Source organism: Lonchura striata, chromosome 26, assembly GCF_050655825.1.
Source record: "Lonchura striata isolate lonStrDom1 chromosome 26, ASM5065582v1, whole genome shotgun sequence".
NCBI lineage: Eukaryota > Metazoa > Chordata > Aves > Passeriformes > Estrildidae > Lonchura > Lonchura striata.
The window spans coordinates 789,171-860,446 of record NC_140728.1 but is presented as its reverse complement, the minus strand read 5'-3'; the positions used below and the strand labels follow the sequence as shown (position 1 = coordinate 860,446).

Below are 71,276 nucleotides of genomic sequence, written 5' to 3'. Positions count from 1 at the left end.
GATCTGACCTGCTTAGGGTATTTATGGTTCTTATTTATTTTTAATTCCTTTTAATTTGATGAACATGCATCAAACCTCCAGGAAATGACAGAGTAGCTCCTCAGGGAAGCCAGGCAGAGCTGTGTTGGAGGTGGCTGGGATTGCCATGGGGAGGCTCTTTACAGAGCTACAGCTTGGTTGAGGCACTGCAGCAATCCTGGAATCATACAGTACTGAACTAGAAGGGATCCAGATGAATCTTTATATTCAACTCCTGTCCCTGCACAGGACAACCCCAAAATCCCACCATCTGCTTGAGAGCATTGTCCAAATGTTCAGTGAGTTCTGTCAGGCTTCAGGCTGTGACCCCTTCCCCGGGGAGCCAATTCCAGCACCCATGGTACAGCATGAGTTTGGGCAGCCTCAGATCTCTCCAAAACACTTAAGAGAGAGATTCTGGCTCTGGGAAATGGTTTCTCACTTCCCTGTGTCAGAGGCTGTTGAAAATAGCTGCTGTCAGCATCCAAGAGTTCTTGTGTGCCAGCAGTGGGTGAGAGGAAGAGGCTGGCTGCTCACCTTGCCAAAGGAGCTGGAGTATCTCCTATGTTCTTTGCTTTGCTCTTCATCCCTGGCCCCTGGGGTGGCCTCACAGGCAGCTATCCTTGCCCTGCTCCAGCAGGTGCAGGATACCTCCACCCTGCTTGTGCCTCCATCCTGCCTGCGCCTTCATCCTGCCCATGCCTTCATCCTGCCCACGTCTCCATACCACCAGACATGGTTTTACAGAACAGGAAGCAGGAAGAGCAGACCTTGATCCTCCTCTATACCTAGAGATTACCTTTCCCCCCCAGCAATATCTTTGGGAAGGTTTTTTTGAAATTATGTTGTCCCTGTGCATGTTGGTGTCACCCCAGTAGCAGGTGTGTAGGGCCACCTGCCAGGACAGTGCCTGCAGCCAAGCTCCTGCCAAGGTCAGGGATGGGGAGGATGGTGTAACCAATGTCCTTGTGCTGGCTGCTGGGTAACAAGTATCTGCTCTGGTTCACCTGGCAGTGCTCGAGAACACAATGCACCTTCCCTCAAGAGCGGGCTGCAGCTGGCAGCCCTTCATTTCTCAGGCTTAAAAATAGTCACAGGCGTTATAAACAACCTTGCACAGAACACAACAGAAACCTTGTTTTTCATCCTCTCTGTGTTCCTTGTGGGAACAAATGCTCTTATCTCCTTTCTGTGCTTGGTTCACTGCTCTGTGCAGGAGAGAGACATGAACAATACAGCACATCCAGCACCTCGCCTTGTGTAAAGAAAATTATCTATTTATTTATTTCTGTTTCTGTGATGCTCCAAGTTCTTCAGGGGAACTAGGATGAAGCAGCAATTCAGCAGCCATTGGAGAATTGTTTGAAGACTGGTACCCACAAGCCTCTGAGCTTTCAAAAACATCTGCTTACAGAGGACAGACTTTGGCTCTTCTCAAGAGCTCCTTTCAAATCCAAGGGCTGTCTGGCAGGCTCATGTTAATAAACAGTTGCACATTGACAGTTATGAAGTTTTTCTTTTCTGCTAAAAAGGTATGAATTATGCAGCAAGAAAATACATGAGTTAGTAGTGTGTAAAGAGCTGAGAGCAGCCCACGGATCCACTGTGTGGAGGTGCCACAAGCCCTGCAGCTCTCCTGTCTCTGCCAGCCCCATTCCAGCTGTTGGCAAGTCAGTGCACGGGCTCCTGTCCTGGTTTGGTGCATGCCGGTTCCCAGGCTGGCCAGGGAAGTCTGTGAGCATGTCTGGCTCTGCTCTCCCTGGGAACGACACAGCTGCCAGTGCTGGTCCTGCCCTTGTCATGCCACCAGCTTCACCACATTGGGCTTTCCCCACAGCGTGGTGATAGTGAAACCAGAGCCACATTATTTGCTGTAATAAGGCATTTTCTGCAATCTTTTAGAGCCTTCCCTTCACTGCCACAGGGGAAAGCGCTTAATGGTGGCTTTAAGTCTTTAAGTAGGTTTGGTTTTTGGGAACCTGACTATATGGAGCTGGGTGGTTCATCCCACTCATGTGCTGCAGCTATGGCAGCATTGCCTTCCTGACCTTGTTCCCTAAATAAGATGCCATTTAGTCTTTGTTTACAGCTCTGCTTAACCAACAGTGTTGCATGTAAATGTTCTTATTTATGTTTGGCAGACGGGGGTCTGTTAAATTCCGTTTGGAAATGAGCTGTGGGAAGATCAGTCTCTTTGCAGAAGCTTCCTCCTAAAACAATGGAAAGGGACCAGGGACATGGAACTCATGCACCCCATGGCACTGCCCTGGGAATGAGGGACAGCAATTAACAAAATTAATTCCATAGAATTATGACATGGTTTGGATTGGAAGGGTCCTTAAAGCTCATTCCCCCACCCCTACCATGGGCATGTGCTCCTTTCCCAGGCCAGGTTGCTCCTCACCACACAGGATTCTGTGCCACAGCTGCCAAGTCCTGATGTGCCACTCACACACATCATGCTCTTCTGCTTTATGTATACTGTAAATCCTGAGAGATTTCCTGTCTTTTTATCTCTTCCTTCTCTCCATGCACAGCCCCTAAACAGCCACCTCTCTGCCTGCTGCTCTGTATGGAATTTTTACTGGTGTAATGTATATTCTGACAAGGATTGTGAAGGCCCAAGGGTGACAAATATTAATTGCACACTGAATTTTCCACTCATTACTAGAACAAATCTTCCCATGAAATAATTTAGAAGTGGAAGAGATGCTGAGGAAACTATTTCTCCAGAACAGCGTCCAGGCTCCCATGAGCTGAGGGAGAGAGTTACAAATAAGCAACAGGCAAACAGCTTGACATAGTTTTATTTTCTCCCAGCACCACTATGATCTATAAGCCATAGCAGGCAGATCTTTCCAAAGAAGCTATAAGGTCTCATTAATATTCATGCTGTTTAATCACAAGGCAGCAACAGTGCAGCAGCAATAATACCCGATGAGTTTTGATGCACTGAGCTCACACCCCTAGAGGCTCCAGCTCTGTCAACTGGGCTGCTAGGTGATGGACAAGATACTCTGCTCCTCCTGTCTTGCTCAGGCTTGTCTCCCACCAATTCAGCCACTGCTGTTTTCCATCAGTCTGCATCTCAGCCAGAGGCTAAGCTCTGGAAAAAACCCTGCTGATGTGTTTACCCATGGAAGCCAATCCTTGGAACCTGCTTCATGGCACCAGGCAGCATTCAACATGAACCTGCAGTTAATTATGTGTTCTTGTTAAAATAGTTGAGTAGCCTTCATTCTGATTGCTGTAATTGCATCCTAAAGAATTTATGTGTCAGCTTGTTGCATGCAACCTTAGTCTTCTGTATATACCAAATTAAGTTCATTGTTCAGTCTTGAGGCACCTGAGGCACAAGTAGCCCACAACCAACCTCCCAAATGGGGAGGACTGGACTTGATTATCCTCGAGGTCTTTTCCAAATTTAATGATTCTATGATTCTATGCTATAGTTATTCCAGGAGCTTAGACGGGGAAGGGCTCAGTACCAGACCTTGCAAGGGACAGAGTTGGACTCTGCTGGGCAAACAGTGGAATGTGGCTTCAATGCCAGACCAGTGCTGGGATCCCCTTGCCACCAGCACCAGCTGATGTTCTCCCAGTCCATGGAAGGGGTTCCTGAAGAGTCAGAGAAGAAACTACAAAACCATAAATTAACCTGGAGAAGAGAAAAGTGTAATCTTATTCAGTGAGAGTTAAAAGCAAACAGTTCGGTTAACTATTAATTGTTATAATTGAACAAGATCAGAAGGCCAATGTGTGCTCTGTGAAGAAAGTGGAAGCTTCTACAAAAGTTACCAAAATGATGCCATGCTTCCATTATGGCTCTTTACAGAACATTACTGATTGTCAATGTTTTTCATGTTTGCTGCCAAAATACAAACAATAGCTCCCTACAAAACTCTGCATGTTAGTTAACCTAATTAAATCCTAAAGGATTAGTCAGCTGTTCCGCAAAGTTATGTGGCTTGGAAAGTGATTTTCTAATATGCAAACTTCAAAGGAATTTTGAAATCCTGCAGTGTAAGCAAGACAGACAAATGCTAATCCACTGTAGTGCTGCTTAATGGCCTGTTTAATTTTTGTCTTGCTTGGTCTTTGTATGCAGCTGGACATGAAGGCTGCTTGCAATTCAGCTTCCTCTTGTATCCCCCACTCATCAAACACGGATTCCTCTTCCACATAGATGACAGTGCATGCAGGTATGGCCATGCTCCTATGTCTTTTCCCCAACCTACAGCCATGCATGGACACAAATCCACCTGGGGAGGGTCTCCCCAGGCCCACTGGTGGGTGATCACAGACTCCTGGAATGGTTTGAGTTGGAAGGGGCCTAAAAGCTCTGCCAAACCCCCTGCCATGGGTAGGAAACTCTACCACTATCCCAGGTTGTTCCAAGCCATGTACAACCTGGCCTTGGACATTTCCAGGGATGGGGGAACCACAGCTTCTCTGGGCCACCTGTGCCAGGGCCTCAGCACCCTCGCAGGGAAGAACTATTTCCTAATACTTAACATAATTGTTTCCTGTTTTAGTTAGTGTTAGGGAGGACAGGGAGTCTGTGACTGCCCAGCATATCATGTGGAATTGGGAACCCACCATCGCACAGGCTTGGTGGGGACTACCCTGACTCAAATAAATAATGCTATTAACTGGGAAGTAATGAAGGAATTAAACACACTGAATTTTGAGAGCACAAGAACTGAAAACCATGAATTACGGTTCACAGACCCCCTGTGCACTTCAGCTCACGGTTCATGTGGGAGAAGAGGGAAAGGAATGTTGCATAGCGGTAGCAGCTCTGTAATGTAATAGAAGCACAAGTGGCACTTCAGCCCCAAGAAGCTTCTTCTGCTTCCCCTGCATCTCCTGGGGCTCACAAGGGACTGGAGGAGCTGGGCTTCTGTGCTCCAGTGTTGTGAGTGGAGTCTGGACAGAGATCCCTGGCTCTGGTCCCATCCCACTGCCTTTCCCCTTAAGCCCTGCAGCATCAGCCACATTCTGCCAGGACACTCAGATGAATCTTGGGATCCCTACTCATAAATAGGAGGATGCTGCTGTAATGGAGACAGCGAGCAATAAAGTCAGCAATCCAGGATGAATAATGTATTCACTGCTGTGTTATCAGCTGGGAAACCTGTTCATAATAAAAATACATGAGCAGAAGCAAGAGTACATGAATGTTTAAAGGGACGAGGGCATTCTTGAGGATGACACTTAGGCAGGCCCAGTGTTAGTCTGGGTGTCAGACATATCAAAAGGAAGCAAATAGTATGTCTAACATGTAGGGAGCACAGCTTTGCCTCAGGGACCTTATTTCATTCACCTAAAAATGAAAAGCATCACACCATACTCTGGAGACCAGTGAAAGATCCTGACACTGGACTCAAAGATCTCAAAAGTCTTTTCCACCTAAATGATTCTCTCTTCTTCCATGTAAAGCAGCAGGATGAGAGGAAATGGCTTCAAGTTGCACCAGAGGAGGTTTACATGAGATCCTGGGAAAAAAATTTTTCATCAAAAGGGTTGTCTGTCATTGGAACAGGCTGCTCAGGGAAGTGGTGGAGTAACCATCCTTGGAGGAATTGAAAGGATATGTAGATGTGGCACTTGAGGACAAGGATTAGTGATGGCCTTGGCAGTCCTGGGTTAATGGTTGGACTTGACAGTCATTAAGGTTTTTTCTGACCTGAATGATTTCATGATTTTGTGATTCCTGACCCTTATGTCAATAACATATAGCTTCCAAACCCACAGGAGCCATCTAACAGCAGGACACACTCTATTTTCTTTCTTTGTGAAACTGGCTTTGAGGGCTGACAGTGAAAGATGAAACACTGTGTACTCCCTCCCCTCATCCTTCAGTGAGGTTGAGCCCAGCAGTGGGAGTTGAGAAGTGATATCTGGAAAACAGATGCATCGGCAAAGAAAGAAAAGTCCCTGCTTTGTGAGAAGGAAATTAACATCTTCGTTCTAAGTTAGAGGAAAGGTTGGTGCTGGAATGGTGAGCTTTGAAGATTGTCATATTGTCATTATTCATTAATGAGTACAAAAGATGCTGCCTCTAAATTATAACAGTGGGGGTATAATGGTAAACCTATGAAGCTTCTATTAGATCCCATTTACTCCCAAATGGTTCTTTGCAAATAACTTATTAACAAAACCCAGCAATATTAATCAGGCTTTGGCTACAGTGACACATGTTGCTGTACAAACACTGCATGGAGAAAAAAGACTTGAGAAAAACACTTTCCCTGTATTTAGAGCAATAAGTGAATAACTGAATTATAATAGGACAGGAGATCCAGAATTATGGATGTCATAATTTAGTGGGAGGATTTTTGTCTGGCTGATACGGGAGGAAAAAATAACGAAAAAAAAATAACATAGAGAAAGGTGTGTCACCAGTGTTCTCAGGGGAACAGTGACATTGGTACATAAGCTCTGGTTCTGAGACTACCTCTGCAATATGCTGAAATTCATGCTGAAAGGGAGGAACCTGATCCAGAACTGGACACAGTGCAGTGGGAAGACAATTTATTTCTCAGTGGATGCTCAGCCATAGTACCTCTCAGCAAGAATGTTGTGGAAGTCACAAAAAATAAGGAGACATTTACATCTCAAGCGTGGGGAGCTCTGGGTGAGTTGCCATGTACAGCCCCAACCCAAGGGAACTCTGAACCCCAGGTGTATATTTTCTCCAAAGTTCTGCCTCTATTGTAGCTACAGCTGGGTGACCTCTGCCTTGAGGTGAACTTTTTTCTGTCAGAGAGCGTTATTCTACTTCCTGAACTAAAATGTAAATTAACTTAAAGCCTTTGTAATCAGCTTATTCAATATGAGCTGTAATTTCAATGAGGGCTGTAAAAAATGCTCCCTGTAAAACTTTTATCAACGTTATTTTGTGTCATTATTGCTTTCTCTGATGTGTCTGGATTTTCCAAACAGCAAATAATTCTGCACTTATCTTGGTTCCTTTGATAATATTTTTTATGACAGATCTACTGAGACTCTAGCTACATTATTAACATTCAAATGAAGAATGGGGACAATCTTTTCTAAATAACTGTGTAAAACCCTCACATGCTACTGCTTAAATACTAATCATGGAAAGACAAGGAATGTATTAATCATATAGCTCTGTACAAGTAATGTAACCAGATCTGCATGAGCTGTTTCTCAGAATAATGAAGGCAGTCATCCTTATGCTAGGCAAGGCTGATCTGCTCAAATGAGGCTTTCTGGAAGGTTCAAGCAGTTGGAAGACTGACAAAGTGATGAAGTCAGCAATGTCAATAGCAGTCAAAGAAAGGTCATCTGTATCAGTCTGAAATCACACCTAAAACACCAGGGAGCAATCCCAGGAGAAGGCTGATGCACACACAGGTAACCCTAGTGTTCCATCCAAATGTAGGGGCAGGGAAGGATACTTGTTTTTCACTTCCTAATACTTCACTGCTCCTCCTTCATCCTCTCTTCTAGAAGTAAAGAGAATTCTTAGTGTGTTGTTGCAGCTCAGACCCCCTCTCCTCTGTCAGTAGGGCTAGTGGAACTGGAGAGGGCAGGACAATGCCTCAATCCTCTGTCATTGGTTCCAGTTCACTCAGATATTTCAAGGTGTCTATGAAAGACAAGCTCAGACCTCCTGTGCACGACTCAGGCTGGGAGGAGATGACTGACAGGAGTGGGCATCAACTCTCAAGAAAACTGAGTTTCCTTTTGCATTCTCCAGAAAAGTTTGTGCACAGACACAGACATAGAGGGCTGGCAGTGCTGCACTGTAATCTTCGACTGGTCCTCCTTGTTTCCCCAGGCTGCTCAAGCAGCCAATATTCAGTGAAGAGAGAGAAAGTAACTGCTGAAAAGTAGCAGGAATCAGAGATGAGCTGGGGATTACCTTTATGAGACAGATTGGGACAGGCTTTTGGACCATGCCAGCTATACCAAATCCCTGTGAACAGGGTTATAAAACTTGACAAGGTTGCTGCAGATATTTCATATCCTATTAAAGATGTAAAACCACTGACAGAGAGGAACCACTTAAAGATGCTAACTCACTGCTCGTGAAGGAGGCTGACAGCAAGGGGAAGGTCAAACAAAGGATTTTTGTGGGTGAAGATCAGAAACACACCCAAGTGGAGAAAAATGGCTGAATGCGTGGTAAAAATTGTAAAACATCACCAAACCAACAGCTTCTGCCATTCCTAATAAATGGAGGAAGAGCGTATTTTGCCAGTCAGTCCTACATACAGAGGAGAGCTGGCCTGTGACACCCATTAGCCAGGGTTTTATCCCAGCACAGACCATTCCCAATCATTAAATTTAGAGCTACAAAGTTATCAAGAGACTGGAGCATCTCTCTTATGAGGAAAGGCTGAGAGAGCTGGGCCTGTTCATCCTCAAGAAAGGGCAACAAAAAGGGGAGCTCATCCATGTCTATAAATGTTTAAAGGAGGGCGGCCAAGAAGACGGACCAGGTTCTGCTTGGTGGTGCCCAACAATAGGAAAAGAGGCAATGGGCAGAAACTGATGCACAGGAAGTTCCACCTGAATATGAGGAAGAACTTCTTTATATGTGAGTGACACAACACTGGAACAGATTGTCCAGAGAGGGTGTGGAGTCTCTCTCATTGGAGATGATTAATGATCTGTACACAGTCCAGTGCCATGTGATCTGGTATGACCCTGGAAGCAGAAAGGTAGGACCAGATGACCCACTGTGGTCCCTTTCAACCTAACACATTCTGTGATCTGTGATTCTGTAATTCAGTAGCAGTGGCTCTGCCACTGGTCCACTGGTCCTGTCACACTTGGTCCTCGCTTCCTGAATTACTCAGTCTTGCTTGCCTCTTTCAGCCATGCACTTTACTGCATTCCTCCAGCCTTGTTTATTCTTCAAAGCATTAAGTTCTATATCTAGACTTAAACACTCCATTACTACATTTAGGTTCTAAATCCAATATGTAGACTTCAAACTCTTGCTGTAATTCTGTACAATGTCACTGTGTGACTCTCCCCTCAGTGTTTGACTGGGCCTTTAATCCCCTTTTTGCATTCATTGGCATTGGCGGTGTTTGATCACATCATCTGTGTCCCAGACCAAGTAGTGGAGGGGTATTTGTGTAGGTTGCTTCTTTATTCAAAATGACAAGTCCTCTTAGTTCATCTCGTTAATTTTACCGTGGCATCCAACTGTACTTGGAACAGGCACGTGACAATCTCTGTAGTTAATTTTTAAATTTACTCTGGAATTTTTGACTCCTGTTGGTGAGGCACAGAGGAAACAGCAAAGAAGATGAAAAGTGCTTGAGAGTATATGACTGTATGTCCCGTAGATCCCTGCATGACACCTGCTCTCAGAAATTATTCCCCTTGTTTCAGAAGTGCCTTTATTTGTTGTTCTCCTCCCCCTCCTTTTATTTTTTTTTTTTTTTGGCCAGCTTGAGGATAAGTGAACACTGCTGTCATTGTACAAAGCAGTACAACTCAGGTCAGAGGCAGACTCATCCCTTGACCAAGCTTTTAACCTGTTGGCAGTTGTTTGTGTTAAGCAAACAAACAATTTTCTGTCAGTTTTCCCCCATATTCTCCATCGCAGGGTTACAGAGCTTCCTTCAACTGAGTTGTCTTTCATTTAATGAGTGTTAGTTTAAAAGGATTTGTGATGTTTCAGTTGCAAAATGATGTTGAATATGCAGCTGGAAAATTGAGGCATACAGAGGATCTGTATTCACTGCTGATTTACTGTAAAATCTTGGTTGAAACATCTAAAATTCCCAGTCCAGAACTCTTGCTGTTTACAGGATTCCTGAGGAAACATTCAACACTGTTCTCTGCTCTCTGATGATCAGTGATAGTAGTACTGAAGGCACAACATGGAACTGTGTCAGAGGAAGTTTAAGCTGGATATTGGGAAACAGTTCTTCTCCCCATAGGGTGGTTGGGCACTGAAATGGCTCCTCAGGGCAGAGCAGTTGTCATGCCCCAAGGCTGCCAGAGCTCAAGGAGTGTTTGGACAACACTCTCAAGCACATGGTAGGATTTTGGGGTTGTCCTGTGCAGGGTCAGGAATTGGACTTGATGATCATATTCTATGATTCTCTGATTCTATTGTATGCAATGATCAGTAGTTCTGCATTGCTCGAGAATGGTTATTTATATGTGAAAGAGGAGCAAAGAAGGATATACGACTGTGTGGATGCTATTCCTGCTGGTACAGCCTCTCATTTGCCTGCTGTGCTGATGTGTTTATGAAATACAGGCAGGTTTATGATGCAGCTTTGCATCAGCGAAGAATGCATTGATCCCCATCTACAGCCTGCTGGGTTGATACATTCTCCTTTCCCAGGTGAGGAGCACAGACACCAGGGATTGGTGTCTGCCCAGGGTGACAAAGACTTCTCTTGAGGCTTGAGTTTATTCTCTAAGCTTTACAAAATTCCCTGGTAAGGTCTGGTTCCACGGCAGCTTCTGCTCCTGTACAAGTTAATTTATGACATGTTTTAAAGTTTGCCTTCAGATAAATGTCTCTTAGAGTCACACAGTTTTCAAATAGACAGTCCTGGATATGTCTGTCAACAGAACAGCAAGTGCCTGGCTTTGAACCACTCTTATTCAACTGTGATTTGTTTGTGCTTCCTCAGAGGCATGGAGCTTCCTGAATAATTTCTGACCCTGTGTTTGAGATGAGGGCTCTGTTAGGGAATAACACTGTGCCCACTGCTGCTTCCTGGCAACTGATTTTGTTTTCAGTTAATGCAGTGGAGTTAACCATCACTTGTTGGTTCTCCCAAAAGCTGTAAAACATTGTGGTCAGGTAGTGGTGTTGTGAGAGAGACAGAGCTCCTGTGTGCCCAGTCACCAGGAAAATAGGAAATAACATCCTTCTGCATGAACAAATGCCATCTCTGTATCAGTGCAACTGGCTTTCATGTCATCCTTGCTGAGGAAGAAGGTGTTCTTATTTTGTGTTTGTGCATGTTGTGTATTTTGCCTCTGTGGCACAGGATTGCTGACCTATACGTCACACCAAGATTTGCATGGCAAGCACTGGGCATGAGGAAAAGGGCTTCAGAGGAATCTAAACACAATACCACAATTCCTTTCCTAACCACTCTGAGACAATATGTCTTCATGCTCTAATTAAACAGCGGTTTGACATGTTTTTGCTGTTTTGATTGCCTTTGAACTTTGGCAGTGTGATAAACAAACTTTACTTCCTTTCCTACCAAAAACTGTGCTGCCTTAAAAGAGTTTATGTCCTTCATTCTGGTGTGACAGATCTTAGCATCCTCTTCTTGTGGCATTCTGTATGTGCTGATGCCAACAGCAGAGTGGACTGGCAGCTGTCACAGTGTGATGGGTGATGAACCAGGGATGCTGGAGCTCTGATGTTTCTTTGATAGCCCCTTTTAACTCACTGAGAGCTCCAAACATTAATGATTTCTCAGCCCTCAGCAGGTCACCACTGGTGGGGGTGCAAGGGCACATTCCTTTCTGATCGTGTCCAAGGCTGTGCAGACACTTCATGTGTCTGGGATACGTGATGAGTAATATGGAACAAGAAATGAAAGCAAGACAAATGGACTAAAGCTGTCAGCCAGTTCCCAGGCAGCCCGTACATGTTTCGAAGTTTGTTCATGGAGAGCAGGAGGAATATCCTTCATGTAATGTACAATGAACTTGCCCAACTTGCTAGCATAATAAAATTTGCAACAATTAGGCAGCTTGTTTTGGCTTTTAAGTTTATATGGAAGCATACTCTTAAAGACAACAGTACTTTCATTGCAGAACAGCAGTTTCATTGGTTTTTTTACCAGTGTTATTAATTGGCATATGTCAGTATTTTGGAGCTGCCCTCCATTTCAGGTGTGTAAATGCAGTGCACATTTCAACCCAAGGTTTGAAGTCTTGGCCAGTGAAAAGACTGAGCTGTAATTTCCTAAGGTGAGGGCTGGACAAACCTTCTGCTTAGGGGGAGGGACAAACTTCCAACCCTTGAGCCAGTCAGACACTCATCTCTTCCTTGAGATATCCACACTGTCTGCACAGGACTCTGTGTATTCTCTGGAACATCTGGCAAAAGCTACCATCAGCAGCTCATAAATTACAGCTCATGCCTGATGTCACAATTCCCATGTGAAAAACTGAAGACCTGTTTTAAACAATGTGACAGTGTCTCTTTTAATGTCCAGTTCACAAGCTTTCAGCCTTTTTGCTTCTATTCTGCAAGCGTGAAATAAAATTTATCTCTGGTGGCTTTTTCCATGCCTGTTGGCAGGCAGCCCAGTGCGCCTCAAATAGCAGCGAACACGATGAGCTGAACCTGTGCTTGTAGCATTTGGTTAATGTCCCCAAAAAAAGTATGGATTACATTGTTTTACCCCAGCAAGTAAGATTGGTGTTCTTCTGACTTCTTTGGAAACATTCTTGCTTTTTTTTTTGTAAAAGCCATAGACTACTAGGCCTTAATGGTAGACAAATCTCTAAGAACTGGAAAAGGGAAAATTTCTGGTTGCAGAAGTTACTGTTTTTTGTTACGAGCAGGTTTCTTAGTGGTTTCACTTACTATTTATCGCTGCAAAATTCAGTGTTGAAATCTGATACTTCTAACACACTGTGTTGTCCAGACTGAGGTGAACACAGGGACACAGCAATGGGAACAAAAATCCATTGTTTTACAACTCAGCAATTATTCTTTAGGCTCTGCAGGCACCAGCTTCTTCACTTCCTCCTACAGAAAAGAAAGCAGTACTTCAGTCATAGCTCTTTATTTGCAAACAGTGGCAAGGTTATACTTTCTCAGGACTCAGATTTTTTTCCAGCCCTGCTGCTCCTTACAGACTTCAGCCCACTGGGCACAGCTGGAGCCTTCAAGATGCTCCTAAAACATTGTAGACATCACAAGAGATTTGCAGTGAAAATTCAGCCTCTGATTAAGAGAAAAAAATTTGAGGACTGGGCAGTGAATTTTGCAATTTGAACCAGAAAGCTTTCAAATAATTATTTTCCAGCTTTTATAGCAGTGACACTGATTTTGAATGAACTTTCCTCTGCTTCATACTTTTTAGTGTTTCCTTTCTTCGGCAGCTGCACTGTGCTCCCAAATGCTGGAATGTACATGTCGCATACCTGGCGTGTAATCTGCACCTGGCATGAGTTAATTGCTATGCTGAGTTCTGTGAATCACAGCTAAATAAACAGGCTCATGTGAAGAGAAAACCCACTGGATTTGTGTTTCCAGTTGAAAAAGTATCTGCATGTTTATATTTAAATTGTTCCGAGCTCTGTTTTGGCCTGAGGTCATCAAACTACTTTGAACCAACTGGTTCCAGTGGCAGTAGCCATAGGAATGCTGGGAATACACAGGAGTGGTCTCCGCCTGTCTGATTGTGCAGGCACTAAGTGCAAACATGAGAGCAGATTATGGACACCCCACCTCAGCTCTCACACCTATCTCAAACCCAGCTGCCAAGGGGGTCTCCTGGCTAAGGGGTGACCCTGGCTGAAGGTAAACTCTTCCTTAGGTGGGAGCTGACTGGGAGCTCTTAGCTGATAAGGCCCTGGCTGAGGGGAGCTCCTGTCTGAGGAGAGATCCCGACAGAGATGCTGGGTGACAGGAGACCCTGCCTGGGATGGGCACTGACTGAGGAACTCCTGGCTGAGGAGAGATCCTGCACGACGCAAGCCCTCGCTGAGAGCGACCCTGCTGCAACGGGCGCTGGCGGGGGAACTGCCGGATGAGGGGGTATCTCGGCCTAGGCGGGCATTGCCCGAGGGGCTCTTTCCGGGCGAGGAGGACACACCCGGAACGTGCCGCAGCTCCTGGGGGTCCCGGCGGGGCCAGGTCTAAGCCCCCTACGTGCCCCGGCTCGGCCTGGCCCGGCACCCGCGCAGCCTCGGACCGGCAGCCCCGCGCCAGGGCCGCGGCCAAGGGGCGGCAGGGCGCGGCGGGCCGGGAGGGGCGCGGCCAGCGAGGCAGGCAGGGCGCGGCGGAGACGGGAAGAGCGGAGCCTGGCGGGGAGGGGCGGCGGGGCGGCGCGGGGCGGGGCGGCGCGCTGGGGCGGCAGTCGGGCGGCAGCCGCGGCCGGGGCGGGAGCGGCGGCAGCGCGGGGTGGGTAGGGTCGCCCCGTGTTGCGGCATGTCCAAGACGCTGCGGAAGAAGCGGCACTGGCTGAGCAAGGTGCAGGAGTGCGTGGTGTCCTGGGGCGGCCCAGCGGGCCCCGACCCCGATCTGCTGCGCGGCGGCGCCGAGCGCGGCGAGTTCCCGTACCTGGCGGGCCGGCTGCCCGCGGGCGGCGAGGACTCGCCGGGCCCCGCGCTGCTCTCGGGCAAGGCGCCGGCGCCGGGGGACGTGCTGCTGGAGGTGAACGGTACCCCGGTGAGCGGCCTCACGCACCGCGACACGCTAGCCGTGGTGCGGCACTTCAGGGAGCCCGTACGCCTCAAGACCGTGCGCCCAGGTGAGCGCCCTCCACCGCCGAGCTGGACCGAGGCCCTCCCGCCGCCGCCCAGCCGGCCGCGCGTAGGCCCGGCCGCGCCGGCGCCCTGGGGCGGCGGGAGGGCCGCGGCGGGGAGCGGCGCCCGGAGGCAACCGGGCGGAATCCGGGGCGCGGGTGCCCCGCTGGGAAAGTTTCCGCGGGTTCGGGAAGGCGCCGCTGCCGAGAGGGGTGATGCAAGGCAGGAGGCGGTCCCGCAGTCTCGGGGCGGCCTCAGGACGGTGCTCTCTCCCCAGTCCCGTCCCGGTGACCTCTCCCGAGGGTCCTCTCCCCGTCCGGAATGCCCGGCATCGCGATGCAGCGTTTGTGCGGGTGTGACCCTCGCGGGGCTCTGGGTGACTCAATGGCCCCTGGAGGGTCTGGTGCCTGCGTCCTCCTCTCGGAGGTGCAGGAGGTGCTTTCCGTGGTGTTTATATAATCCGCTGCTTGCAGAGGTCGAGGGTGGGTGGGGAATGGCCGGGATGGAGCACCGGAGTGCCATCGCTTCATCCTCTTAGTTTCCCACTTGGCAGAGATAAAAGCCCTGAGAACAAACTCCGGCTGTTATTTTTTCCACAGATTTGTATTATTTTTGAGTACACTTCAATTAGCTAGTGCTTGTGGTAACATCATATTTATCAACGTGCCTGTTAAATGTCAGAGTAATGCTGAATAGTGGCGCTTGCAGCTGCATGAGTTAATTCATGAGCTCCAGAGGTACCTTCTGCTTTCTTGGTCAGGCAAACCAGATGTGAGCCTGCTGCCTTATAAGAAGGTGTCTTGGGAAAAAGTATTTTTCTCTGAATCTCAATGGATATCAGTATCTCTATTATTAGGGTCTATAATATTTCTCCTAGTGCTTCTTTGCTGAGCACTTGTCTTGTTCTTCTTTGGTAACTGCTGGGTGCTCTCTGACTTCATGTAATATGTATTTTAAGTCGGGTTTTCCCTGTTTGACCACTAATGGAGAGTCATGTTCCATATAGAGATTGTGCTGTTGGTCCTGATTCATATAACTTGCTAAATTAAAGCAACAATCAAAAAAAAATCCCATGAAACAGACACACATCTTAGAAGCCTGGTAGGTTTTGAAAAAGGTCTTTATTTACAAAATTGGAAGTCCCTTCTGAAGGGAGAAAATGTAAAAGAAAAAACAGCTGCAAGTTAGATGTGAACTAAGAGGATTTTAAAAAGAGAGACAAATTGTTTAAGATAAAAAATAATCTCTTTTTAAAAGAGAAAGCTTGTGAAAGATGAAATTATAGTTCATAGGGATTTCTTGTATTTCCTATGGAGGGAGTATTCTTGTGCTGGTAATTTCTTAACAGCAATGTCAAACTGGCAAAAAATATTTAGAAGAAATAGCTGCAATTAGCAGTAGAAAATGGCAAGAGCTAGATGATGTTCATGAGGGCTTCCAGGTATTAACAGTAGTGCATTGCCTGTTCCTTAAATTCTGGGTGGTGTGAAAGGGAGAGGAGTGGGGAGTATAGAGTACTGATAAGAAAAGAGTCCAGAAGGTCAACAGAGGCTGGTTGGTGATTCCAGCAAGTTGATTAAAATTTGAGTTTTAGAAGAGAAATAGAACATTGGGCATGTGAACCAATACCACTTAATGAGGAGAGTGGGCTGCTTTCACTGGCTGGTTTAATCAAATCCGAGTATTTTGGTGAGGTGGATTTTCAAATAGGCTTTCAGTAAGGTATCACTGACTTGGATGAGTCTCTTGCTGAGTGAGCATGGTGTGGCAGTGTAGCTGCCAAAATAGAAGAGCAGAATTCTCCTGTGGCTTAGTAACTAGTTAAAACAGAGGAATGGTTTCTTCAACAGAAGAAAACTGCTGCTGGAGTCTTGTAAGGACCTGTGCTGTTTAGCATAGTCATCCAGAGCTTGTAAACCTGATGCTGGTGAGTTGTACAAAGAGAAATAGCATTTTTGTGCTGATTTTATGTAACTTTTGGAACAGATCAAACAAAATCTTCAGAACCAGCAATTTTTCCCATACTGGAGCATATGTACCGCATCAGATGATTTTTGTAGTCATTTTCTCAGTTAGATTTAGTGTCCTTGAATACAGTATTTTAAAATATACTGGGTTTTGGTTGTTTTTTGCAAGGCTGCCACAGCTGCACAATGGCAATTTTCCAGTCAGGGTATATGTAATTAGGGAAGTTGTTGACAAGGCATTCTCTGTGAAGACCTGTGACTTTGAATTTGGCTTCCCTTTTGATCCAGAGCTATCCAAACCCGCCAAGTTTTGGAAGGCGTCTGGGAAGGTGCATGTGACCATGCAGGTGGTTGAGATGAAGGGAGTGAGGGCCAGGAGCTGGTGGTCCCTGGTAGGCACATAATACGTCTGAATTCTCAAAGACATGTAATTGTGTTACTGCATTTCAGGGTCCTGTGTTTCATGATTTTCCTCAGTCAAAACTGAAACCATCATTTGAAAGGCATGGAGTGCTCTGCCAGCAGACCTTTGTGTGCCCCATGGCTCTTCAGGCTTGGGTGCTATTGGGATAGAAGTCTGAGGGAATCTAGTGTCAGGGACTGACAGTGAGGGATTTGTCTCCTTGAATCTGAAGTGTAGGGTGTTTCTAAGGTCTCGATGCCCACAATCTGCCTGTGCATTTTAAAGGGTGAGTTTGGTGCTCCATCTTCCAGGTGAAGTCTGTGCAGGTGACCTGGTGGCTTTGAACAGCAGGATCTGAACTGCTTTAGTTCAAGTCATAATATAGTCACTCCTTCATTAAAAGGCAGTAACAGCTTTAGTTGACAGTAGTAAAATCTGTGATACTTCTTGCAAGCTCATAGAAAATTTAAAATGGAAATTTCAAAATGCTGTTTAGGCTTGTTTAATAAGACATTTGAAGGATATGAATGTTAATTGGAATGCCATCTGTTAATTGCACATCACAAACAACGGACCATTTTGTTGATTGAGGAATTTGTCCTTCCCATTCTTGTCCTATCTTTATTACAGAATTACAAAATCAGCCAGGTTGGAAAAGACCTTTGAGATCATCAAGTCCAACCTATGACCTAACAGCGTCTTGTCAACCAATGCCATGGCACTAAGTGCTATTTCCAGTTTTTGCTTATGCACCTTCAGGGACAGTGACTCCACCACTCCTTGGGCAGTCCATTCCAATGCCCAATCACCCGTTCTGTGAAGATGTTCTTCCTAATGTCCAACCTGATTAGCTGAGTATCAGGGCTGAGTATCGTGTTCCATGTGAGGATGGTGTCAGGTGTGTACAGACTAGCCAGAAAATCTACAGGTCTCTTATCAATGGGGATTGACTCAGCATAGTCTGTGGAAGTCCAGTGTTGAGTATTCTGCCAGTGGCACTTGGGACTGATGCTGGGATCTAAGCTGTCTAAATAAAACTTAAATTCTAGATGAACTTTGAGATGATAACTGTACCTCTTTTTATGTGTAGTTCGTTATCATCATCTTGATTAGATGTGCAAAACAGACATACAGAGAGCTAGGGCAGCTTGTCCACTGGGATATCTGTATGGATGTGCACGCAAGCTGCCAGGGGCCAGCTCATCCTAATGAGTCCATTTGTATTTTAGCCATGCTTGGGTAGTGCTGGTTTTCAGCTAATTGCCTGCTTACATGCATTCAAACGACGGCTGCTGTGTGCTCAAGGACCTTCCCTGTCTGGTGTTACTTGGATTAGGGCATTAGCCTTGTAACTGGCCAGTGCTGCTGCAGTGTCTTCTATTTCCATTAGTGAAATAGAATGTTCTAGTCATATCCATGGTATTTGAGTGCTAGGTTCATCCTCTATAGGATAAGCTACTTTCCTTCCAGTACCTGAAAGGAACCTACAAGAAAGATGGAAGGTTTTAGATGCACAGGTCTTGATAAGACAAAAGGGAATTGATTCAAACTGTAAGAGAGTAGGTTTAGATTAGATATCAGGAAAACATTCTTTACTGTGAAGCTGGTGAGGCATTGAAACAAGGTATCCAGAGACAATGTGGCTGTCCCATCCCTGGAAGCGTTCAAGGACAGGTTGGACAGAGCTTGGAGAAATGTGGTTTAGGCATAGATGGTCTTTAAGGTCCCTTCCAACCCAAACCAGTCTGTGATTCTGTGATTACATAAAATCTATGGTTGCATGCATATTCAAGGTCCCTGAGCAACCTGATCTAGGGGTGGTATCGCTGCCCGTGGTGGGAGGATTGAAGCTGGATGGTCTCTAAGGTCCCTTAAAACCTAAAACCATTTTAGGATGATTCTGTGATGATTCAGAATTAGGCAGAAAGATGTTTGTATGTGCAAATGGGATTGCTAAAATACTCATCAGTACAACCCTGAGTGCCTTCTTCACAGCAGCATGGTAACCAAAATACACCAAAACTAGACTGGAGACTTAAAGTAAGAAAAACTACTGATATCTACGAGTTCCTCTTTCTACAGGCTGAGTTGCCAGATACTATGTAGGAAGGAATGTGTTCTCCTTCCCGATTAAGGAGTTTTGATGAATACAACTACTCTGTGTCAATTACTATGGTTTCATGTCCACTATAAGGAGAATGTGGGAGGAAACTGAGAGTCCTGTGGCTCTTCCACTTGAGAAATATTTCCAGAGCACATAGTTGGGTCCCTTGGTTTTGGAGTGAATGCATGTTGGCTCCATTGTGTCAAAACTGATCTTTAATCAAAAAATGCAGCAAGATGTAAAAGGATGAAAAGTGTACTTCGGACTTAGTTTTTTTTCCGGTGCTCCTGAAGCTGTTAAACTGTGATTTCCTATAGATTTGTTTCAGAGTCTCTGTTCAATTATGGCTGGAGCTCTTCCTCCAGCTGTTGTATTTATTTTATGTCTCCAGTCAGGATTGCCTGGCCTCTGGTGAGTGTCAGTTTGTGCTTTGATTTTTTTTCTTTCCCCAGTGGAACACGTGGAGGACATCCCAGCTCATACTGACAGAACTGATGTGATCTTTTTCCAGTCCTTCATGGAGTTTCCAAGGGTTCAGTACACCCTAGTGCAAAGCGGATGTGTGTTGCTGCTCTGTGTGCACTCCACCATTGTCTGCGGTTTTGCGATGTGACACCTCTAAGTGCCTCAGATCTCTTGCTTTATTTGAATTACAGAGCATTAGTGTTGAGGATGAGAGGATTGACAGGTGGATGTACTTATACAAAACTGATTTTTTTTAAGTCTGTGGCCTTACCTTCCCAAAGAGCTTTCCTGATCAGAATCTAACAGATGCTTACAAGAAGACAACTTATTGCTGGATCCATTTTTTTGACATGACTGTGATGAATCCCTAATGCCTGGATCCCTAATGTCTCTATTACCAGCAGGGATTAATGGCAATGTTATGACTCGGTTTGTGCATGGTGGGGGGTCCTTTCTCTGCAGCAGAATGAATGAAAATGGTGACAAATACAGTGACTTAGAGCAGGATTCAGCACTTGAGACACAATATTTGAAGCCAAGTATCTGAGGTTCATTTACATATCCTCTTATGCTTAAGGTAGGCACAAAGCTTTCATGTGGGGGTAAACATTTGCATGTGTAGCAATTAATGCAGAGAGGAGGGCGAGCCACACTCCCTGATGGTTTTCACAAAATTGGATGAATTCTAAAGGTGCCATGTTGAAACAGAGACCAGAGTACATACACTAGGATAATTTTGTCTCTCAGAGGAAAGGCATTACCCTAGTTCTGTGTTTCTGTGGAAGCTGGCAGTGGTCTATGGTGGAAGAGTGGAAAGTGTTACTCGGGAAGCCTGAGGACCTGTGCATCCAGCTCAGGTCCCACAGCCCTTTGTGGGTGTTGAGTAGAGGCTACTGAGTGCTGCTGTGGAAAATTGCCCTCCCTGCTTGAGAGTTAGTGGGGAACTGACCCATTCTGGACTGCAGAAGAAAGGTTGAGTCATTTGATCATGCTACGAGAAGCCCAGAGCCTACAGGTCTGCTGTAATGAATGGAGGTATCCCAGTTTCATCAAATGTTGCTGTCTTGAAAAAGAAAATTGAAGGGGAAATGCTTTCTGCTGTTCTCTCTCTAAAACTGTCCTGTATAAGTTTTGGAGCTGCCTTGCACAAAAAGTTTGCACCTTAAGTGTATGGATGCAGAGGACTTTTAAGCGCTAATACCGCTGGGTATTAGGATGTTCATGTAATTTATAATCTTGCTTCTAATATTGCTCTTTATATAAATGTACTCTTAACCAAGACCTTAATGCCTTTCCCTTTCACATACTTCCTTGTTTAAATTCTACTGTGATGAGTGCTGTGGTAATGATTGCACCAACAATGCCCTCTAATGATTCTGCTTTTTCTTGGTGTGGTCACTTCTGATGATAAGGAGGCCTCATGTGGCTTTTGAAGGAGGCCTCATGTGGCTTTTGCGACTAAATTGTAGTTTTTTGTTCCCTTCAGGAGAACAGTTTTCTTCTCTGTTTTGATCCTTGATGTCTCTCAGGAGAGACCCTGTAGGATAGTGCATTTATCTGGAACTCGTGGTGGGGCAGGTGGTGCTGTTTGTGTTCTCTAAACCCACCTCTTTGGGTCCCCTGTTTTAGGGGAATCAGATTTTCACCGGGACTGTACAATCAAGCCTTGTATTTCAGATATTCCTGGAAAGAGCTGTCCTTGTGCAGGTAGACAGTTTCAATTTAAATTCTTCCATACATGTTTATGCTGTGTTTTTACTCAGCTCCCACCAACCTTAGGTGTCCATGCCAGCAGAGATCTTGCTTAAAATCCCCGAAGAGTAATTTTGCTGCTGCTCTGCAATGGCAGGAGGCTTTTTTTTTAATCTGTGAATGAAGTCAAGAATGAACTAAAGATGAACCTTTATTAGAAGTCATTATTTCAACAGCTGATTTCATCTCAATGACTTTTGTCTAGGTATGACTTTTCAGTTCTTGTCTGGATTTAATAAAATGCTACTCAGTTGTAGAAAATGGCTGTGGTTTATCTCAGAAGATACAATATCCTTAATTTTTTCAAGGAAGTTTCATTTTGCTTTGATAAAACAAAGACTTTGAAACTAAGCTCTTTTTGAAAACTTCCTAAAGTAAGCAAGTGATGCTCATATAACGTGCAATGCACTGTGCTATTTTATTACTGAAGCATCTGCTTCAAGTTATTTTTCAGCTGCAAAACTTAAAAAAATAGAATCTTAAAATGTGACGTGGATTGTACATTCAAATTGACAGGTGAAAAAATTAGTCTAGTTTTCCTTATTTTGCTGTATTTGAAGATATTTAAATTCATTCTTCTAGTTCTTGTTTTTAATTCACAATGCTTCCTTTTAAGAAATATCTTCTTGTGTTCATGGACTGTTAGTTAAATTGCTTCTTGTTTCCTGAGTGTGAACAATTTTCTTCTTCAAAGCAACCGTATTCTTGAGAATACTAGATTTGAATTCAGTAAAATAGGAGCTCTTTGTATTTGTGAGTCAATTCCTTATGTAGTTCTACTGAACAGGTGAGAGGAAAAATGCAATAGGAAGATTGCAGACTTGTGTTGATCTGTTACATCATCACAAAAATAAGAATTACTGGTAATTGGTCATCTCTGTTGTTAATTGGTGTTTGAATTTGTGTTAAATTGATCTTTCTTTGGGCCCTTTGTGGGTCGTGGTGGAAATGGGATCTTCTCCCACGTGCTATTTTAGCAGAAGTTGGATAACATGGCTTCCAGTCTGATCAGCTTTTAAAGCAGGAGCAAGTACTTTAGGTGGAAAGGGTAGCATCTTAGGAAGAGTGTTTGTCAAGGAGACTCTAAAGGCACTAATTGTAAGAAGAGGGTTGTAAAACCTGTGTAAAGGTGTCCCCAGTTGTTTGAGGTGCAGATGCAAGTAGTTACAGCTGTGTTCTGCCATTTGTCCAGGTGCAGCTTTTAATATGAAACTCAATCACAGCAAGCTTTTGTTCAGGCTTATATCACTGTGCTTATGCAACCTGTTAAGGCAATGGTTTAGTGTGGAAATGTGATTCTGTTTGCAAAGCACAGCCAGGTTGTTAGTTGTAACTCTGAGAGGAAGCTTTTAAAGTGTGTTCTCAGGGCTACGTTTAAAAAATATTGATTAAGGCTACTTTTCAATATGTATTATTGTCAAGCCTGTAATTTTTTATGAGTTGGTGATTGTTCTCAGTTGAATGCAACTTCTTCAAATTGAAAATCCTTGGTGTGTTTACTACTCAGCCTGTATCACTCTTCAGTCACTGAATAGTGTAGTTCATCTAACTTGATTACTTGTAAGTTATTTTCTTGAGATACAGTTAAAAAGTGAAAGAATTTAAGTTCAGAGTTCATGTGTCTCTTCAGTTACTTGTGAAAAAAAAAAAGTAAAGCTTGAATTGTAATTCTGTCAGATCATGGTGCACTTGAATGGTGGTTCTAACTGTGTTCTACTAAAGTGCTGTTTTATTATTACCTTTGGTAATAAATACAGTCAGCCTGGCAGCTGGTGACTGATGAATATGGATTGGGAGTGCTATATAAATATCAGCAGTATTCTGGATTTTGGAGTCTGGAAATGCATTTTCTGTCAAAATGGTAATGAAGTATTCTCTCAAAAAGGTGGTAGAGGCAATTAAGAAGGTTAATGTGATTGTGTGAATTGTCAGTTAGTATTTCTCTTCTTATATCCAGTGCATTCAGAGCTAGTAAAGATGAAATCCAGACTAGTTTGCCCTGATGTGAGAGCCTAACAAAATCTGAGTAAAGCCACAGTTGCAGTAGTACAAAACTGGGTTGGTTTGGTAAGTCTGGGACTATCCATTACTGTCTCTGTCACTGGTGGGAGAAGCTGGAACCATCACGGCCCTCTCAGCATCCTCCAGCAAGGTGGGAGCAGGACACAGTGGCAGAAACACCAGTGTTGTGTTTAGGTAGAAGAAACATATTAAAAGTATCTCTTTCATGTTGATGAAAGAACAGATGAGAGAAAAAATTCTCTCTGAGGCAGCTGCTTAATTACTGTTGGATACAGTGAGGTAGTTTATTAAATTAAGTTGTTAGTGGAAGTACTGTTAGGTTAGAAAGCGTTTTTTCCTCTGGAGCAGTAACTTCCAGCTTGTTTGTCTGAATTTTCCAGTGTCACCAAGTTTTGTGTGGCAAACTTAAGCCTGCTTGAAATCTGTCTGCTCCTCCTAAATGTTTCATTAACACCATAGGAGTAACTTGGGGCATCTCAGTCTTCAGTGGCCTCAAGCTGAGATCAACTGCTGCAAGGTATCTGACAGTGCTGTGGCTTCAGGCAAACGACCAAAAACATTCCCAGAAAGAAATTTATAATATGGGGTTTAAGATATTTGAGTAGGTCTTAGATTATTTGCAAACATGTTTGTCTTAGTTCATGAAATCAGGCAACTGGGTGAATCCAAATAATTAAATGAGTTTTAATTCTTGGTATTCTAAGAAAAAAATAACATGAGTTTGGTTTTAAGTATAAAGAACATAGTCTTGTAAGTCATTGAGAATGAAATTCCTGTGGTGGTTAAGACTGTTAGTAAAAGTTATAAAGAAACAGACAAAGCAGCAGATAGGCAACTTTGTGCTTTTCTTTGTGTGATGTTTTTCACAAAGTTAACTTAAAGATAAGAAAATGAAGTATGTATTTGAGCATGGTCTAGTGGAAGGTGTCCCTGCCCATGGCAGGCGGTGGAGCTGGATGAGCTTTAAGGTCCCTTCTGACTCAAACACTTCTGGGATTCTATGATGTGATCTTTAGATGGCTGGGTGGTTTGCTGTCTAGTTTAGTAATCCCTGTAAAAGTATAGTGTCTCTTCAGTAGTTGCTTTAGTTTAGTCAGACTTTAGGAAAAAGCACTCATGGTGTTTTGGGTGTGTGCTGTGGGTTCTGGACACGCAACATCTATCAGGGGAGGGATGTTCAGCATACAGCTTAGTGAGTCTGGGCAGGAAAATCAGTCTCTTAAATCTCTCTAAAACTAAAAACTAATTGAAACAAAGCACAAGTGCCTGTTTTCATATAAGATTTCCTTTTCCCTGCAGGAGTTTTTGGAAGATCACAGCAAAAGTGTAACTGAAGCAGAAGTGAGGGCCATGTGCTGTGTCTGGCACGTTTCTGGTGTTTGTGCAGCTGGTTTTGCCTACCAGCTTTGTCCTGCAGCTGAGTATAGAGGTGCATGTATGTAACTTCTTTTGCTGGCATTTTTAAAAACCAAAGCATAAACCCATTGGTAAATTATTTGAACTTGGTGTAAGCCGATATGCTGATTAAGTACTTTCCTCCTCTAAATTATTTCTATGAAAAATGTGTGAAATGTTTCTATGATTTTAATTCTATGGATTTAAAAATTATTTTGACAAATTTTTTTTCCCAAATAGACAACAATAAAACCCAAACCACTTAAGCCATCCCTCTCTTTGAGATTTCATTGCCCAGAGATGCAATTTTGCTTTGTTTATACATGAGGTTTGCCATGACCTTGTTGCAGCAAAAAGCAGCCGAGTGTGCTGGTACTATTCATTAAATGCAAGAGGATTAACATCCAGTTTATTTCCTCTAAAGCCACAGAACTATCAGGAAATAACTAAGCCTTAAAGTTTTAGGTTTGTAGAAATGATTTCCTCCTAATGCATGTACGTGGTGGGGGGGCAGTGGAGGAATTTCAGAATCCTGTTATGTAAAAGAGAGGCAGAGTCCTGGGAATTATGTTTAATGGCTTGTTTCATCCTTTATTACTCTAAAGAATTCCTCAAAAATCAGCTGACCAAAAGTACCAGGGAAGTATTTTTACCTCTGTTTGCTGCAACTGTTATCTCTCAGTAATTTCACTAATCTTCTTTTCATTGAGATTAGATTGGAAATGCTTTGGTGCAGGGAGGACTTGTTTGTGAAAATTGCTTGGGTGCCATCGAGGAAAAGTACCAGTAAGTAATCAAATGTGTTCCAGTGCTAAGCAATGTATTGAGAGATGTAGTGCCTTGGCTTTCCTTCTGGTTGACAGTGCTTCCTTAGAAGATGATGTTTGGAACGTGAACTTCAATGAATTGTATTTGGCATATTAAAAAAAAAAATACTCATAAGTTTGACAACAGAATTGCTGTGGTTTTCTTTCATAGCAAGTGTTCGTCCCTGTTTAAAAAAAAAAAATTAAAAAAAAAAACAAAAACGGTCTATCCCAGCCTATGCTATGATGATTCTATGGTTCTGTGACTTAAGATCTGACATACTCAGATGCCACTTATGTGTGTACTTTTTGTTTTAAATGGCAATAATATACCAGATATACAACTAAAATATTTTTAAAATGTATTCCCTACTAGATAAGGTGTGAACTGTGGATGGGTGTGTGCAGCTGGGGTTTAAACCGTGCAGAACAGCTGAGGTAATAGCTTGTGCTGTGTCCTCTTACACATTTTGAAAAAGGCAAATATTTATGTCCTTGACACACCTGGGTACTATTATTAAACCCTATTTAGTGGTTTATTTACAGGCAGCAGGAAAACAGTTTTACTCAATCTAGGCCTGAAGTATTGGTCATGTTGTGGAATTACGGACTACACAACTTGACTCTAAATTGCAGGCTTTCCTCTCTGCCCTAGTTACTCACTCTAAAAAAACCTAATCCTATGTATTTTATTTTGCTCTCTGTAGGTCAGCAGTGAGTAATTACTTTTCCGTGGTGAAGGTAGAGATGCTGGAAAAGTTTAATTAATGCTCATTAGGAGAAGCTGCTAGTACCTAAAGGAATTCATTAGGGCAGGATTCATAATGTTCATCAGGATAGCAAATAAATGCAGTGAAGTGAATGTTATTTACACTGTACTGTGTGATATATTTTTCTGTTCTGCAAAATGTTTCAGTATATGTGGGTCTTCCACAGCCAAGGATGTCTTTTAACCCCTTTAAAGGGTCCAGATTCAAAATGAAGTTCGGGTTTCTAGCATAAATCTCTTAAATCTCCTGTCACTTTGTCAATATGGAATTGAGGAACTTAGCAGAAAAGTTACGTATGTTGGCTCAGCCATAAGGTACCACACTGGGAGTGCTTTACTATGACTTCATTTGGGTGACTGAATGGCCTTATTCATTTAAATATTTCATGTTATCTTTCTGCCATAGTAAATAGCTTGCAAAAGGTGTTTGAGAGTGTGGTGACAACTTGTTTTGTGCCCCAGAGCCCTTCCGTGGTGCCAACAGCAGTGCAGAAATAACATCACCTGTAAGCTGACGTGCAGGGTCTTGAGTTGGAAATAACCTTGAACTTCCCTCCCAGAGCAGCCAGACAGCAGGTGAGATGCCCTGTGGCCACAGCTCAGGTTGGCCTTTGGTGTCTCCCCATTGGTGGACGTTAGTCAGATCTGGTGGGTTCAAGGTCTGCTCTGGGTTTATTTAAAATCAAGCTGTGGTTTGAACCTGAAGCTACAACTGTTTGTAAATCAGAGGTATTTTTATTGTTGAAACAATGTTCTTAGCACATTTTTTTAAAAAGTTATTTGCGCAGCTCTTTATTTCCAGCTGTTAGCTGTCTGACAGTGGAGCTGGCAGCTGCCTCGTAAAGAAGCATTGGAAGCATTCGTGTTACTCCAACAATTCCTTATCTGAAACACTGAGAATTGGAACTCTGTGGATACTGGAAAACTCTGTTACCGTGCTGTGATTTGCATAGCTTTAATAGATTTTGCAACAGTCAGATTTTAACACAAATTCTCTAACAAAATACAGGTGAGACAGGTGTGTCTGGTACGAAGCAGGAGGTTATTTACTTTCTCTGGCCTTTGCAGAGGGAGGGAACCTGAAATGAGGGAGCATGAAAACTGTTGTGTAGATGAGCCCCTGTTTAAACTGTGGTGTTAGACACTGCTTAAAATGGAGTTATTTTTATCAGACATTGGGGGCCGGTTGGGGGCAGTGGAGGATGGGATCTTCAGGGTATTCATTAACCTTTTCATCAGTCTGTATTTGTACACAAGTGTGGCTAGCGTATCCACAGGGAAGTTGCAAAGTATTCAGAACTACCAATTGTTCTCTCAGTGAAAAGTATATTAAAAATAGGCTAGTCTTCCATTCAGACATCAAAACCTGATCTCTGATGTGAAGTGTCATGCTGTAGGAATAGTAAAAAAGCTTTAACATGAGAAGTTCTTTCTGTGAGCTGTTTCTTACAGTGAGTGAAATGCAGCAAAAAGAAGGACTTGAGTCACTTTCTGCTTTATTGAATTATCTTTTGGGTGGCAGAAAATTTGTTTGAAATCTTTATTTATCTTTTGGCAAATATGTATGATTTTTTTCTATTTGAACTATGTTCTTAAGAGTTCTGCTGCTCTTCCTGGTGTGGGGCTGTGGAGGTGTTGAATATTAAGGAAATGGCAAAGACAGAAACTGTTTTCAAAAAAACCACCCAGTTCTTTGACAGAACTTGGTGTTATCTAAAGAATTTGAAATTGGGACATGAAAACTGAGTGCTTGCTTCAGAATACAGTGATCTGAAAAGATTCAGCATTCGTTGTTACCTGGCAGTCTGAGTTTTAAATGCCGAATGCAAGGCTTTTCTTGAATTCTAAATGCAAAGTGCAAGGCTTTTCTTATTTCATGAATAAGTGGAGATAAAAATAAAATCTGCTTTTTGAGGTAACAATGTGCATCTGGTTTAAACACAGAATTTAAGCAATGCCTGCAAACTTAGCTGGACCTCAGTGCTGTGGAAAATTATGTTGAGGAGCAGAGGAGATCTGGAATTTTGCTGTGCAAAGACTATTCTTAGTATATGCACACTATATGTGCATATCTAAGCATGCTGGACTTACACTGTTATTTTTTAAAGTAATGATGCAGTTGGCGCTCTTCAGTCACAGCCTGCTGGCACCCTAAACCTTCCGGGTGCCCTGTGCTGGGCAGGTGAGGATGTGCTGCACACACAACACAGCCTTGGCTTCACCTGATTGCTCTGACTGTCTCTGGGAAAGCCTCATTAAGTCTCTTAATAAGAATTTAAACTGGCAGGTAAATACAAGCTAATCTCTATTTCATCCCATAATTTATTTGAACAGCAGGATGTCTGTTTCCTTTTCATTGCTGTAGAGCTGCCAATGGGGACTGAACAATGAATTTGGAAATTTAAATGGATTTATTTAGTGACAATCAAGTGCTTGCTATGTTGTAATTACTGACTGATTCTGACTCGATATGAAGAGTAAAATTGAGAAGGATCTTGACTACGTTCCAGTTGCAGTTTTGTGAGGCGTTTAACGTGGTTAGGACAGGTGCCTACTGTCAGATTTGCCCAATGTAATTTTTATGTTTGTAGGTGCAGGATGGGTTTTCATCACCTAGCTGAATATTTTATTTCATTGGTCAGTTGATATATAACATATACTGTTATTCAGACAAAAATGTAACCTTTTTAAAACTCTTGCCTTCAGGTTCATGTGTGTCCTGGAAGTGAGGAGAAAAGGGAGTGTTTTGAAAAAGGACCAGCTGCTGTGGGTAACAAGCTCTGTGCTCTAGTGATTGTGGAGCATTTCAGAGACATTAGTGCAGAACTTACATGGTCAGACAAGGATGATAGGAAAGGAATGATGCAATAAATATAGGAACAAACTCCGTGCTGTTAGTTTGGGTGTTCCTGTTGGGGTGCACAGCCATAGCTGCCTTCTGGTTGATTGCGAATTGTGAGCAGAAATGGAATTTGGCTTTGCCTTCAAAGCTGTCTCTTTATTTGAAGTGCTTTCTTACAAGGATTCCATTTCTGTGTCATTCTTGAATTTTGCGAGCTCTTTAACGAAATACAAATGACTCCAGCATTTGGAGACAGCTCCATACAGGTGCTGGTTGGCAAGTTTCCCTAGTGGAATGCATTGCAGTCTGAATGCATTGAAACTTCTGTTATTGTAACTGAGGTCTCTTTCTCTCTCATGACCTAGACAACATTATTATTTTGCTTACAACATTCACCTTGTGCCAAACATGGTTGTGCAAACGTTAAGTTATAGAATTGCGTAATTGTTAAGGGTGGAAAAGACCTTTAAGGTCACCAAGTCTAGCCATCAACCAGCACCACAAAAACATGTCCTGAAGTGCTAAATCAACATGTTTTTTAAACACCTCCAGGGATGGTGACTCCGGCAGTTCCCTGGACAGTCTTAATTGAAACAACGCAACTGGTGCAAATTGATCACTGAATTTAATGACATATCAGCCAGACAGTTGTCACAGACATGTGCTGGGGAGCAGTTGCTTGCTGCCCTGTTCTCTAGACTTTGATTCTTGTTCACTGATGAAATGTTTATTTTGTCATTTTTTGTACTTGGAGAAGGGCTAGTAGGTATCTTTGAAGCTGGCCACAAGTGATTGTACCATTTGTACCCTGCAGGATTTTCTAAAATCAGATGGTTTAGGTTTTTGAAGTGTGTTAGTACATGGCTTGTGCTGAAAATCCTTGAGTGAAAATGAAGTTACTGTGGATTTGTTGCCTGTGCTCTTTTTCTTTGCTTTGAGTAGTTCTAGTTTATTGTATAGAGCAGTGGAAGAAGTTTGCTCTGAAGTTAAAAATAATTGGAAATACAGCTGTGGTGTTCCCTACGTGGAATGACCTCTCCATAGGTGAGGAAATACTAACATATGCCAGCTAGAGCTGAATTCGTTATGCAATTGACTACTGAAAGAGCAAGGTTTTTGTTAATGTTCAGTAAATTCCAATTATGAAAATCAAATTTATCATTTTAATGAATAGGTTATTTGCCCATTTTTAGTCTGCCAATCTCTTGATGCAGGTGATCTGAACACTTTATTGCAGAGTATTTCTTGAAAGAAGATTATCATGTTGCTGTTATAATTGGGGTGGTTGTGTGCATGGCCAGGAGTTGGACTTCATGATCCTTGTTGGTCCCTTCCAGCTCAGGATATTCTATGATTCTGTGAATTGGTTATTGATATGAAGGTTTATGTTTTCATAGCTGTTGGTTACCAGCTTCTTTTTCCACATACTGACGTCCTCTGTTGAGACACTTCTGTTGCTAACTACAGATAGATAAGAAAAAGAAATGCTGAGAAACAGATGTTGCAAGACCAAGTACCCAGCTGTGTGCTAACAAAATGAATCGCATGGTGATTAGTTAACAATTCCTTGGCAGAGGCATATGTAAAATAGTAAACACAGCATGCAGAAATAATAATATTAATTTAGACAGAAAAAGAAGAAATTTCTGAACATTAAACATTGGTAGCATCAGTTCAAGCACCTGTCTTCCTGAAGAGCTGACTGTATTGTGGTATGTCAAACCAAGGTCAGTCAAACTGATTTTAGAACTGGTTTTAGACATGTTTTTCTGCAACCTGGTGATGGGGAAGTGCATGGATTTTCAACTTAAATGCTGCATCAGTAATGAGGAGGAGTCTGTCACCTTCAGCTGGCTGGGTTTGTTAGAAACTCCAGTGACTGTCTGTGAATGAGCTGTGGCTGTCAGTAGGATCCTGCACCATTCCCAGGCATGCTTTGGAGATCATCAGTCAGCACCTCTGGTATATTTGTGCCAGGTTGGCTGCTGTGACCCAGGTTCCTGCAGGGAAGAGCTGTGATGGGATGTGCCAGCACTGCCTGGGCAAGTCCAGCATGCTTATACTTTATTGTAGCAGGGGTTCCTGTTGGGTAATAATTAGCATTGACTCCATAATTGCAGAAGGCTGATCAGTCGCTTTATTGTACTATACTATATTACACTATACTAAAACATATACTACTACTATACTATATAAAAACCTGTAACCCTTACAGTCAGTCCCGACACAGTGTGGCTCCAGTTGGTCAAATAAAATCAAAACACCATCACCAGAGTCCAATTAAGAAATCCTTCTTTGATAATCTCCATAACACATTCCACATGTACCAAACAATAGATGCAGCAAGTGAAGATTAAAATTGTTTCTCATTCTTTTCTCTGAGCTTTCTCACAGCTTCCCAGGAAGATCCTGGGGAGAGCTATCTCTCTCTGTGGAGGCTATGTGATTATTACCACACTACTTCACTAGAAAGCAGCTGGATCTCAGAGGCTGAGCAATGCCTCTATTGCTGGCATTCAGCTCCTCATGTGTGTACTCCTAGGAGAAAGCACTCTTTCATAGTTAATTGAAAATCCTGGGTTCCATAACTAAAAAATAAGTCTAATAAAATGAATAGTGATGAAATAATAGGATATCTTGTGCAAGCAGAAAGAGGAATTCCTTTCATTTTTAGTATTATGTGATGATTAACTGAACATGGAGGGAAATGGTCTTCTCTTACTTGATTACTTCAACAGCAGCCTGTGATAAAAATTGTAAACAGAAGCTTCCCTGCAAAACTGGGTTATAATAGAATTAGAGTTCATGCAGTGACACCAGAGGGATTCATGGGTGTGATAGATGAATGTCGATCAAAGTCACTGCTCTTTGTGGGATGCTGTGCTGCACACTGGTGTGCTCCTGGCCCTTGGCTGTTGCAGCAGGCTGAGCAAAGCATGCCTTGGTGTAGAATTGCCGTGCGAACTGTGTGAGTCAGGCACTGACATTAGTCATGGCTGGTGCACATCTGGAGTTCCAGTGATTACACTGACTGCCGGTGTTGTGCAGTGAGCACTGCGGGGACAGGGGAGGTTGTTTCCAATTGAACTGTGAGATATCGCTAATCAATACTTTTATGGGCTTGATTAGAGGAGTGCTGACCTGGCACATAGATCTTGGTGATTCCAGGTTCCTGAGAGTCCTTCAGAGTGTGGTGAGTCACAGCAGTGCAGTCTGCATCCTGAAGCATCAGCTGTCCCTTGGGAATGCTGCAGCTCACCCTGTAGCAGTGCTGGGATTTCCCAGGCTTCTTGGAAAGCCCGTTCCGTTTCAGGAAGCTCTAATTCCTTCAAAAATTCCTGCATAAAGGTTGCAGAATGACTCATGTTTGAAAGAGCAGGAATTGCTCCTTTACCGTTGTGCTCAGGGGGCCTCTGTCGTTGTGGGACCTTGGTGGGGGGGTGGTCTCATGGGAAAATGGCATTGAGAAGCCACTAAAATGCCCTTAGATAACATTGCTAATAGGAGTGATTTGTTACAAGAGGTACTACTTTGCAGGTAGTGCAAAGCAGTGATGTTCAGGATGGGGCTGGTATTTAAAAGCCCAGTTTGCTGTTTTGTAAATTAGTTTAAAGGTTCAACTGTGACAGTCCACACACTGCTGCTTGCTGACACAGTTAGAGGACACCTCTGCTGAGAAGATTTTATGTTTTCCATGGTGGATGGTCACCCCACAGGTTTGTCTGCTCAAAGGAGAGCAGGCATGCAGCATCTTTGACAATAGAGTATCTTTGTCAGACTTCTGCCCTGCCAAACTCCATACTGAAATAGGTTAGTGGGCCTAGAAATTATGCAGAGTGTAATTGCATATCTTGCTTCCTATGGAAAGCAGGCTAAAAATAAACCTGTCTGTGATTTGCATAAATTCTATTCTGATCTGAACACTCAAAAAAGGTCTTGGAATGTGAACATGGTACCCTTCTGTTGAGAAAGCAGTGCCAAGTCCCAAGTAGATTAAATGGCTTGTGTAACCGAGAGCAGCTGCAAGGACATTTTTCTTTGGGGATGTGACTGAAGTGTGTCATTCTGTAAGGCTGCATGCTGCTTAAGCAGTGAGATAGAGTATGTTAGACATACGTCGCTTCTGAGACATGATGCGCTCTCTGGACAGACAGAAGGATTGGCCAAACACTATGACAGATGTTTCTGCCAAACACTATGACAGGTTAACCTGCACAGGTGCCCTCTGTGTGGTCCCTTGTTGTGGTGTGATATGGAATAATATTAAATCTCAGTAAGTTTGAATTTGCGCATAAACTGGAGATTTCCAAAGGGAAGCATTAATATTAGAACAGTCTGGGGAGTCAAGTAACATTTTGTTCAGTTGGATATGTTAATTGTGCTTTCCAGACCAAATGGATTTGTTTGCTGTCTCAGTAAAGCATTTTCTCTAGTGTGAATAAATTAAAACCTCACATTGTAAATTTAAGGGAATGAATGGAAGATTATTTATAAATTGGGAAAAACAAGCCATAGTTAGCCCTAGGAAAATTATCTCCATTGTTCAGGTTACTTGTCTTTGTTTTGGTGCTCCATTTTTCAATTAAGAGCAGACTAAATGATTTATGTATTAAATTGGGTGCAGCCTAGGCTGACAAAACAGGATCCTAATGGATCTGGCTGAGTTTGCAGCTGCGACTGAATACGGGAGGGTCTGCTGAACCCTCACAGGAATTGAGTCTGGCAACCTGTGACAGCTACAGAGGACTCTTATCTCATGGCTGTAAGTGTCTGTATTCGACTTCACAGTGCAAGTTGTGCAGCGACAGATACAACTTACCCAGAATAGCCTCTGTAGTGTATTGAACTGCACCGTGATTAAAACTCAGCAAGGCCTTGAGTGCATTATTAAGAAGTTTTATTAAAGTGCTATTGTTAAAACAATTTTGTATTTTATTTTTTAAATGTGTCTGTGTTACAGGTTCTGATTGTTGTTTTGACCTTTTAGTGTGTTGTAACATCCTTTTAATATGTTTGAACCCATTGGTGTGTTGCCATACCAGCTCCATCACTTGCATGGTAGTTTGAATAGATCTCGATCAGGAAATGGCTTTAAGTTACACTGGGGGCAGGGTTTAGATTAGGTGTTGGGACATTTTTTTTTCATGGGAAGGGTTGTCAAGCTTTGGAACAGGCTCCCCAGGGAAGTGGTGGAGGCACTAGCCCTGAAAGCATTCTAAGAAACATATGGATGTGGCACTTGAGGACATGGTTTAGTGGTGAACATAGTGAGTGCTGGTTGATGGTTACCTGAGTCCATAATGAGGCCAGGATCCCTTTTCCCACATGGATCACTGGTCCACACTCCTGAAGTGGCCTGGATTTTCTTAGGGAGCTCCTCTCTTGCACAGGCTGAGTCCCAACTTGGATTCCTGCTATCATTACCTGGAAGGAAGACAGGGAGGTGTTGAGTGTGAGCATGCCATGGAGCCCTTGGTGGCCTGGGACACAAGCTGCCAGGCATTGTTGCTAGTCTCAGCCTTTCTCCTCAGAAATCCCAGGGCTGTGGGCCCCCTTCACTAAAGGAAAAAGCAGGCTTCTGCACAGGAATCCATCTATGCTTCTAGCCCACAACATTAGGAAGCTCCTGCTGACTGTGTTGGACATTCTCAAAATGATCTAGTCTGTTTTCTGTATAAGTTGTAATAATTTGAACCTCCTATCTTCTCCTTGTGCTGAGAGCATAGGTGTGTATTTGCCAGGTCACAATGAAGTACTTTCAGGTGAAGGATGGCAGGTACTGACGGCTGTATCACCACTGGGTCTTTCCAGCCTCTCCACATTTCATGAATGCAGTGATTCTTTTGCATGCTTGGAAATCATTCATTGTCCTCAGTGAATGCGCGTGTTCAGATCTGGAACTTAGGTGAAATCATTGTATGTTAACAGTTGCTGGGGAATATAATAAAGCTAATGTATTACACACTAATTCTAGCTTGGGTTTCCTAACACTGCATCTCTGATTTGTGGAGCTGAACGTTTCTTTAAATGGCTTTTGCTTAGTCACATCAAAAATCACTTAATCTCAGTGGGTGTATTGTCAGCCCAGTTTAATTGAACAGTAACTGTTTTCCACTTGATGAGCCCTGAGAATTCCTATTTTAGTTAGACTGTGAGTGAAGTCACGGAGCCGTTTTATAGCTCATAATGTGTGTTTCACTGGAATTTTCGTAGTCGGTGGCCTATGGCAGCCACAGTTTATGTAACATATACAGCTGAGCGGAGCCATTGGATACTCTGGGATTCTGTTCACATGTGTGAAATTCTGAATGTACGTGATGATACTCTGGTTACATTTCTCCTCTGCTGTGTTCTAAGTGAGAAAACAAAATTGCATCACAGTATGCAATATCTGGATTTTCACCCTGTGCTGTTCAAACTCCCCTGGGGAGGGGAGTGAGGAGACTTAGGGGGTGGAATTAAGGGGATCAACAGGAGATGGTGGCAGATCACTGTCAACTGGGCTGGGGGAGCTCCTCCCTGCCTGGTCCTTGAATTGTGGGGGCTGTTTTTTGGAGATGGAGATGCCCTGACTACATGCACTGGGACCCAGAAACCAACACTACCCCCAGCCACCTTTCTTCCCTTAATTTGTCTCCCTAATTCACAATGCTGTGTTTTACTGCAGTGGCACTTGAGCCTTTTTTTTTTTTTTTTTCCCTCTGCAGTCACTTAATTTTCCTCCCACTGTGCATATCCTCATCTAAACAGTTTTTTTTAATTAATTTGAATTAAAACTGAAAACAAGGGTTTTGTGCCTGTTCATCTGGCAGGACCTGAGTGCTATAAAGTGTATTATTCCTCTTGACTGGTCCCTGTGTTGCCAGTGTCATCCTTTAGAAGCAGCTCAGCAGCACAGCATACACCAACCCAACATTTATCAGGTCATTTTGGAGAGGCTAATACATGAGGTTTTCCTAAAAGCATTTGTGAAACAATGTAAAAGAAGCATGTTCACCTCCTGGGGGGAGAATAATCTGACTTTTGCCAGAGGTTGCCTAAAGCAGCCTTACTGTTACTTTATTTTTCTGCTTTCTAATGCACACCATTCTCTATGTGAATTTCCGTAATTTTTCCTCTGCCCACTATTTTCTCTGTTTTCCCTAGTCAATCCTGTCAGTCTTCAATTCAGTCATCTTGGTTTCACAGTATAGTGTAGTCTCTAAGCTTTTAATATTAGGATTAACCCGATATTGACGTATCCTTAGTAGCAGCTTTGCCTTTATTTTGTCTTTAAACTGTTGATATTTATTGAAAAGGGTTTATACACTTTTAAAATTTTAAACATGAAGAGGGAAAGATCAATGAGTAAATAAATTCTGTAATTCTACATCCAGAACAGATTCTCACATATTGTCTGGCTTTTCCAATGTGCAGTACTCTGAAAGTAGTTGATGAACAGGTCCATCTGCCTCAATGAAATATAAGCGTATTGATCTACCTAAGTGAAATATGCTGGGATTGCTGAAGTGCATATCTGGCTTTGACTAGGAGATGGATGCACATTTTAGCAGCAAAACATTTCTTTAATGTTGAGGAACTATCTTGTCTACAAAGAATGAAGTAATTTGCAGTAACAAATGGAAAATACTTTTCGTGCTGGAGATTACCCCATTTGTTTCCGTATTCCATGACATACTGTGCTCGTTATGCTGCAGGAAGCAAATCCAAAGTTTTATGAGGAACAGTTCATGCTGGTAAAATAGGGAATTGAGGTGGGGGCTGCAGAGTTGCTGTGCATTCCTGGGAAGGGGTTGGATGAAGAACTGCTTTACTGGGAATTGCTGTTGTGTGTGTAGCTGCTGGACAGCCATGAGGACAATGGTGTTTTCCTAATACTGCAAAATGCTTTTTGTGTGTTTGGAAGTAATTTTTAAGTAAATGACAGTGTTAAAGGAGGTGAGAAGTTGACTTCATTTGGAGCTCAGGACTTGTGTTTGGCACAGGATGTGCTGTTTGTTCAGAGGGTGTGCTGGGCTTTTTCTCTCCTTGCCTGGGTTTAAGGTGATTTTGTGTGTGTTTTGCTTAATCTGTGGACATCACTGACCTCTCTGAAGGGCTGATAGGTAATCTTGGTTCCATGTAGAAGTACTCATCGTGGCATGCTTTTGTTTGGAGGGAAAAGGGTGCAGATTGAAATTCAGTTTGCTGTTAGTGAGTGGTGGTTGCTGAGGTCAAGTTTGGGAGTAGAGAGCAAGGTGTGGAATACCCTCCCCTTGGCTAAACGGGAAGGGAAAGTATAAACTTGCCACAACCAAAACATGCAGCCAGCTTTGCAGAAGTGACACAAGGTTGGGAAAACTTGGCTAGTGGTGGGAGGGTTTTGATGGTTTGTGATTTTTTTCCAATTTGACATATATGTAAGTACAATAATTGGTTGGAGATGTAGGTGAATGGGCCTTGTATGAAGACTGCTGTGGGGTCTGTGATCTGTTTGAGGTGATCTCCTCAGCAACTTTGAGCTCACAGGCTTCAAAGGCTCCTGTCAGAAATGCTTCTGGGGCAGGTTTATGCATTTCATAACCTGTTGGTGATGTAATTTAACAGGAGCAGTTGTCTGTTCAGCCTTTTTCCCTGCTGTTGTGCTACACCAGCATCCATCTGCTGCTGCCCATCTCCTGCTCTAGGTTTGGAGACAAAGGTTGAGCTTTTCCCCTAAAGCCCTGAGTGTTCTGCTGTAGTACATAACTTAAATTTACCAAGGTCACTGAACCCTATTTACTGTGTTTTCTGGGAGACTGACAGGGTACAAAAGATTGGTTTGTACCCTCCTGTCTGAAGAATGAGGCAGTAATACAAGAGCTCAGTTATTCTTATTCTGAAGGGGCTGTGGTTCTCCAGTGATGTGACAGATTCACTAATGATACCTGACAGAAGTATTGCAAAGGAGTAATCATAAAAAAACCCAACTCCCTTCTATTACACAATGTTTTTAAGAAGGAAGTACTTTCTTTTTATAATTTGAAGAATGCAAGTTCCCAGGAGACAAAATATTGAATGCAGGTGACTAGTGAGTAGGTGTAAATTGAATGGAGACTACTTCAAAATACAGAGAATAGTTTCTTGTCTGTAGAAACTCTGGATTTTGGTAATAGGTTTTGTATTTTAATACTTTATATTGATTTTTCAGAGGGGGAGCGGTTGTTAGTCAGCTCTGCTTAAAACCATTGTGGCAGAAGAAATTCTTCCCTGTGATGGTGGTGAGGCCCCGGCACAGGGTGCCTAGAGAAGCTGTGGCTGCCCCATCTCTGGCAGCATTCAAGGCCAGGTTGGATAGGGCTTGGAGCAACCTGGGATAGTGGAAGGTGTCCCTGTCCATGGCAAGGGGTGAAACAAGATGAGCTTCAAGGTTCCTTTCTGACACAAACCATTCTGGGATTCTGTCATTTGATAGCACAAAATGGTATTTTCCATCATGGTTGTTGTATTTAAAACAGCCCAACTCTTACAACTGCATGCTTTTCCTGAAACTTCTATAGCAGTGAAACACAATTCTTGTGAGAGCCTGCTTTACAAATTATTCTAATTTGTTCTTTTTTCTTTCTAAGGAAAAGTCATCAACAAGGACTTGCGCCACTATCTGAGCCTTCAGTTCCAGAAGGGCTCGATAGACCACAAACTCCAGCAAGTGATCAGAGACAATCTCTATTTGAGAACCATCCCTTGTAAGTATGTAAAGATCAGCCTCATCTATTCCTGCTAACTCCCACGTAATTTGTGAATTTAAAATGCCTTGTCTCTTAATCAGATTTAGAGTTTTACCTCATAGCAGAGACTTCTGCCTTTGCTACAGTAGTTTCACATCTGAAGTTGCCATGAATTGGTGCAGCCAGTATGGACTGAAAACCAGCAAAAACTTGAGAATTCAAAGTTCAGAGTGTTTCAATAATATGTGTATTACTCTTCACAAGTTTGTCAGTAGTTGTTAGAATGACCCCAGCCACCACAAGAAATAAATCTCGGCATGATCAAGCAGTGCCAAAACATCCTGAATTTTGTCAATGTGTTGGGGCTTTTTTCTTCACAAAGAGCAAACTGAGACCTTGAGTGTCAAGTGCATTTCGCAGAGCAGGGCAGCTGGAAGGAGGGGCTGGGTGCAGAAGGGGTGGCAGTGGCAGAATGTACAGGTAGACTGCTCATTGTGAGAAGACTGATTAAAAAGGCTCATCGTTGACTGAATATTCATTGCACTAAAAACTTACTTTGTTAAGTAACATTTTTGTATCTACAGGAATTCTGCTGTCTTCTCTTTGGGCAAACGTGAGAGTTTGTGGCTTTCTTAAACTGCATTTCACTATTACTAGCTTTTATTTACCAGCTCCTTTTCATGCTGCTGCCTGAAAAAATGATACATGATTTTGAAATACTATTAGGTTGTAGGCAGTAATGAATAGTAATGAATCAGTGAAGTCCTTTCAGGAGATCTTTATTTAAGCTGTTGTTACTATGGGAGGCCTGTTTTCATAGACAAAACACTTTGAGAACCTCTGCATTAGCACAGCAATTTACTGATAAGTTTTACCTACAGCCAGGGGTTGGAGTGTGGCTGACTTACACTCTGAATTATAGGTTGAAAAATAAATTCTGTGCCAAGTTATGGATTTGGTGGCCCAAAAATCAAATGTGCTTAGTCATGGTGACCTCATTGCAAATTAGAGAATTGTTGCTGTTGTAAACAGGGAAAGATGCAGCACCCTCATAGCTGAGTTAAAATAAAATATCACAGCTGTTCCAAGAATCCCAGACTGGGTTTGCATGGCCCAGGTGGCATCAGCTGCCACAAAAGTTGTTTTTAGTTCACTGACCATAAGAAAGAATTCTCTCTTAATTGCCACCTCACCCAGCTGCTTCTCTCCTCCTCCCCCAGTACCAGAACTGTTGTTCCTGTGTAATTTGCTGGCTAAGTTTTTATACATTATTGTTCACTTGCTCACCAGTTGTTTTAACTCTTACTGGAGTGACATCGTCTTTGTATAAAGATTTGAAAAGACATTGTTTTTACCGAACTATTCAGCAGGCAGCATTTGATATCAAGCAGCACTTAAATATCTTACAAGAATGTTTTTTCTGTCTTTGCAGGCACTACAAGGGCTCCCAGAGATGGGGAGGTCCCTGGGGTAGACTATAATTTCATTCCTGTTGAGCAGTTTAAAGCATTGGAAGAAAGTGGAGCCTTACTAGAAAGTGGAACATATGATGGTATGTCAGTGATGTTTAATGGAATGGGAATAAGGACTCAGTACTTGTGTCCAGGATCTTAGTCCAAGTGTAGCTCCCTGTGGTACAGTTTTCCTGCCTCACTTGATGGTCATGACAGTAGCAGAGAGACAATAGTTAATCTATTTTTGTGAATAGGAGGAGCGATCTTGTTCTAAAGCTTTCTAATAATCCGCAGATTGTCCTTTCAACGACTCTTAATCCCACCAGATTATTTTCACCATTGCATTTTTGGGAAGCATTCTGAAAAGGTTTATTTGTGCCTGGTACAAATTTAAGAGAATCTAGTCAATTTTCTGTACACCTCAGAGAACAGAGCCATATTCTTCTCTCAGGTGCTCCTCAAAAGGACAGAAGGCAAGAGAAATTCTGACCTAGCAGGGAAACAAAAGCATTTCTTATTTAAAAGTTGAACAGCACTAGACCAGATGGTCCAAATCTGTAGGAAAGTTGGGTTTGTTACATGTGGTGATGAAAAACATTGTAATGAAGATGGTGAAAAAAGAAAAGAAGATGTCAAAAGTAAACAATCCTTGTGAAATGCTCTGTGCCTCCTGTTTTCTGTATCCCACACTCTCTGTTAATATTGTCCCGTTTCTGGAAATCTCCTAAGCAAATTTAGGCTAAACTAGTAGTTTGGTTTTCTTTTTATTCCTGAGCTGCACTTTATCTGGCTGTCCCCTCTCTGAACCTTGCTCTTGCTTGATATTTGAAGAAGGGTTTTCTTTCTATACATATTTACATGGTCAAAACCATATCCAGGCACCAAAAGTTACCCCAGCAGGAATTCTGGGAAGATCCCTTGCTTTGTGCTCAATTCCCTAAAAAAATCATATGAGCAGTCAGGAGAGAGGTCAATGGCTGAAATTCTTTCCCAGAAAACAGCAGATGATTCCTTTGTGCTTTAGATTAAAATATTGAAGAAAAAAATCTGTTCCTTTTTCTGAAGTGAAAATATCAACATATTGATACAAAGATGTTGATATGAAGCCATATCAACATCTTCGTTTTGCAAGCGTATTGTCAGTAGAAAATTGGAAGTGTTAAAAATCAATTACTTGTTAACTAGTTTTATGGAAATAAGTAACTTGTTTCTCCGTAAAATTAATTGGCTTTTTGACTTCAGTATTTCTGTTGCTCCATATCAGTATTTTTCTTTAGAAAACTTGTAGCAGAATAAAAATTTTCAGGTAACCTCTTGTTTTCTGACAACTAGTGCTACATTAGCAAGAAGTCAGTGTATGAATAAACAGGCTTTGACTGTTGGTTGGGTTTTGGTAGAGCTGGTGTCTTCTTTGAGGCTTTAAAATTTCACCAAAATACATTTGCATGGGCACTAAACTGGTAACAGCCACTGCTAGTGCCTTCAGCAGTATCAGTGCTTCAGTGATCATGATTTCTGTCTCATTTTCAGGTAATTTTTATGGTACTCCAAAGCCTCCAGCAGAGCCCAGCCCCTTTCAGGCTGATCCAGTGGATCAAGTTCTTTTTGACAATGATTTTGATACTGAATCGCAGAGGAAAAGAACCACATCTGTCAGCAAAATGCAAAGGATGGAAAGTTCTCTCCCTGAAGAGGAGGAAGAGGAGGAAAAGGAAGCAGTTAATGGCAGTGGAGGGATAGGTTGGTTGACAAGGGGAGAAATTCCCTGATATGAATGGATAAGGACTGTACAAATAACATTCATGCTTCCTTAGTTTTGGTGAAGTATGAAGGCAGTTTCTGTTCAGGCTTGTGCTTCTATTTGATTTTGAGATGACCTTTTGAAAAGAACCAGCTGTTCTCCCAGCCAGATGTGCAGTTGCATCATAAAATGCACTGCTTGGTCAAGAACATGTGGTGCTGGATATGGGCCAGTTACACAAGTGGGAAGGAAAAGTTTGTCCACTCTTGAAATAACAGAATCCTTCACAGAGTAAAATTCATACCCTGCAAATGTTACTGTTGAATTTTGAGGCTTCTACTGAATTTCTACACAGGAGATTTTAAGGAAGTGATTGGTTGAAGGGGCAATGTTGGCTCATACTGTAAATTTTTCAGATGATTTTCCATGGGGGAGCAATCACACAACCTGAAACCACCCAAGGAGGAGCTTGTGGAGAGAAATAAAGCCAAGTGTGTTGAGGCTGGAGTGGTGTCCAGCAGGACCTTTCTGGGATTGGCAAAATGCCCTTTTCCTGTCATGGTTACTCATCTGGAGGGGGGAGAATTGATGGTGGAGAGGAACTGTCACATTGCATTTGCAGCTGATCCCATGTGTGACTACTTAGGACAGAGCTATACTGACCAGACCTGACCTAATCTTATCATCTTTAGGGCTAGCAACACCACAGAAGGGCCAATGGTCAGGCTGCTGGTAGGGTGAAGGTCACGGACATCATCATGTCACAGAGGGTATCAAGCATAACCTTGGTTCTGAAGGGTAGAGGCTTCTATTTAAAAGTTTCCTGCAGGAATTTTTGGGATATTTTTTTCTAGTTGTGGCTTGTAGGAAGGTGTTGTTTACTTTATTGGCAGTTTGGGTCTTCTCTACATTTCCTTCTGATTCTTTGAGGAATATTAGTAGGATTTTTTTGGATTATTTTATGGCATTACAAACACTGTTCTCTCTTTAGAAATGGCAAAAGAGCGTAGTCAACTTGGATTTCTGCCAGTGTTGATTTTTCAGAGTAGGCTCAGACACATAATACAAGGTTAATCTGTTTGGCAGGGGAAGAGCAGAGTTCAGTCTTTTCAAGTCAGCTTTTCAAAGTTCACAGTTGAAAAAAAAAGTGAAAAATTGCACATCACATACAGGGACGTGTTTGACATCCACTCGTAGCCAGATTAAGAGGGTGGTTCTTTGTGAGAAACAACATAAGCATCTGACAAACACTTTCCCTGAACAACTGCAGAAAACAAAGAAAAACATTCAGATTCTCCTGACTGGATGAAACCTGTTCCCAGCTACAACCAGACAAGCAGCAACATGGACTTCAGAAATTATTTGTCGAGGGATGAGACCCTGGAACCACTACCCAAGAACTGGGAAATGGCCTACACGGACACTGGCATGATCTACTTCATCGAGTGAGTAACTTGCTCCTTGGAGGAGAGAAGTGCTGGTGGCTGCAGTCTGGAAAGCTTGCTTTTTCACCTCTCTTCTCTTACTGCTTCTATGTCTTTATGTAATTTACTATTTTTCTACTGTTACATTCCTTACTCATAGTCTTCAATGTTGCACGCTCAGTACAATTGCCATTGTGCAGGAAGACCTTATGCAAAGTCAGTTTGTTTATTCTAAATTTTGTATCTCACAAATACAAAGTTGGCTGGGTATTGCTAAGTGAAGTGTGACATGGAAACTTTCTGTATGTCAAATTTCTCTGAAATTTGAGAACTTGTTTAGCTTCTCTGCTTGTATTCCTTGGCTGGGAATGGATGTTTCAAAATACAAATAACTTAGATGAAAGCCCAGGTTAGGAAAGTAGCTCATGTGTGCACATGTAAAACTGCTTCATTTATGAGTTCTAAGGCAAAAATGAAACAGAAACCTTCCTGAGAGTTTAGCATATGAGGAGGCTAAAAATATTTTTTTTCCTATTAGGTAGGAACAGCTGCTGTTCCCGTATGTGCTTTTAGGGGCTGGGGGGAGGATTTGTGCCTCTAACACTTCCCGTGTGGCCTGGAGAGTCTCTAATGTGCTGGTGCCTTTTCTTTTTAGTATTTTATGATGTGACTGAGGCACAAATAAAGGTTGTGTTTTCTGAAGTCTACAGTTTCCTACAACAGTAAATACTTGAAGGAAAGTTTCTTCAGTGTGAGGGAGTTCTCTTACTGGCATGTGTTCTGCTCCACAGTCACAACACCAAGACAACCACATGGCTTGATCCCCGGCTCTGTAAGAAGGCCAAAGCTCCTGAAGATTGTGAAGATGGAGGTGAGATGCATTTGCCACCCGTCACTGATAAATGTATGAGTTATGAATACAGTCCATTACTTCTGTGGTAGAAGCTTCTCTCTGGTAGATGTGACTCTGGAGCTGGCAGTGTAGTGCTGAGCGTCCCCTGTTTGGTGGCAATAGGAATTTACATAAGACTGAGAAAGTCCATGGTGTATTTTCCCTGGAGTAGTAGAATCTGGCCAAACTTAGGTTTATCTGCATTGTTGAGCAGAATATGAGATGTTTTGTTCCAGTAAGAGTCATTCTTAAGGAGAAAGATGCACATGAGTGATGATCTCACTGGAAACTGTTGTATAGGTGGCATATGGCAGAAAGAGAAGGTCCATAAGTAACAGAATATAGGAATAACAAAGAAGGTATGGCAACATACATATTGCTAATGATAACTATTGCATGTGACATAGTATTTGAATGCAAAAGCTAAGGGAACAATCTGACTGATTTAAATTTCTTCAAGACTTCCAGGTCAGTAGCCTCCAGGCAATTTCTGCAACCATTTCCTACACAGTTGGGCAATTCAGTCTGCTAGAAAAGAGTATCAGGTAGGTCTGTCTTCAGCAAATGCCTGACATGTTACAAAAGCTGAAGCAGGCTCAGAATGACCTGATATCCTCCAAAATTGTCCAACCTAACAGCCATGTATCCATAATGAAGCCAGCTGGAGCAATGGCATACTGCTGCTTATTAAACATACATGCAGCTCTTTAAACAGAGATGCAGGATATTCAAATGAACACCACCTAAATTAAGAGACCCACTGGGTCTTTAGTCAGAGCAATACTGGTATTAGTAATTGGTAACATGCTAGGGGAATTCCTGTTATTGTCAAACTTAGGTCAGCCTCAAACACGATTGCTGGACAGATTTATCCTTAAAATGTCTGGCTGACTATGTTAATTATTCTAATATTTAAATTTCCATGGTCAAGATAACTAGAACAAATAACTTGATAAGCTGACCTCTGTGGTAACTGCTTATTACCTTCAGTCAGTCATGAGGTGCTGGCATCCTCTTACCAGATGCTGAATTTGACATGAAAAGAAGCCTTTTGCATGTAATTTTCAGTATAAACAGGTCTTTAAGTTTATTATATGTTTAAAGTGGTGTGATTTCATTGAATACAAGTCTCATAATTTATTGCAAGAAAGAGTAAGAGTTGCAGGGGTTCAGATTCCCTGGAACAGGCTTTTACCTTTCATTAGGAAAGAAAATGGGACCTTTATTATCCTCATATTTTTCATGAGCCTAGGTGTTCTTTAATGAAAACTCTGATATTTGTGGGTAGATTTCCCCTGTAATGGAGAATTTGGTCTTTCTGATTGCAGAACTTCCTTATGGATGGGAGAAAATAGAAGACCCTCAATATGGGACATACTACGTTGAGTAAGTGCTAATTATTGATTTGGCATACATTAAAATTGAGCATGAAATTCTGAAGTCCCTAATCCCCAGGAAGCAGAGATTGTAATGCAGTGAAAAGCCAGGTTGGACAAGGCTTGGAGCAATCTGGTCTGGTATCCATGTTCATGGCAGGGGGTGGAACTGACGGGCTTTAAGGTTCCTTCCAGTCCCAACCATTCTGTGATTCTGTGAAACTATTAACTATATCCAAGAAAAACAGTTCTAGGGTCGCAAACTTGTGGCACAAACTTCTGGTAGCACTGGCATGTGGGAAAATTCACAGTGTGACCTTAAAGACTTAAGCACTGTTTTTCATTTGGTGAAGGAAAGCAAGTTGCAACCAAAATAATTTATAGATGGAATTGAGCTGATATCATTTTTCTTAGCTTAACAAGAGCAGAGTCACTTAAGAGTGGCATCTGATAACATTAAAAGAGTAAAAATAAATTGTAGATCATTTCTGTCTTCAAAGAGCCAAGTCAATAATCACTAAACTGCTGCAGGAGCTCTTTTGAATCTCCCTCAGGCCAGAGGAAATGCAATCTCTCCTTAACCATGGAGAAGAAAAATAGTAGAATTGAAAATGTAGCTTCAGAGAACAAGCAAACATTTTTCACTTTGCAAAGCCAAGGTATTTGAATTATGCTCAAATTTGTTGGTTTTCTCCTTCTATGCTGTACTTCTCTATCATCTACTAGGGAAAAGGTGATGCCTGAGTTTGGAAACAGTATAGGTAGATGGGTCAGATCTAAACTATTACAACTCTACCTGGTGATTAAAGGGAGTAAAATTTTATTTGCCTCAAAGTAAGTAAGCTGCTGAAAGAATGAGCATACTTTCAGTATTGGTTATAAGAGTTTTTTGTTCATTTTTCCAGAGCATTCATCTGACATAATAAAAAATAGTGTTTATAGATGTATTTTTTTGGATTGTCATTTTTGGGAAGTAGTCAGAATGTTTTCTTCTGAAATCCTGATGACCTACCTTTTGTATGCCTGCAGTCATATTAACCAGAAAACTCAGTTTGAAAATCCAGTATTGGAAGCCAAAAGGAAAAAACAGCTAGGACAGACTGATGCTGGCCCTTCCAAATCAGGTGAATATTGTGTTCTTTGTCATATATATCTTTATTTACAAGTGTGCTTTATAAAAACCCAATTCTGGAAATCATCAAGGCATCAGCCTTGTTTTTTTGCTTGCCATTACAGTGTTACCCTCTGAGATCTTTTGGGTTTTTTGAAGGATTTTTTTAATGTTAAAATGGAATTGGGGCACTAAGACTGCTTTTAAATAATTTTGGTTGTTCTGAAGCTGGTTGTCATAAACAGCTTTGGAATATATGGAGGGTTAGAAGAGCCATCTGGAAGTGCAGGTAAAGCCAGACCTGGAGTTTTTATGCTTTTGATCTAGTTTAAGCTTGATATTCGAGGATAAAATTTGGGAATTCAAGGTGGGAGGTTTGCAGTCTGTTCAGAAAAACTATTTTCCATTCACTGAATTCAGCTGGAAAATGAGTGTAGCACTTTCCTGTCTGTTAGTTTATCATTTAAAAGTGCTTCAGAAGCTGACCAACAATAAACAAATAATTAACCTTTGTGGCACCTTAAAAATAAACAAAAAACGTACCAGAATTAACCCTGGTTTCCTGTTCTCCCATCTCTGTATTCCATAATTCCGAAGGACCGGGGAGGTCTGTCTTCACTCGAGATCCATCCCAGCTTACTGGAGCACTTATAAGGACATCCCTGAAAAAAAGTACCATGGGATTTGGCTTCACAATCATTGGAGGGGACAGGCCTGACGAGTTTCTCCAGGTGAAGAATGTGTTAAAAGATGGACCCGCTGCACAAGATGGAAGAATTGCTCCAGGTCAAGTATTGTTTCTGAAAACTTCCACTTCCTGGGGTACTTTGGAGAACGCAGCTTGATGCACAGGAGGTTGGACGACTCAATCCACAGCCTCACTAAATTAAATATTTTCATATTTGTAAAAGATCTGTGCAGAGCAGGGCCTGAAAAGGAAAAGAAACAGCATTCTAGATAAAAACTTACTTTAAGGGCACTTCTGAAGGTTTCAGAATTTCTGCTTTAGCAAAGACACTTGTCTTCATGTTTATTCATAGAATGGTGTCCTTCTCTGTAAGTGAAGTAAAAATAGTGTGTTTGAATCCTGGTCTGTTTTGCCTTGTTGCTGCCAAAAACCATGACACTGATTATTAAAACTACAAAAAGCCCACAGCAGGGGTGAGGAGGCAAAGTTGTGTGAGCTGGGCAAGTGAGGAGAGATGAGGGATGAGTAGCCATGAAGACTTGTGCATTTTTTGATGGTTTTTATATGTGTCATTAAGTTACCTATAACCTTACCCTAACCTCTGGTTTGCATATTAGAAAGGGCAAAATGCTTCTTAACGTATAACATAAACTCTTACTCTTCAAATGAATAAAATAATTCATACTTTGAGTGATAAATATTATTTACTTATGAAATGGAACAATTTCCTGTTTTGTTGCTGGTATATTGTTTGAATTTTTTTGTATGTGGTTCATTTTCCACCCCTGCAAAAATGAAAACCATCCTGCAGAACTGTTGGAGTAAAAAGATGTGCAACTATTCTGATTGTAGTTCATGGAATAAGAGCAATCCTGTTTTACTGATGCCTGGCAGTAAAGGGATTGGCTAGTTTGTAGGCTATATACACGTGCAAAGTACCGCACTTGCAAAGTTTCACATCAAAATTATGAAAACACAAAACAAGGTTTTGGGATCTGAAGCCCATGTAACTTCATTTTGAAAATGTATTCTTAGCCACGTGTGGCAGCAGTGTAAGAGTATGGAGCATGTGTGTGTGCAATCCTAGCTTAAGTTCAGCCAGTCCTAAAATAAACACAGGGCCAAACACATCAGATTTATTCTGCATTGGGTTTAGAATACTATGCAATATGAATTAAACTAGAAGTCATCTGCTTGCTGTAGTGTGCGTGCTCTGCTTCATCTCCCGTGGCTGTACGGTATCATTTTTTAAATCTGCTGCAGATTAAATTTTATATCTTTAGTGCATTATGTCCTGAGATGAAATAGAATAAATGTGAAGAGGAAATCATTTATGCTTTCTGGCAATATTAGCCATGAGATAATATCCCCGATACTAGTTATTAATTTGAAGACAGCACTGTGATTTCCTCAAGGTAAGCTTTTATTGAAGATTTCGCTTCTGTTTTTGACACCATCAAAATTTCTTTTGTAACAGGCGATGTCATCGTGGACATAAATGGAAGCTGTGTCCTTGGCCATACCCATGCAGATGTTGTCCAAATGTTTCAGCTCATTCCCATCAATCAGTATGTGAACATGACTTTGTGTCGTGGATACCCTCTTCCTGATGACAGTGAAGACCCCGTGGTGGATATCGTGACGGCCACACCTGTCATTAATGGCCCGCCGGTGGCCAAGGGAGATGCTTCCGTGTCCAGCCAAGATTTAGTAGCAGCAACAGTTGGGTTGGACCAGAATGGGAAAGTGTTGGTCAACGGTCGCCTGAACGGCCCTTCTGTGGATTCAGCTGAGCAGAGGGTTTCCTTTGCCTCCTCAGGAGGCTCTCAGCCAGAGCTGGTCACCATCCCTCTGGTCAAAGGGCCTAAAGGCTTTGGGTTTGCCATTGCAGACAGTCCCACAGGCCAGAAGGTGAAGATGATTTTGGACAGCCAGTGGTGCCAAGGCCTACAGAAAGGGGATGTCATCAAGGAGATTTGCCATCAGAATGTGCAGAGCTTGACCCACTTGCAGGTGGTGGAGGTGCTCAAGCAGTTTCCTGTAGGAGCAGAGGTGCCCCTGCTTATCTTAAGAGGAGGTACAGACAAAATTGCAGTTGTCATATTGGTTATAAGCTTTTAAAAGTCCAGTTTTAGTGTGATATCTAAATCATGTCCAGTCTTGACAGCTAGGCAGCAGTTCATTCTATCTCTGAGCCATTAGGTTCTTAGTTTAATTTATAACCCCCTTATATGTTGTAAGTTTGATTTAGGGTGATAGTGTGTTGCTAGGGTTTTGTTAGAAGTTTTAGTTAGGTTTTTCTTTGGGGTTTTTATCCTCAACAATTATATGGTGATATGTTTATGCACTATCTCTTCCAAGTCTCTGGGGAGTGCTAAAGCAAACACATGGTTTCCGGTGTAATGCAAAGTATATACTGAATTTTGTGAGGTTCTCCAAATATATTCCAATAACGTGTCTGTAATGAACAGGGGATTGCAGGAGATGGGAAGAAGCATTAGCAAAGAGGTGGAGCTGGGAGGTGGGAATAGCAGAAAAAATTCAGATTTTTTCTTTGCATATTCATAACTCTTCCTTGATTGTCAGTCACAGACCAGAATACATCTTCTCCCCAAAACCTGTAGTAGATGGTGTGTCTTTCAAAGGAAGCTGAATCTGAATGGATTATGAGGCAGCTCATGACTGCTTTGCATCTCTTCAGGCTTTATTGTAACCCTGACTTCAGCTACTGGCATTTGCAAAAATCTCCAGATCTTTTTCTGTATAAATACTACTATTCCTTAATCAGCTAAGGAAATAATTAGATTCCTTTGTGGCAAGTGAAATTCCTTCAGACAAATTTGTAAGTCTCCTTATCCCATGAACTGAGGGGTGACTTGGTTGACCAGCTTCTAGCAGAAAGATAAATAGATATTTTTCATTGTTGTACAGCTATCATTTCTAATTGAGACTTCTCTAAAGTAATGGTTTCGGTTGCTTTGCCATTTAAAGGCACAGTGAATCAGCAGCTATTATTTTCGCCCCAGGAGAAGCTGATTATATTGCTGAAATGTTGTTGAAACTTTTTGTAACCTGCTATTAAAGTTACTTTATATTTTCTTCAGGTCCACCCTCTCCTACTAAAGCTGCCAAAGGAGTGAGTATTGGTGATGTATTTAACTTGTTTCTGACATGCTTTGTAATCTCATTTCCTCTGGATTTTACCCCCTATGATAACCTGCAAGATGGTTTAGCAAAACCATACCTGCTTGGTAGGCATAAATTCTTTGTCTAAGTACATGCTGTTAGAATACCCATTAAAAGGGAAACAAAATACAGTTATCTATTTTTTTCATTCCTAAAGGAAGTTTATGATCCTTTGATTCTTCTCAATCCTTGCATAGAATTAATGGACTGGTTAGTACTCCCTTCTGGACATGCTTATCTTTGGATCCATATTTTCAGCAAGTCTCTATGGAGCTGTACATTCATAGCTTGATACTCATTGCTCTTGGAATTTTGATCTTTCAGGGCATCTTTAATATACATTAGCTCAGCAAAGAATCCTTGGTCTTAATAGAACGACCTCTGATTTAATAATGCTGATATTAATGCTTATGTTTATTATGAAGGATTCTACTGTAAATTAGGCTGATGGAACACAGATACTTCTTTAAAAATGCTTCTTGTACAGAATAAATCAGGGAAATTTATGAAAACCCCATTACCAGAACATAGCTGTAACTTCTCTTTCTATCTTTATCCTGCTGTTTGAGCACAACCTTAGTTGTATCCCAGCAGTGGAATGAGACAAGCGCACATGTTCAGCATGCTCAAAGATGACTGTGCTCAATAAGATCTTCAGATTCTGTTCCTTGCAAGCATCCACCTGCCCACACTGAATAAAAAAGAGCAGAAATCCCTGCAGTTGGAGGGCCCTGGCCCTGTCAGCCTGGATCCCGTGGCAATGTGCTAAAAATAGTTTGGACTTGGGGACTGGCATTCTATTCCAGCATACATACAGCAGCAGCAGCCCACAGAGTGCTTGATGCTCAGTGGCATTAAGCAGCGTGGCAAAATAGTTCACTTAGGGCAAGTTCTTGAATTTTTAAACATACAAGAAGTGTCAAACTGCTGAATGGCTCTGGGCAGTTTCTTCTGCTCTTGGCGGAAGGGCAGATCTACATTTGTTCTGCTCTGGCTGTTGTTTAGCATGCACTGCCACGTGCCAGTTTTCCAGGCTGGGTTTCAGCCCAGAAGAAATATTTAAGAGTTATTTTGTTGCATAATTGATTGGGGATTTAGATGAGGGATCACAAGGATGTTTGGCTTGCCTCATGAACAGGAGTGTTGCAGCTGTCAGATCATGAAAAGAGAAATAGCAAGTTGTTAACGCCTCACACTATCCAAGTGTGTCCTCTTGTCCCTTATGTGTATTGCTCCAGCAAACACCTCATTCTGGGAGCACCTTTGTTGCTTGCTGGGAGGAGCTTGGCAGGGGACAGGAGGCAGTGCCTGTGGAGCAGCGTGTACTTATGGTTCTGGATTGTGGTCCAGAGTCTGGCTGGTGCCTGACAAGGATTCAGTGTCTTCTCCAAACGTGATTGGTCCTTTATGCTCCACTTCATCCCATCTGATGGTAACTACCAGCATCTGCCCATCTTCACTCCTCTCTGAGTATCAGTCACTTCAAACTCTTTCCAAGCTTAGACTCCAGCAGAAGTTCAAGTATCAGTGAGGAAGACTTTAGTACTCTGGTCAGACGTACCCACTGGAAAAGCTGTAATTTTGTTCCTTTCTTGTGATTTTCTTCCGCATGGTGTTCATTGTCTTTGCACCCACAAGTGTAGCCATGCCTTTATTTAATGTGGATTTTGCATCTGTGGGCTGTTTCAGAAGGACAAACAGGACAGTTCTGGAAGTTTGGAAGCTGTCAGCGATACCATTCCGCAGCCGATGCCCTTTCCGCCTTCTGCTGTGCGACCAGGTTCTCCTAAACTGGACCCGTCCGAAGTCTACCTGAAGTCTAAGACAATTTATGAGGACAAACGTAAGTACATCACCTTCAACTTGAAAATACTCAATTATGAAGGAATTTTTTCTTTTGCTGCATGTGCAGTAAAACTACTGAGACTTTGTTGCTAAGTTTGTGGATAAAACATTTCAAGTAATGCATAATTCCAACAGCAATCAGAAAAACAAAAAAGATAAAGTATGTTTCAGCCGTATTTTCAGTAAAACAGTTAATTGCAGAAATAATCTCAAGGATGGTTCTGAAGTAAACTGCACTAGACCTGCTTATAAAAGTAGCTGTGAGCTATGTCACAGAGTGGCTTTTATCCTGGTTTACTGCACAGATGTAGTTGAGATTTCTGCTTTGAAAATTAATTATACCATTTTGAAAAGAGGATATCAATGTATAATTGGTTACTGTGTTTTGTCACTAGAAGACTCAGAGTGTACCACCAAAGCAGAATCCTTCAAGAATCCTTCAATAATCCAAGATACCTCTTTACATGTTTTGAAATACTGTTTTTTTTTTCTTAGCTCCAAACACAAGAGATTTAGATGTTTTCCTGAGAAAACAAGAATCAGGCTTTGGTTTCCGGGTGCTTGGTGGGGATGGACCAGATCAACCTGTAAGTGAAACTGCTCACAGTTATCTCATAGTATTGCTGTTGAAGTGATCGTACTCTGTCATCCTTATTTTTAATTATCCCATCCGGGCAGTTCAGTGGTGACAAAATTGATCGATTCACTACCTGCCTTTCAGAGGTCAGGAATTGGTCCTGATTACCTTTATTTTTTTCTCCTCTTTGTGGACGCCAGTCTCCAAGGTTCCACACCCTTCCCATTACCAGCCCCATCCTTGGGCACAATTTTTTGTCAGGCCGAGGACACTGGTGGTGTTTCTACAGCTGTTGCTGTGTTTTGGAGCCCTTGGAAGGGCCATGCTGGTCCCCAGCCTTTGGCTCATTGTCAGCTGATCCCCATGGCGGCAATTCAGTCATTGGTGAGCTGTGCACAGCAGCGCATCCTGGGAAGCAGCTGAGTAGAAGGAAGAAGGAAGCAGTTGCTCCTTCTGTCAAAATTTCATTAGGCTCTTCCTTTCCTTGCAGCCCAGTGGAAAGAGGTGTGAGATGGTGACACACCCCTTTTATTCCCTGCTTCTCCCGCTGGCTATTTAAGCATGCATTGTGTTGGAGGCAGCTGGGCAAATGCCAGAGCAGACACCCCTGGATGGTCTGTTCTCCAAAGGTAGCTTTTAGGAGACTTCCCTCTATTTTCAAGCATGCATAAATTTCTCTCTGGGAAGAAGTTCCAAGACTTGTACTATATATGAGGGACCTTTCTTTAAGATGTTTAAGTGGAGAGAAAAAGCTTTTGGAATAGATCTGCATGGATTGTTTTCTGATTACAGTGAAGGAATTCAGTTTTTCCATTCCCAGCTGTGATCCAGTGTTAGCATTTTTTTTTTTTCCCTTCCTCCCTCACTAACATGCATTTAAAGTAAAGAGCAAACTCAGAGAATCTTACTTCTGTTGCCCTTTATAACATTTGTGGTGTTTGGTTTCCATAACACCCATAGCTGTTAGGAAGTGTAGAGCTGATGTCTTGAGTGATGTGTACTGCTGAGCTGCCCACTCCAGCAATACTAGCTGTTGTTACCCTTAATCTTCAATTTAATTGAAAGTGATTGTAGCATATGAAATTGAGTGTGTTGTTCTTCTCTGTATTATATTTAGTAGCACTTTTTGAGGTGGGGAGTAGGCAGAACTGTTGATGCTTGAATTCATTATCTAATTACCAAAAGCTGAGAACTGAAGCAACTTGAAATGTCAAACTGTCTATAAGCAGCTTTTCACATAAATTTGAGTTTGTTCAAAAGCTTTTATTTCTTCCCAGTCATTCTTCCTCAGTCTTGGTAAAAAAAAATAGAGTAGAATGAATGCCAGAGCTTTTGTATCATAAATGTCTAGGAAATACTATATATAATAAGTACATGGTGTGTGCTCATTTCAAAAACTGAGCTTTTTAATAAACTGGCAAACATGCTCAAGGGAGAAGAACTGACAAAAATATGGATTAAAGATATTTGAAGTATTTAGTGAATGCTTTGAGACTCCATATTGTCTCCACTGGATCAGCTTTGCAGAGTACACTTGCTGGCTGCATTTCTGCTGGAGCTGGACAGTGAAGTAATCTTTAAGAGTCTTCCCCAAAAGACCTAATCTGCACAAATTCACCTGTATTGCAACCACTGTGTGTTCTGATGAACTCATGTTCCCTTTCAAACCCCTGGACTCTGCTCACAGATTTATATTGGTGCTATAATCCCACTGGGAGCAGCGGAAAAGGACGGGAGGCTGCGTGCAGCAGATGAGCTGATGTGCATTGATGGAGTCCCTGTGAAAGGGAAGTCACACAAACAAGTTCTGGATTTAATGACCAATGCTGCACGGAACGGGCAGGTGCTGCTCACTGTCCGGAGGAAGATCTTCTTCAGTGGTAGGTGTCTTCTTGCTTAGAAAGAGCACTTAGGGCTTGTAATCGAATCCACTGAAGCTGCTCTGGAACTTAATTACTGCACTGGGGCTGAGCAGCCTGAGATTGAGGAGAGTCAGCTATAATTCTTAAATGGAGAAAAGCAGAATTGAATAGGCTTGGACTCTGTTGCTCGCTAGCTTGCACTGCTCACACAGGTAAGGCTCTGAAAATTATGATGCAGGGGTGGTTTCTTCAAACCTTTTTGCAGGTAGCAGTTAGAACAGCCATTAGTGCTATGGAAATTGCATAATAATGCAGTCTGTTTTCTCAACATCCCAGAATGGTTTGGGTTGGAAGGGACCTTAAAGCTCATTTTGTCCCATGCCCTGCCATGGGCAGGGACACCTTCCATATGCTGTATTCTCAAGTCTCTTGGCATTAGCGTGTAGGAAGATTAACTGTATTCAAACGGGAGCTGTTTCAGAGCAAGATCTTGAGATGATGGAGTTTTAGATCAGTGTCCAGATCAACACTTTAGAGAAGATTAGTCTGTGACTCCATGAGTGACAAAGCTGGGGTGGGATTTACTGCTGACAAGGACTCCCTGCTCTCACTAGCAACTGCTGTTGCCACCTCATGCTGGCACTGACAGCTGAGCTTCATGGTTGTGCTGAAGTTGATTTGTGTGATTTGTTCCTTATTTGTTGTTTGTCTATTCCCTGCAAGGGGAAAAGCAGGCAGAGGAGGAGGAGCCACAGCCTGTCCTGACACAGAATGGCTCTCCTCGGCTGAACCATGTCGACTTTGCCAGCCAGCCATGCCCAGAAGTCTACGATGTCCGTCTGCAGCGGAAGGAGAACGAAGGATTTGGTTTTGTCATACTCACCTCCAAGAACAAACCTCCTCCTGGAGGTAAGTGCCATGTCCTGGTGGCTCTGCCTCTGCCTGACCTCACGGGCTTCTCCACAGATAGCTCTTTCTGTGAAGTGCTGGTATTTCCCTCATGGTCAGCTTTCCACTTGACTGGCACAGCCCAGCTGGTTGAGTCTTGGTCTGTCTTTCTTCATATTTATGCTCTTGTTCACCCAGCTGTGACAAGAATGGGGAAAAGGAATTTATATCTCACACAACCCATACCCAAGAGTGTGCACTTGTTACAGGGCAGCATTTGGGATGTAGATATTTGTCCGGCTGTAGTGTAGTGTTTCACTAATTCATTGGCATATTAATGGAAGCATAGTTTCAACCTTGGCTTTATATTACCTAATCAGGTAAAAATTACTATTTTGGGTATCAGAGGAAGTAAAGTGTACAGTATTTGGTGGAAAACAATGAACTTGTTACCATCTGTGAGTGAGTTTGTCAAGAGAAATCATCAAATGAAAAAGTAGTCTGGTCTGATATTGCAGTTGTGAGATACGGATGCGGCTCAGGCATAGTCGTCTCTAGGAAAGGAACTGAAATCAAACTTTTTTCCTTCTACTTCTCGTAACATTTCTTCTGTTCTCCAGTCTGTCCATTCTGGCCTCATAGCTTTGGCTTCTGGAGGAGTCTTTGCAGGGTACAGTGTCACTCTGAGGTGAACTGAGGGAACCGAGCCAGGAGAGCTGGAGGAAATTTGAGACAATTATTACAAGTGCCTATTCATCTCAGAGACCAGGAAAAACTGTCAAGTCTGTACAAAGCTGATGTAGCACCTTGCTGGCCTTGCACAAGCTCCCTGTTCAGTCCTCACCTGATGGAATCAGTCCCCAGCAGGAGAAGTTTGATATATTTTTGAAGTGTGTTTAAGGGTTAATTTTTGTTTGCAAGTAAGAAGAGTTTGCCCATGCATCTGAATCTCTGTGTTACAGTGGATGGCCATAACTCTCTCTGAGCCCACACTGTGTGTGAGGGTTGATGCATGAAATGGAAAACCACATTATATATGGTAAAACCAGCTGTTTTGGTGCACTCCAGGACCACACATTCTCACTCATCCCTTTGCAGATGTGATCCATTTCCTTCCCATGTTTTCCTTCAGGCACAGCACCCTGTACATGAGAAGGCCATGCTGTTGGGTTGGCATCTCCATTCACTCACAATGAAGCATCCCTCATTATTTGCAGGTTTGTCCTGTACAAGCAGTTTCACCCTTTGGAGCAGGAGAGGAGGGACAAACACTGATCTCTGCTGTGTGGTGACCAGTGATAGGAAAGGGAATGACTGGAGCTGTGCCAGAGGAGAGTTAGGTTGAATATTAGGAAAAGCTTCTTCTCCCAGAGGGTGGTGGGGCACTTAACAGGCTCCTCAAAGAAGTGGTCACAGACTCAAAGCTGTCAGAGCTCAAGCATTGTTTGGACAACACTCTTCAGGCATAGGGTGGGATTTGTTTGGTTTTTGGGATGTCCTCCGCAGTGTCAGGAGTTGATCCTTGTGGGTCCCTCCAAATCAGCATATGTCATGATTCTGTGACTGGCAGTTCTGAGTCTATGTGATGCTTATCTGATTTGCAAATGGTAGGATTCTTGAGGCTGCCCTGTGCAGGGCCAGGAGTTGGATTTTGATCCTTGTGGATCCCTTCCCACTCAGGATATTCTATAATTCTGTGCATACTTACGGTGTTACTGTGCCTATTCGTGTTTCCTAGTGATTCCTCACAAGATCGGTCGGGTTATCGAGGGAAGCCCAGCTGACCAGTGTGGGAAGCTGAAGGTGGGTGATAGAATCTCAGCAGTAAACAGCCAGTCCATTGTGGAGCTCTCTCATGACAGCATTGTGCAGCTCATCAAGGATGCAGGCAACGTGGTCACCCTCACAGTGGTGGCTGAGGAAGGTAAGGAAGGTGCCACCAAAATACCAAAGTTGGGTATTTATCACTGCTGAAGTTTGTTGGCTTAAATGGACCTTTTGAAGATGTTTGGAAATTACGGAGAGTAAATCTTAGAATATCCTGAGTTGAGTGGGACCCGTCCTGGAAATTGAATAAGTTGGAAGCTCATGTGTTTGCTCTGGTAGAGCTGAAGGCAGCTGGGACAGAGAGAGGAGCTGCCTCAACAAGGTGATTGTACCCAAAAAGGAGCTAAAATTATTAACAACACAATGAAGAGTGAGAGAAATTCTCAAGTGTGAGAGAGAGAAAGTGCTGCTCACATAGAAACATCCTGTCTGGATCTTGTATTCTTCAGCGAAAGAGAAATGACCCCTCAGGGGTCTGCAGCAGCCACAGGATCATGCTTAGTGAGAAAATCTCTCCCCAGCTCAGGCGCCCAGCTCCTGCTGTTGCAGGTGCTGCCAGTGCTCTGTTACCAATGGGTGCTGCCAGGATCCTCTCTCCCTGCCCTAAGGCCACAGGGACTCCTGCTTTCCAAATGTCTCCATTTAAGCCATGAGTTTTTGCTTTTTTTTTTAGCTTTTTTTGTGTTTTGCATTGTTAAAACACACAAATTCCCTAATGCTGCATCCCTGCAGCAGAAACATTCTGCAGTTCTGTCTGCCAAAGCTCCCCTTTGGAAAAAGGTCACATCCCTTTTCCACATCACACGGGAAAAAAGCCTTGACAGGGTTTTTTTGCCAATCTTGCACCTGCAAAACCTGCTGTGTCACCTGAGCAGCAGAGTGAGTCCTGGGGACTACAAAGTCCCATCTTCGGAGGCTGTGACTTAATGACAGCTCCCATGTACCGCTGCATGCATGTTGAAAATAGCAGGCTCCAGCACGGTGTAGATGAATGGAGGCAGAGATCTCTGAAGTTTGCTCTTGGGGAAAGAGGTTTATTGGGGGTGCAGAAGGTTCTGCCTCGTGCTCCCAGACGCAGCACATGGCGAGGCTCCAAGAGGTGGAGGAGGGGAGAGACAAAAGGATGCTCTAGGAGAGGGGAAACTCCAAGAGGGGGGAGGAGGTTCCAAGAGGGCGTGTGCCCCTCGAAGCCCCCTTTTTCAAGGAGCTTCAAGGTGGGCTGGAACAAGGCTCGGGCCAGTGGGGTTACAGGCACTTGATGTTTTAGGGAGGGTACAGGTGCGGGGTGAACAATACATCTTTTGGGGGGTGAGATGGAACAGTCCACTTGACTCCAGGACCCATCCACAGGCAGGGGCGCCGTCCGGCCAGCTGGGAGAACCATTCTAATCCTGGCTGCATTATCTATGGATAATCGTATTTATTTATCTTCCGCAACACATGCACTGTGGTATTATTTCTAAAGAAAAACGTAAATACGTAAAATCCAGTAATTTGAAGAGAAAAGCTGTTTTCCTGCCCTGCATTTTTCTTGAATGCTGCTTACGGGTTTAATTAAACTCCCTGTCATTATTTTGTCAGAAAGTTGACTTTCTTCACCTTTGAAATAAGAAGTACCGAGAGCCAGGCTGTGAATAAAGCCAGCAGATGAGTCTCTAATTTCACGTTCATTGCAAATATTTAATGTGTCATCTCAGCCTGTAACACAGAATTTCAAAAGACTAAATGTTCCTTTTTATTAATGCTTGAAGTAGAGAGACCTCTATAAGTTGTTATTTTTCTATTAAGATTTTTATTTTTATCAAATCTGGCATATTCCAGTTTGAAGGGACACACTTTCAAAGCAGTTGCCATGGGTTATGTTTATAAAGCAACTGAAGCTTGAGTTGGTTGAATTAGATCTATTTTCTCTGCAGCTTTTAGTCATCAAATCCAGACCAGTTTGGATTGGAAGACCTGAAAGTCCATTGGGCTGCCATGGTCAGGAACACCATCCACTTGTTTTCAAAATAAGTTTTCTGAGTATCATATTTCTACTCTTTATTTGTGTATGACCTTACATGGACTTTGTGTAAAAACCTTTCCCACTGCCTCAGTTACAGATTTGGAGCCAAAATACAGAGATAAAAACAGAACTTGAGGGGACTCAGCAAAGAGAGGAAAGAACCACTCAGTAGCAGGTGGTAAAACCAGAGAAAAGATCAGACAGTAAAAATCTGTAGCTCAGAGGAGCTGGAGTTGGCATGTTTCAGATATAAAGAAATTTGTGACAATGAAGGAGAAAGAAGCAGAACCAGTTCCACTGGAGTGGGAATATATCTCCACTTTAAAATTCCCCTTGATGTAGCTAAATAAATAGTTTAGCTCACAGTAGAGCCTGTGTAGTGGGGGAATCCAGCATAGATGTTGGTGAGTCAGGGCTTCAGACACTCAGGAAGAGAGCTGAGCCTCACAGGGCTGGTTCACACCCAGGAAAATCCAGGATCCAGCTCCAAAAACACAAAATGCCCTTTTTTGCTGGAAGCTGTTGAGCCTCACAAGGCAGAAACCCTGACAGAGTTTGCTCTTCCCCAGCTTTGTCTTCTGAGAGTGGCAAAAAGATCTCTGCCTGGTCTCCTTCTCTCCCCCCAGTCTTTCACACGCACGCCTTTGATCTTTGCTTTTCATGGGAATAAATTAATTCCCTTCATGCACCAGAAGAGATTCTTCAACATTTTTCACAAAAGCAGGAGCCTGTCAGCTTTTGTCATGTATTAGCTGGGAACACATGAGAGGAGGCTGCAGAGAAGGCTGCAGGATTTGTACAAACAGATGGCGATTTTCTTGCCTATGCTTCTAAATTAAAAATCTGAGCATAAACCAAGAGTAAAAAATGACGTTTTCTCTCTATAGAGAAAAACCTCTTTAAGGCATGTCATGAGAACAGCACCAAGCAGATGTGTGGAGGGCTCAGGAGGTCTCACATACATGAGAAATTCAGTGTAATACACTTTAAATTTCTCTTCCCTTAACATTCCTGAGCGCTTTTTTTTGTATTTTAGTGGAATTTGTTTGTTCATAATTAAGAAATGCAGTGATCTGCTGCACCTAATGGGGCTGGAACAATCTCTAGTTTTGGTGCTGAGAATGATTGTTTTTTAACCCTTTCAGGGAAAAGGAGTTAATAGTTTATATTTCAGCACAAAAGTCCATCGTGGGCCACTGCTTGCCATTCAGGTTCCAGTTAAGAGGCAGCTTTTTGCATAGATTTTGCTTCTTTATTCTTAAGTAAGAGTGTCATTTTTGTATCCTGAAACACGAGGCTTTTTCCAGAAATGCGCTGGATTTATTGTAAAGTGCACACTAACAGTATTTTTCCTGGAGGGGAAAATAATAGGAATTATTTTATTAAAACTTTTTTTTTTACTTAGCTTTTGGGAGAAGGCAAAAAACTTTAACATTCCCCTTGATTGCCTGCCAGCGAACACCTTCTCCCAAGAGACCAGTTCCTCACTGGGCAATGGAAAACTCTGTTGGGCCTTAAATGAGTTGGCAATTTACCTTTATTGGATGGGGCCTTCACCTCTAAATCCCTATTTCTCCTGCAGATCCTCATTCCCTTACCTTTACAGAAGACTATTACTCAAATGGACATTCTTAAAAAATCTTACGATAATGAGTATCTGAACCAATTTCATGGATCTGATCAGCCCTGATCCCCTCTGGCATTTATCAAGTTGCAAACAGGCTAAAACCCTTCTATTCGTGTCAGGATCCATACAATTGTGTTGGTATTTCCAGAGGGAAAGCAGGGTAAAAGAGTAAAAGTAAGGACTGGAATTCCTAAGAATTTATTCCATGGAACTGAGGAGCTGTACTTGTGTCCCTGGCTTGGAAAATCCTCTGTCTGTTGTGCCCACGTGAGCTTGGCTCAAGGTGTCGCAGCTGTGGTTCCTTGGGAACAGTAGCCCCAGCAGTGGTGGTGACCATTGTCCTGGCTGCGGATTTGTGAACTCGTGACTGTTGATTTTGTTTGGATTCTAGAGCAACGTGGTCCTCCATCAGGAACAAACTCAGCCAGGCAGAGCCCGGCCCCACAGCACCGACCACTGGGATTGGCACCGATCAACCCTGACAGGTTGGGAAAAGGGGCTGGGAATGGTGAGAAAAGCTTAGCCAGAAGGATTGATGTGAAGGCAACATCCATGTCCTTTCACCTTTCCGTAGGGGAGCTACAGAAGGTGAAGCTGGAAAAGAAGTTTCTAATAGTTACCGGCTGTCCTGGCCCGAGCACAAGCACATGGCACAGTTGGATGCTGCTTCAGGTGTTGGCAGCCGTCATTCCCAGGTAGAAAAATCCATCCAGAGGGTGTGGAGACATGGGGAATACTCATCCATCAAGGCACTGCTGGCATTGCCACAGAGTTCTCAAAAGCAGAATGTTAAAACATTTCCCTGTTGGATACAGGTAGAACAGTAGAACATTGTGTATAAAAATGTACTGAAGTGTCTCACAGAATGTTTTTGCTCATGTTTTAAATGTGATTATCTCCTCAGGGAAGTTGAACACTTATTATAGTTATGAAAGAAACACAAAATGCTTGTTATGGAGTGACTACACAAGAATTCTTTCTTCAAGAATTTTCAACCTTTCTTCAAGAATTTTGTGCCTATCTCAGAAGGAAAGATTTTCTGAATGTTTGTACTTAGATTAAAACCATTACCCTGAGTCACCCCAGAGCTGGGATGAATGCTGTTGAAATGCTCAAAATGTAGAAATATTGTAATGTTTTTCTAGAAAAACAGAAGGTTAAATCTGCCTACAGGTCCTTATCTCTCTTTAATTTTTTTTTCCCCCATCCCCTCTGACTTCCTGCACAGAATGCTGGCTGTTTCCCAGTGGAGTTGGAAAGGGGCCCTCGAGGGTTTGGATTCAGCCTCCGAGGAGGAAAGGAATACAACATGGGCTTATTCATCCTCCGTCTGGCTGAGGATGGGCCAGCAGTCAAGGATGGGAGAGTCCATGTAGGTTTGCCTTCTCTAATCAATTTGTTGATGCAGTTGATACATTAATTTACCAAGAGTGGCAACAAACTTGGATTTTCACAAGCACAGGGTCCCAGAACAGCATCTGGGCCTTTGCCCTTCTTCCAGCTGTCCCTGTGGCCATGGACTTTTGGATGAGAAATCCATTAACAGCTCTGGCTGTCCCAAAGGGATTGTCCGCTTTGCTGGGTTACAGTAGCATCCCTGGGTATGAGCAGCAGGTACTCATGGGTATTTTAGGAGCCCCCAACAATAGATAGCAGAATGCACCAGAGACCTGGGAGGAGAATCACTGTCCGAGTCAATTAATTTTTAAGGAATGTTTGTGTGTACATTGTGCTGTTGTTGTTCTATGCCATTTCTGGAGATACAATCCTGATTTCTTCCCAAATATTATGTGAATTCTTGCCTTTCTGTAAGGAATTCACTCTCAAATATTGTAGTAAAAGCACAATACATGGGTACAACAGAAGGAACAATGGTAAGCGAGACTCTCTGGCTACTGCCCAGGGTTGGATTTTCAGCGGCTGGAGCATTGAGGTGAGCCAGGTGCCCATGAGATGCCATCCCTTGCAGTCCTTGTGCTTCCTTGTTGCTGGCATGTGGCTCTGCCTATCTTTGTCCTGTATTTGCAGAATGGGGCTGGCACAGATGCTTGCTTTGAGGCTTAATTGGATGTGGAATTCTTAGTATTCTTAACGTCTCTTATCCTGTTCTTCACAGTAATTAGCATTTTTCCCCCACATGCTTGAGAGACAACACATGTATAGCATTCAGTGCTAATATTTTTTCTCATAGTCCTCCTTCAAGTGCTGTCACACTGAGCTCCAGGGATTTGCTTTTTGGGCAAAGCAACCAAAATTGTTCCGCCCAGAGAAGAGGAGCTGGAAGTCAGACTTCACCAGGGTCTGCAGCTTCCACCCGAGGGGCAGGACCAGTGGCAGGCCCTGGGGGAACTGCTGGAGCTGTGTCAGGGGAGGGTTATGTTGGATATTGGGAAAAGGTTCTTCCCTCTGAGGGTGGTCAGGTAGTGGAATAGGCTACCCCAGGGGATGGTCACAGCCCCAAGGCTGACAGAGCTCAAAGAGTGTTTGGACAATGCTTTCAGGCACAGGATGGTTTTGTTTGGGTGTTGTGTGCAGAGCCACATCTTTGATCTTCCCGTCCTTGACACTAAGCCCCTTCCAGTGCTGGCATATGCCAAGTCCCTGGCCCAGCCCAGAGCGTGGATGGGCTGAGCTCACCCAGCCTGAGGTCATTCACACTTTTCATTTCTTGTCATCTGGATGTGGTGTCTCTTTCTGGTTGTACTTGAACAGTGTGAGGACGAACTTCTCATCCAGCTAGCTGAGCTGTCCCAGTGTGTCTCAGTCCCAGCTTGTCCATGAGGAGCCAGCAGTGACTTCCTTTGGTCCTTTGGCAGAGTGACTTCAACAAAGCCTAGGAAGGCTCTTTAAGCTGCTAATGTTAAACACCGGTGACATCTGTTGGCTGCTGTGTGCATTGCCAGATAGGCTTCTACTCCCTGTTTTCCCCATTTCCCTTCCCAATTTTGCTTAATAGAGAACTGTTTTTGGGGTATGCTATTCCAGCAGCCAGAGAAGTTAGCACTGGCCGAAATTAACCTGCCCAGTACCTGTGAGAGTTGTTTACTGGCTCTGAAACCTCACTGTGGATCTGTCCAACCTGAAATAATGATTCCTTTCCCTAAGTCAAACCTGTTTGTGTGGTTCTCAGCTTGGCAGTGGGTGTAGGGAAGGTGCCATGTCCTCCCCTGGATAAGGTGACCTCAGATAGGTGTGATGCGGGTGATCCATGTGCTTGTTCCCTCTACAGCGTGATCCAGAATCAATGAAAATATATTCAAGCACATCCTGTATCTGCCTCATCACTTGTAAATAAATAGAAGATGTGGTTAAGATCTCTGGAACTTTTTCCTGAGCAGACAACCTCCATGCACCTCTGAACCCCCAGACCCTGGAGTCACATCCTGCTTGTCATCCATGGAATGGTGTCACTAATGCCCACTGTATTTTAGCACAAGAAGGAAAACAGAAGCATCTGCCTCTGTTATTTTTTCTTTCTAAATTAAAAACCAGTTCACAGCATCAGAGAGTCCCAAAGACTAATCTGCTGCTCTTTTTTCCTCAGGTTGGTGACCAAATTGTGGAAATTAATGGAGAACCTACCCAAGGAATCACTCACACACGAGCCATTGAGCTGATTCAGGCTGGAGGAAATAAAGTTTTGCTGCTGCTGAGACCAGGGACTGGACTGATACCAGATCACAGTACGTTGTCTCAAGGGCTGTTTGGTGTTGAGGCTGCAAGGCAGGGAAGTAAAGTGGGATAAGGAGATTCTGCTGCTTGTTCACTGCAGTAGTTGGCAGTTGCCTTTGTGACAGCTGTGCTTTTATTACTGAAATAAATTAAAAATTAAAATGTAAAAATTGAAAAATAAAATTATATACTTTCAAATACAAGGATTATTTGGGGGAAATTAACACATGACAGTACATAGAAGTATTGCACAATCTGAAATTATTCCATATTTCTAATTAGTTTCTCAGCTCTGTCCAAGCTAATCAAGTTTTTCTATAAAAATATTCTGATAACCCTGATTGCCTTTTAAATGAAAATTTTCTGTGCTACAGTATTGTTAAAAGTTTGTTTCTGTACATATTTATTTCTGGTTTTAGCCTTCTAAATTATGAAATGCTTTGTTTTTCAAAGCCAAAACTTCTTTAGGAAGCAGGAAAGGGACAACTTCACTCTCCAAAGGCATTCAGTTTGATTCAAGGTGATTTCTGTGTCTACAAAAAGAAACCACAACTCTGTAGGCCAGAAAAGAAAAAAACAAACCCAAAAAAGCCAGGAAGGGCAGCAGAGCAAATGTTTGCAGGAACCAGAGATTTCAGAACTGATGACTTTGCGTCTGACTCAGTTCCAAGACTGCAAATCAGAGACTTTTGGCAGCGGCAGCATTTTAAAGCAAAGAACATAAAATTTTCTAAATATACATTTTAGTCTTTGTAAGCCCTGATGCTGACACCAAGGTGCTGATGGTTAAATTTCCTAAATTGTAGGGTCACTTTTTCTGATAAGGAGCTTTTCAGTCACAGTGACCCAAGCTTATCCTTTCAAAATCCCAAACACACAGTTTGAGCTATCAAAATACTTTTTGTGTTCAGTCACTTACTGGCATTCACTCAAAGGGTAAAATCTGCTCAGAACTGTCTCAATTTCTTTCCTCCTGAAAGCTAGAAAAGGGTCCTGAGCATCACTACTGACCCTGCCGGTCGCAGAAATTCCCTGAGCTTTGAAGGAGAAAGAGAATCAGACAAAAGGGAACCTCTGGAACATGTCCAAGCCAGCACTTTTGTCTAGAGTGGGGCCTGGGATGAGGTGAAGGAAGTAGTGGAGTGGGGAAGGGTTTATGGCCTCTTGCCTTGCTGTTAATCCCACATTTCTGATTGAGATCTTGCTTGCTGTACTCTGATTTTTTTTTTTTTTTTTTGGTATGTACTTCTGGGCTTTTTCTCTTCCTCCTTCAGGTTTGGCTCCTTCCAGTCTGTGTCCCTACGTGAAACCTGAGCAACATTAAGGGCTTTCAGTGCTTTTCTTGGTTTTTCCTTAAAGACTTGGTAAATCTGCATATCTTGTTTCATCTCTTCCTATTTTTAAAGTGCAAAGCTATGAATAACCCAAACTTTTCACTGTTTCAGATTCCTGTAGGAATAACAGTTCTAGTTTGTTAGGTTTTATTAAAAAATGTAGGTTAGGGACTTTTTAATTTGAAATTTTGCTGTGTAGGCTCTCGAATTGTTTTGATACAAGACCATATCAGTCCTGCAGGGATCCAGCATTCTGAGAATTAGATATTTTTTTTCCAAAATCACATCCTCAGGGTTGTTATGGAACAATACAATACAGAAATCTGGCTAAATAAAGCTTTGAAAGTATGTCATTCCATAATGTTTTTTGAATTGAACTCAGTAGTTTGCTGATTATTACTTCTTATGTATTAAATTAAATCTCTTGCCATTTGCTTCCAGGTGATTGGGATAGCTCCAATCCTGCTTCATCAAATGTAATATATGAAGAACAGTCACCATTATTATCTTCATCTTCCCATTCTGCTTCCCCATCTGAAGTGTGTTATTTAGCAGTACCAGGAGAAGCTTTAACCAGAGTTCAGCTGTCTGAGGAACTGGAACAAGCAGAGAACACTGTGCCTGACAAGTTAAGCACTTTAACTGAAAACCTGTGTGAGAGGAAGCCTCAGTCTTATCCCCAGAGAACAAAGAACAGATGGGAATGTCCCTCAAGTCCTGGGTTTGGAATCACTAAAGGTACTTCAGAAGCAGAGACCAGAAAGGACAGACCTGCCAGTCCAGCAAAGTCAGGGGCTGCTGAAGGATACCCTCAAATGGGATTCCACAGCCCCAGGAAAGGGGATTCTGAGAAAAGCAATCTCTCACATAAATCTGACAGTTCCAGGAGTGAGAGTAAAACCACAGGAAAAGAGATGAAGAATAGTGACAAAAAGGAGTCTTCCCGTGGAAATCGAGGAAGGTCAGCAAGTCCCCAAAGACATCTCGGCAAGCCAGGAAGTACAGAAACAGTGGGAAGGATCCAAACATCCCGTTCTGTTGAGCAGTTGAAAGGTGGGAATGATAAACCAGAAGTCACCAGGAAAGAGATGAAGCAGAAGACCCTGGGAAAGACAGAAGGGTGTTCTGCAGACCAACATTACCCGGTGTTTGGTGGGGATAACCTTCTGTTCAGGGAATCTAGGAGAAATGCCTCTGAGGATGATTTATTAACCAAGTCCAATTCTGGAGACGTAGGTTCCAGCAGATTCAAAACCTCCAGCCTTTCCAATATCCCATTGCTATCCATGGAGAAACAAAGGAGGGCAGAAACACAGGAAGTTCTTACGCTGAACAGACACCATGGAGAGAGACACGTGAAGCTGCCCAATGAAACCAAAGATGGAACTTCCCAGCTTGAGAGGAGTTCTCCAGTAAGGAGAACACTGGTAACTCCCGGGCCGTGGAGGGTCCCCAGTGGCTGTAAGGGCACCCCAGTGCCTGGAAAATGGTTGTGACTGACTGAGAGACAGTGTTTTTTAGAACATGTTTTGGTCAATTTTCCAGTAAGGGTAATTTAAAGCATTGTTTTTTCTCACACAGTTTTGGTTTTTTTTTTTTTTTTTTTTTTTTTTTTTTTTTTTTTCCTCAGAAACTGGTTAAAGGGGGGGAAAGTATTTCACTTGTTTTTAAATTATCTAAGCTCCATGAAGGACTTTCAGATTGCTTCAGTGAAACCCTTCCATGAGCTGTGGTCCCCAAGTCCCTTTGCAGGCCATGTCTGCTGCTCCCAGTGTTGCACTGCTGCAGCTTCCCTGAGTATTGTGAACTCTGAACAAAGTTATTTAATGCCTCTATTGCTAATGTGATCCTGACTCACCTCCTGTTCTTGTGCCAAGCTATTTACTGTAACCAGTCAATCTAACCCTTCCCACATGGGTTCCAGTCAGAGACAAGGCAGGTTTGGGCTGAAGTGGGTGTTTTCTCCAGAGCAGGTTGCATGTTTGCATCAGGAAACCGCCGTGTTCTTGCTGGGTCAGGGAGAACACGGGTGAGTTGGTTCTCTCAGTTTCAGGGCAGCAAATGAGCTGCTGATGCTGCTCAGTTCTTATGTTTCCTGGAATTTTTATACCTAATACAAAACCCTGTAGCTAAATATGGTATTTGACATTATTTTGTAATTTTGCTTTTTCTGACACAGCAGAATCACTTTAGTTCCTTGATTCACAGGGAGTTGGGCTGCAAACATCCGTGAGAGGAAAGAAAACTCTGGGTTTTGTTAAATAACACAATTCCTTTGGTTTCACTCATGGTACCGTGACACCCTCAGCCTTAGTGTGGAGGTCATACTGAAGTCCCATCTTTAATTATTTAATGCTAGTTAGGAATTGGGTTTTTTTTCCCCTCTGTAGAGGTAAAAACTGACCTTTAGGACAGATTCAGCTACCAGAGCAGCTTTTTCAGTGAAATTCTTGCCTGTGTATTTTAGAACTCTCCCCTATTTTCTATGGATATGTGATCAAGGAGTGTTGATGACAAACAGGATACAGGAGACACCATCTATAGTTTGGGCTGGCAGAGATGTTTTAAAGAGGGATGTTACCACCAGAACCTACTGACACATCACAAGAACAATAGAAATGAAGGAGTTTATTTTATTCACAGTTTTAGTGATTATTTCCTGACATCTGAGATTTTCAATGACTGCAGAAAAGTGGTGAAAGGAGGCCCTTGGTCCAGTTTGCCAGAGAAAAGAGTATTGAGCTTTACTTACTTAAAATTCAAACATGATATGCTTTTTGCAAGTGAATATCTCATTTTGGCTTTGAAACATTAAAAGTTTTTGAAGGCTGACAAAGCACGGTGAGGCAGTTCTGAGTGGAATTCTTCACAAGTACAGCTCAAACAGCTTTTAAACAGACTTTGGGAATTCAAAAGGCTTTAAAGCAGCTCTAAACCATGCTCACCTGCTCGACACCAGGTGAGCCACTGACACAGGGTTGTTGCGTAGCATAACATGTACGAATACTCCCTGAGTGGAATATGACTGTGAAATATTTAATACTCTGAAGTAGTCTGTGTAGATATTGCCCTGTGTTCTTCCCCAGAGGTTGGTTGATGTTGAGCTGTGTACACTTGGCCTGACCACTAAGTACAGTGACAAGTCCAGTCCTTTAATTCCAGATGAATTTAGCCCCACTGAAATTATTTCCCTGCCATCAATTCCTCTCTATTTTTCTATATGTTCATGTGACCTGATAATGTCTTACCTGTATGTGATTTCTCCTTCCATAACCCTTGTATCTGTACTTCCTGTATCATACTTAGCCATGTGGCCTTGGAATGCTACGCAATGTATGGATGTACTGGGTGTAAATGTTTATATATTGTACAGCACCTTTATACAGACTTCTGAGGTTCTGACTAGAGACCTGTAAATCGCTCATTATTTTTTATATATATATTAAAAACAAACTCCAGTTCATGGGCTATTGGTTCTGCACTGTCTAAACCAGGTTCTTGCTTGGCTTTCAGGGCTGTGATGCAGGGCAGCACAAGTTTGAGGTGGGGCATCTTGGGTCTGGGACACATCCTTCGCCGTTCGGATTTTTTGCAGGCAGCTGCCCCCTCAGAGCCACTGGCCCCTGAACACGAGCGCTGGCCCTGTGAAACTGAAGTCACTAGTCCACATTCCTGATGTCAGTTTGCAGCAGGTGTTTGGCATTGTCCTGGAAATGAGAATTGTATTTTGCTGCAGCTTTGGTCAGGCAGATATGGAGTGCCCCTCCCTTTTCTCACCTCGTCCCCTCAGCCCTGTTCCTCTCGGTCCCTGTCTCCCCCTCTCACCCTGTCTGTTCTTCCAGCCCACCTTGCCCCTCTCCTGCCCTCTCTCCACCCGTCACTCCTCTCCATCCCGCCCCTGCCCATCCCTCACTGCCCCCACCGCCCACCTCTGGCTCCCTGCAGCCCCACATGGGAGCCCGAACTCGTGGGGATACTGCAGCCCTGGATGGAGGACAGCACCGAAATAAAACAGGCAGGGACGACGTCTGTGGGCTGCACGCTGCTGTGGGAATCTGTGGCACTGATGATTCCGAGATCGTAGAAAGTCTCTGAGCCCCACAGCGAAAGAATGGTCATAATTAGTCTCTGCTGGTTTTCAAATTTGTTTATTCTGTTTATCTCTAACATGTTCTGCTGCCCTGCCCAGCTCTGTCCTGCAGGGCAGCGTGTGGGGCTCTGCCCTCAGTGGGATGTGACAAACATTAAATACCAGAAACTCCCTGGGCTGGATTTACAAGAACGTGCCAATATCTGTCACCTACGTTGGACAGTGTGTCCCCAGCCTGAACCAACAGAAAAATGCCAACACCACAGTGAGACATGGAGGGCATGAAGAAGGAGAAAAAGGACAAGGCACACCCAATTTCCTCCAGCTTGTCCCCTTTGGACCCCTCATCTAGAATCCTAAAATTTTACTTTTGCACCCCTGCCACACTTAATTATAACTTATATCAAACACTCAGAGCTGGTACTTCATGCTGTAAGATTGAAAACTCTTTTCCATGGCCAGAGGTCACAGCCAGTGTCTCTGGGGCTCTGTCCAGGGGGTTCCTGAGCCCTGCCAGGGTCCCAGACCTGCCAGGGCAGCCAGAGGGGTGCCCGGGACTCCCAGACGGTGTCACAAAGGGACCTGGGGCTGAGGGCAGGGGGCTGGAGGGTGGCACAGAGGGTGGGGGCAGCTGAGAGGCAGCAGGGTCTGGAGGGGTAAAAAGGGGGCACAGGGACACTGAGAGGCTGTGGTGGGGACCCAGAGGGTGACACAAGGAGGCTGAGGGACAGAAGGAGTATTTAGGAGTAAAAAGGGTGGCACAGGAACACTGAGAGGCTGCAGTGGGGACCCAGAGGGTGACACGAGGCTGAGAGGCTGAGGGTGCCTTGAGGACAAAGTGGGGGTGCCTGAGGGTGACAGGTGAGCCAGCCCTAAGCCCACCCCAAACAGCACCCCTGGAACAGCAGCTTTCCCCAGCAGCAGCTGCGGGCACCAATTAAAAGGTCGGGATGGTGTTTGCTGGTTAGAGAGCAACTTGTCTGGGTTGGGG

General features: G+C 42.9%; 1 protein-coding gene across 5 annotated transcripts; it reads left to right on the top strand.

Moving 5' to 3' along the window:
• The first annotated feature begins 14,072 nt into the window (after window positions 1–14,072).
• On the top strand, window positions 14,073–69,658 carry MAGI3 (membrane associated guanylate kinase, WW and PDZ domain containing 3). Of its 5 annotated transcripts, none has more exons than XM_021539518.4 (22): window positions 14,074–14,480; window positions 38,588–38,704; window positions 40,119–40,238; window positions 41,671–41,880; window positions 43,152–43,326; window positions 44,097–44,176; window positions 45,526–45,583; window positions 46,603–46,697; window positions 47,282–47,470; window positions 48,850–49,449; window positions 50,477–50,508; window positions 52,248–52,401; window positions 52,899–52,990; window positions 54,668–54,860; window positions 55,566–55,751; window positions 57,469–57,654; window positions 61,581–61,674; window positions 61,764–61,884; window positions 62,418–62,561; window positions 64,734–64,872; window positions 66,136–66,225; window positions 66,637–69,658. In XM_021539518.4, exons 1-21 carry the CDS (start codon window positions 14,159–14,161, stop codon window positions 66,183–66,185), a joined length of 3,357 nt encoding a protein of 1,118 aa, XP_021395193.1. In that variant the 5' UTR covers window positions 14,074–14,158; the 3' UTR covers window positions 66,186–66,225; window positions 66,637–69,658. The 5 variants fall into 5 exon arrangements, with proteins under 5 accessions (XP_077645224.2, XP_021395193.1, XP_085417164.1 ...); XM_085561038.1 differs by lacking the exons at window positions 14,074–14,480; window positions 66,136–66,225 and adding exons at window positions 23,234–24,623; window positions 25,299–25,369; XM_085561037.1 differs by lacking the exons at window positions 14,074–14,480; window positions 66,136–66,225 and adding exons at window positions 23,234–24,623; window positions 25,290–25,369.
• The last annotated feature ends 1,618 nt before the right edge of the window (window positions 69,659–71,276 follow it).

Bases quoted from the DNA above. Each gene is read 5' to 3' on its own strand.
- MAGI3 (XM_077789098.2), top strand. From the start codon at position 14,159: ATGTCCAAGACGCTGCGGAAGAAGCGGCACTGGCTGAGCAAGGTGCAG. The intron at 14,481-38,587 runs GTGAGCGCCCTC...TTTCTTTCTAAG, and splicing joins CCTCAAGACCGTGCGCCCAG to GAAAAGTCATCAACAAGGAC. The intron at 52,991-54,667 runs GTAAGTGAAACT...CTCTGCTCACAG, and splicing joins GGGATGGACCAGATCAACCT to ATTTATATTGGTGCTATAAT.